Source organism: Magnolia sinica, chromosome 5 (genome assembly GCF_029962835.1).
Source record: "Magnolia sinica isolate HGM2019 chromosome 5, MsV1, whole genome shotgun sequence".
Lineage (NCBI taxonomy): Eukaryota > Viridiplantae > Streptophyta > Magnoliopsida > Magnoliales > Magnoliaceae > Magnolia > Magnolia sinica.
This window is the reverse complement of record NC_080577.1, coordinates 7,528,288-7,600,376: the sequence shown is the minus strand read 5'-3', so window position 1 is coordinate 7,600,376 and position 72,089 is coordinate 7,528,288. Positions and strand designations below refer to the sequence as shown.

General features: G+C 39.9%; 2 protein-coding genes and 2 long non-coding RNA genes across 6 annotated transcripts in view; 3 read left to right on the top strand and 1 right to left on the bottom strand.

Annotated features, from left to right (window-relative positions):
- LOC131247192 (uncharacterized) overlaps positions 1–1,506 on the top strand; it is a 1,780-nt gene extending 274 nt beyond the window's left edge. The window contains exons 2-3 of the long non-coding RNA XR_009171563.1: positions 1–823; positions 1,000–1,506. The exon at positions 1–823 is cut by the window's left edge and continues 56 nt beyond it. This is a non-coding gene — a long non-coding RNA (uncharacterized LOC131247192). The remainder of the gene's footprint in view (positions 824–999) is intronic.
- Positions 1,507–13,766: 12,260 nt separating this feature from the next.
- Positions 13,767–33,344, top strand: LOC131245313 (GDSL esterase/lipase At5g45950-like). 2 transcript variants are annotated; one of them, XM_058244674.1, is made up of 6 exons: positions 13,767–14,077; positions 17,514–17,644; positions 31,966–32,199; positions 32,634–32,880; positions 32,975–33,282; positions 33,318–33,344. In XM_058244674.1, exons 1-5 carry the CDS (start codon positions 13,798–13,800, stop codon positions 33,163–33,165), a joined length of 1,083 nt encoding a protein of 360 aa, XP_058100657.1. In that variant the 5' UTR covers positions 13,767–13,797; the 3' UTR covers positions 33,166–33,282; positions 33,318–33,344. The 2 variants fall into 2 exon arrangements, with proteins under 2 accessions (XP_058100657.1, XP_058100658.1); XM_058244675.1 differs by having other exon boundaries at positions 32,975–33,244; positions 33,280–33,341.
- A 21,532-nt stretch (positions 33,345–54,876) lies between these two features.
- Positions 54,877–62,024, top strand: LOC131245312 (GDSL esterase/lipase At5g45950-like). Its single transcript, XM_058244673.1, has 5 exons — positions 54,877–55,207; positions 55,551–55,681; positions 57,153–57,386; positions 60,731–60,977; positions 61,615–62,024. The coding sequence occupies exons 1-5, from the start codon at positions 54,925–54,927 to the stop codon at positions 61,803–61,805; spliced, it is 1,086 nt and encodes a 361-aa protein (XP_058100656.1). The 5' UTR covers positions 54,877–54,924; the 3' UTR covers positions 61,806–62,024.
- Positions 62,025–66,048: 4,024 nt separating this feature from the next.
- LOC131245311 (uncharacterized) lies at positions 66,049–70,268 on the bottom strand. 2 transcript variants are annotated; one of them, XR_009170825.1, is made up of 5 exons: positions 69,840–70,268; positions 69,439–69,476; positions 66,706–66,779; positions 66,397–66,486; positions 66,049–66,262 (listed from the first exon to the last, which is right to left on the bottom strand). It is a non-coding gene; the product is annotated as an uncharacterized LOC131245311 (long non-coding RNA). The 2 variants fall into 2 exon arrangements; XR_009170824.1 differs by lacking the exons at positions 66,049–66,262; positions 66,397–66,486; positions 69,840–70,268 and adding an exon at positions 69,563–69,832 and having other exon boundaries at positions 66,626–66,779.
- Positions 70,269–72,089: the final 1,821 nt, after the last annotated feature.

The window sequence follows — 72,089 nt, the reverse complement described above, 5'->3', positions numbered from 1 at the left end:
AGCGGTCATCGTTGGATCTAATCAGGCAACAAGACGTTACGTCCAAGGAAGCAGGAGTATGGCTGCATCATCCTCTCGGGTCCAGCGAGATCTGAACGAGACGTGGACGGGGATCGATGACGATGTCGATGACATGGTTGACCTCTCGGACGATACTATAGGCGAATCATGGGGAACACTCCATTTTCATCCGTCCCATCGGGTGGGAGAAATCGGGTGTTTCGCAGTACTCCTGTCCGCACATCTGATTCTGATAGTAATCGTAGTGGGAGTAGCATTAAAAAATGACAGTGACCACCTCGTCCCTGTGATGTACTTGGCATCTCTCTTAATATTGTAGCAGATGCAATGCGTGATTTCGACCTTGGAAAAGAAGTCAATCGAATAAGAAGTCTTGGATTTGCTAGAGGAGGTGCAAGGGTTGACCAACAGCGAGTTCATTGAGGTTGGCCAGCTCTTAAGTCGGGACAAGCAACTCGCTTCTTTCTTTGTGAGTTTACGACATGAGCGCCGTGTATATTAGCTAAAGAAAACAATATCTGATAAGTTTGCATCTGGTGGTGGTGGTTCTGTTTGATATAGTTTTTTGATTTTGGACTTGTAATAACTTAACTGATATTTGGACATGTTCTATTTGGTAGACACTACGTATTAAACTGTTTAAATTAGATATAATGTGGAATTTGAACTCTGTTATTATAAAATCGTAGATTGGTTATAATCATATGCCCAGATTGGCTGGGATGATGAATTCGGATATTGCCGAAGGAAATCATGGTTAGTTGATAAATTAGATGTTTGGCTACTATCCAAATCTTAAAGGGTATGTAATCCTAACTATTCAACAACTTAGTAAATACACATTGATCGCACCTCTCACCTCCCATATGTTTGAATTTGTTATATTTTCTAATTTACCAGAAACACTTTAATACTTTTGATTTTGTATGAATTGTATATCCTCATGCTTATTTGAGTTTATTGTATATGTATTTACAGATGGGGAAATAAAAATATTACGTTGTACTCGTTGGTCGCAGACCAGACATTTATGTATCTTGGGAGGAGGCCAGATTAGAGGTAGAAGGCTACAGCGGGAGTCGACATTGAGCCTTCAAAAACTTGAAAGAAGCAACTGCCTATTAAGAAAGTCACTATGACAATTCAATTGCCCAACCAACTGCAAGACGAACCACATATGATGGATGTGTATCAAGCTCTTCTGACCATCTCGACACAAGGAGGATATATTGGTCGTCAACCCAACAGATGTTACGGGCCATGGTATCTCGGGCTACTTTGACGGATGGGACCGAGATGTCCTTTGGTGAGAGAGTAGCTGCGTTTATTACGGGCATCGTGGTTATGTTCCTCTTCCTGTATATTATTATTAGACTGTAGTGTATTTTCCGATGTATGTCTGTAGTAATCCTTGCAAACTCTACTAACACTTATTCCAGGATCTCCATTACATGATGCTTTATGTAATACTTCTTTTTTGCTTAAGTTTTATTCATATAGTTTTGCCACACCACATTAGAAGTTATAAGGCGGACACCCACCAATGATGACTTCTAGATTATTTCTGGAGTCTACTTTAGGTAGCATATGTCATCTTATCCATTCATCCGACTCTCCCTACATAGATGCAAGGAGCGACAGAAAATCAGTCCATTCGATAACTCATGTGGGCCACACCATATGAATATGACTTTTAAGATTGTATTCATCTGATTAGACCTTTCTTGCACGCTTGGCCACACCATATGAATATGAAATGGTTGCGACCATGATGTATGTGTTTAATCCATTCCGTTCTTCTATTTTCAGCCATCAGATTTATTTAGCGCTTGATCCCAAAAAATAAAGGATGGGATTTAAATCTGAGGTCGACCACACCACATGAAAAACAATAGTGATTGGATTTTAACCGTTAAAATCCTTTTCATTGCTCACTGTACTGTTCATTTCATCTTCCACATGTAGGCTTATATCATACGTGGCTAGATGAATGGCAAAAAACTGTCTCAGCTTGTACAAAAACGAAGTGTGGCCCCTTTTGGAAACTGTGTAATGGTCGACAGTCATTCATCACAGATCTTATAATGTGGTCCACTTGAGATCGGGATATACTTCATTCATGGCAACGAGCCTTGTAATGACCCATTAAAATTAGATGGATGTCATGGATGAAACACAAACATCCATGTTACGGGTCCGCTTATGAGTGGACCCGATTTTTTTATTTTTTCACCCTGCCATGTGTACGGTAGAGAGATATCCACAATATATTCTAGTTAGCTGGGATCCACCATATCATCTCCCTTGGGTGAGAATTTATGCACCAATCAGATTTGAGGGTACACGGTATCCAAGAACCCGGAGTGGGCCCATGCCTAGGTGATCCATACCATTGACCCGACTGGCCAGAAGTCCAATTGGGTTGTTCGTTAATATCAGATCAGGTGTGGCTCCCATTCCATGAGGAATGGTTTGGCCATTTTTTGGACCGTCCATTGTCATGCCATAGAATTGAGGGTTAATGTTTTCTAGTTAGTTTTCGTCCACCTTGGCCCATTCTCCGTCCATGTGAGGTCATTGCATCAGTGATTCAGGTCGCCTAAACTGCTACACAACTTCGTGGATGGTGATGCGGAGCGAGGGAAATGGGTGTTGTCATGGGATTAGCACAAGTCCATGCCATACCCAAACACTGGTAGGCTGAAATCGGAGTATTACACCAAATCCAACCGCCATCCCAAACGCCTCTGGATTCCATCATGGAATTTGACCAATCCCATGGAATTACAGGACATCCACTTACACCACCATCATTACCTTAAAAACAATTCCATCTCTCCTGATCCTAGGGGATTGGACCGGCCAAACAGGCCCTTAGTAAATTCCCATGGGATATACCCAGTAGAACATCATTAAAGTTAAGCATCATCTGCATTGTTGTCATGCATTAAGGCATTAAGGCCTAATTGATACACTTGTATGTCCCTGCAAGCTGGATTATAGGACCAACAAAAAGTCACTAATGACTTCGCACACACCCCCACACACTCACGGGGTGGTGGGATTTCACCACCTATAGATACTCAAACCCTTGACAGTGTTGAAACTCCTGAGAGTCTACCACCGGAACAAGAGTAAGGATCCACTTCATATTTAGCTTGATTATCTAACTTCTTTCCGTGATTAAGGACCATCCCTGACCTTTTGCGTTTGCTGGTGGTCCATTGATTCTAAAGCCTAGAATTTTGTCATCTTTAACAATTTTGAGTAAGACACTTTTCTCATACGTCATACTTTTAGATCAATATCACTGAAAACGATCCAAGGTCCAACGACATGCAGTATATAATTGCGAGGTATTCCGTCGCAATACTTCGGGATGTATTCAGGAAATAAAACCTTCTTCAACGATGAATCTTCCTAGTGATGGGTTTTCCTCCTTAGGTCAGAGGAGATGTGGTGCGGTTTGGATGCCACAAACAGTAGAATCACCGCGAGTCGAGAGCACTGCTCGACCGGTCGAGTGAACAGTGCTCGACTAGTCGAGGGTCACTCGACTTAAAGTCCAGCGAGCTTAGTGAACAGTGTTCGACCAGTCAAGGGCCCGACTCAACCAGTCGAGTGAACAGTCTCGACTAGTTGAGGACTCTGCTTAACTAATCGAGGTTATGCAAATTTGAGTTCGGATTTTATGCAGACTGTGGAAATCTGAGGCCCTTTCGCAAGGGGTGCGAAAGAAAGTTTTCTAAACTATAAATAGGGGTGCCTAGGGCCTTTATAGGTAATGCAAAAGGGTTTCCTAAAGCTTTGCAAGGGTTTGCTAAAGGGTTTAGGGCTATCAAAGGACTGCGAGAGAGAGAGAGGAAGCTTGTGGAAGGGAGGTTATGCTCGTAGAAGTGATATACCGTGCACTCGACATCTTAGTGCTTCTACATCCTCGTGATCGGTGAGATCTCTCTATTTTTCTGTTATTCTCTTATTGTTTATCCACTCCTGCGTGAGTGAAGAAGGTTGTAACGTTATACTTTATAATGGATTGTTGATCTGGACGAGGTCTTGTGGTTTTTACCTCTTTGAGGGTTTTTTATGTAAAAATCATTTTGGTTTGATTTGGGAGGCTAGATCTTAAGGTTTTGTGCAAGGCCCCTCAACAAAGTGGTATCAGAGCCAAGTTCATTGAACGGAGTGTGATCGGTTTTGAATTATGGAAGGTGGCTCATCAAGGATGATTAGTCTCAATGGTTCTAACTGGACCATATGAAAGGCTAAGATGGAGGACTTGCTTTCTTGCAAGGACTTATATTCTCCAATTTTAGGCACACCAGCAAAATCCAAGGATATGTCTAATGATGATTGGAAGAAGTTGGACCGAAAGACGGTGGGATTTATTAGATAATGGCTGAATGATTCTGTGTTCCACCATGTGTCATGGAGACCTCAGCCGCTAGCCTATGGCTGAAACTAGAAGGGCTGTATGAGAGAAAGACAGCCGATAATAAAATCTTCCTGATAAGACGACTTGTAAATCTCAAGTTCAAAGATGGTAGTTCTGTGGCTGAGCACATGAATGAAGTCAGCAATATTGTGAACCAGCTCTTCGCTGTGAAGATGGTCTTGGATGATGAATTATAGGCTTTGCTATTACTTAGTTTATTGCCTAACAGTTGGGAGACATTGGTGGTTAGAGCTGGGCATCGGACCGAGTTGGATCGGATTAGGCCCAACCTGATTCGGTTTGAAATTTGTAGGGTCAAACCCGAACTCGATCCGATCTGATACTGAGTCCAGGCCATCTTACTCGATCTGATCCGATCTTCTGCTGCCCTGAACCGATCCGAGTACGACTCGGTTAGGAAAATCGAGTTGGATCGAATTGGACAAGGTTCGGATCGTTCATTTTTTCCAACGGTGTGGAAATTATTATTCTCATTGTTTCCTATGGTGTGATCTACTTGATTATTGGATATACTAAAAATTTAGTATCAACCCCTAAATTGATATGGAAAAACTGATGGACAGTGTGGATAAACCAATAAATTCAAGATGAGCCCTACATAGTTTACTCAGTAGGATAAAACTGTAAAGCTCACGCCGGCTACATAGCTTCTTGAAGAAGCTTATACCTGTTACATGACTTCCTGAAGAAACTTCAAGTCACGTACTCGAAGACGAGCACTCTTTGGAAATAGGATTGTGTATCGTACTGAGTAAACTCATTTCGGCCCACCTTGAATGTATGCGGTTTATACAATCCATCCATACGTTGTTTCAACTAATTTTATACGTTGAGCCTAAAATTGAAGCATATAAAAAGCTCAAGTGAACTAAACCACTGGAAACAGTGGGAATAATGATTTCGAACGTTGAAATCTTTCTAATGCCCACAGTGATATTTATTTGTCATCCAACATTTTCATAAGATCAAAAATACTTGGATGAAGGGAAAGATAAAATATCAGCTTGATCTAAAACTTCGGTGGCCCCCAGAAATTTTCAATGGTAGACGCTCTTTTCACACTATTTCCTGTGGTGTGGTCTATTTGTACTTTATTTTTGACATAAGGAAATGAAATTAACTTTTAAAATGGATGGACAGTGTGGATCAAATAGATAAATCACAGTGGATCCCACAAAGTTTACTCAGTATGCTTAGCATACTGAGTTACTCAGTACGCAATCCGCTTTCCACTCTTTGACCTCTGTAGCTACTAGCTAGCTAACACCAACTATACAGGCAGCTGCTTTAGGTATGTGTCGCTCGAAGACGAGCACTGATGCTCCTCGAGCTTTGAGTTGTACGAACGGTTTAAAGGAGATCAAAGTTACATGAGCCTTACAGTGATGTATTTATTATATCTACACTATTCATCTATTTTCAGAGATCATTTTAGAGCATTATCTAAAAAAGGAATCATATCCAAAGATCATCTGGACCACACCATAAATAGAAGCGGAGATAATGATTTCCACCGTTAAAAAATTTGTAGGATCCACCTACTAATATGAGATATAGGGAGGGGTAAACTTGTAATTTACTAGTTACTACACTCGATGCGGTCCGGATCGGATCGGATCGGATCCAAATAGATCGAATTTCGGTTCGGTTCGATCGGATTTACTACGTACTCGAATCCGATCCGATTGTCGTTTGGATTTGACCGCTCCTACTCGAACCTAACCGATCCAGGGCCATCGGTTCTATTCGAATTGAGGCGGATCGGGTAGAATGCACCGGATCAGGTCCATTTTGCCCACCTCTATTGGTGGTGTCTCTAAGTAACTCTGCGCCATATGGAAAGGCATTCATGGAGTATGTAACTAGCTATCTCTTCAATGAGGAGACAAGGAGGAAGTGTCAGGGGTCCACTCAGCAAGAGGCCCTTGTGACATAGGAACGGGGGAGAGGAAAGAATAAGAAGAGCAGGAAGGCCTGAGATAAATCAAGAGGCAAGTCGAGTACCAGGAAGGATATTGAATGCTGGAATTGTGGCAAGAAGGGCCATTATAAGCATGAATGTCGTAAGAACAAGAACGACAAGAAAGGAAAAGGAAGGGAGAATGAAGATTAATCAGATTCCACTGCGGTCGCTTCAGATGGCGACGTTATAGTTATTCTTTTAGTAGATCATGATGTGTGTCTCATGGCTATGAGTCAGGACATCGACTGAGTGATTGACTCAAGAGCTTCTTTTCACGAGACTCCACGCAGGGACTTCTTCACAAGCTACAAGTCTGGTGACTATGGGATCGTGAAGATGAGAAATTTTGGTATATCGAAGATCGTAGGGGTCAGTAATATTTGTGTGAAGACTGATGTGGGGTACACATTGGTTCTTAGGGATGTGAGGCATATCCCAGACCTTTGCCTCAATTTGATGTCGATGAGAAGGTTGGATGATGATGGCTATGAAAGCCGGTTTGTTGGTGGGCGCTGGAAGCTCATTAAGGGTTCGTTGATCGCAGCCAGAGGAAAGAAATGTTGTACCCTTTACAAGGCAAGTGTCAGTATGTGCAAGGGTGTATTGAATGCAGTGGAAGATTCAGCTATTGACATGTGGCACAGGCGTCTAGGCCACATGAGTGAAAAAGGGCTTCAGCTACTAGCGAGGAAGCGGCTCCTTACAGACGTGACAGGTATACCTCTCAAAACCTATATTGATTATTTATCAGGGAAACAACATAGAGTTTCATTTATTAAAACTGCTTCTTATGTTAATCAAGTGCATGCATTAGATTTGGTTTATTCTCATGTTTGTGGTTCTATGAGGACAAAAACCTTGGGTGGGGCATTGTATTTTGTCACTTTAATAGATAATGCATTTAGGAGGGTTTGAGTTTATACTTTGAAATTCAAGGACGAGATCTTTAGTGTGTTTAAATTGTTTCATGCTATGGTTGAGAGAGAGACAGGTATATCATTGAAGTGTATTTGCACTGAGAATGGTAATGAATACATTGGCGACTTTCATGAGTATTGTAAGTCCCTGGGTATACGGCATGAACATACGGCTCCCAAGACCCCCCAGCATAATGGTGTGGCTGAGCGAATGAATCGCACCATTGTAGAGAGAATCAGATGCATGTTATCCCATGCGAAATTGCACAAGACGTTCTGGGGAGAAGCAATGCACACATCAGTATATCTAATAAACAGGTATCCATCAGCCCTATTGAATGAAGAAGTGCCTAAGAAGGTGTGGACTGGACATGATCCATCGTATATTCATCTCCGGGTGTTTGGATGCATGACATCTGTTCACGTATCAAAGGACGAGAGGTCCAAGCTCGATATGAAGATCAGACTGTGTATTCTTAGAGTACGGTGATGAAAAGTTCAGTTACAGATTGTAGGATCCGACCAAGAAGAAGCTCGTCAGGAGCAGAGATGTGGTTTTCTTTGAAGATCAATGTATAGAAGACATTGGTAAGCCAGAGAAGAACCAACCTACTTCAGGTGAGCTAGAAGACATGAATCTGATTATTCCTCCCATGGTGCCTGATAACGGGGGAGTACAGAAAGGTGCAGAGGATGGGGGAGTACTTTCAGAAGATGGATCAAGGGAGCAGCCCCCACTTGATCCACCTGTTGAGCCACAGGTGAGGAAGTCATCTAGGGACAGACAGACGGCCGTCCAAGAGGTACTCACTGCATGAGTACATTATGCTGACTGATGGGGGAGAGCTAGAAGATTATTCTGAGGCCCTAACTAACGTGTATAAGGGGGAGTGGTTGAAAGCTATGCAAGAGGAGATGAAATCTTTACATAAGAACCACACCTATGACATGATGAAACTGCCTAAGGGCAAGAAAGCTTTCAGCAACAAGTGGGTGTTCAGATAGAATGTTGAGCAGAAGAATTCACAGACGAGGTTCAAGGCCAGACTTGTGGTGAAAGGGTTTGGTCAGAGGAAAGGCATAGACTTTGAGGAGATATTCTCACCAGTGGTGAAGATGACATCCATACAGGTGTTACTTGGATTAACGGCTGGCATGGATCTGGAGATAGAGCAGTTAGATGTTAAAACTGCCTTCCTCCATGGTGACCTGGAAGAAGAGATCTACATGCACCAACCAGAGGGATTCGAAGTCAAGGGTAAAGAATATATGGTGGGTAGGTTGAGGAAGAGCTTGTATGGGCTAAAACAAGTTCTATGACAATGGTACAAGAAGTTCAACTCATTTATGTTGAAGCATGAGTATGACAGAACGGAATCAGACCACTGTGTGTTCACGCGTAAGCTCTCAGATGGTAATTTCTTAGTTCTGCTATTATATGTTGATGATATGCTCATCATGGGAAAAGACATCAAGAAGATCGATAAGCTGAAACAGGAGTTGGGCAAGTCGTTTGCGATGAAAGACTTGGGCCCAGCTAAACAGATCCTATGAATGGAGATAACCCGTGACAGAAGCATCAGGAAGCTTTGGCTGTCAGAAGAGCGGTATATTGAGAAAGTTGTAAAGATGTTTAATATGAATGCAGCGAAGCCGGTCAGTACTCCACTAGATGGTCACTTCAGATTGAGTGACAGGCAGTGTCCCAAGATGAAGGCAGAGGTGGAAGAGATGCAGAAGATACCCTACGCGTCAGCTGTAAGAAGTTTGATGTATGTTATGGTGTGTACACGCCCAGACATAACATATGCGGTTGGTGTTGTCAGCCGGTATCTTGTCAATCTTGACAAAGAGCATTGGACAGCGGTGAAATGGATACTGCGGTATCTAAGAGGCTCATCCAGGTTGAGCCTATGCTATGGTGACGAAAAACCTGTGTTAGAGGGCTACAAAGATGCAGATATGGCAGGCGACATAGATTCTAGGAAGTCTACATCGAGGTTCATGTTCACGTTTGCAGGGAGAGCGGTTTCTTAGTAAAGCAAGCTACAGAAAGTTGTAGCATTGTCGACGACAGAAGCCGAGTACATTGCAGTCACAGAGACATGTAAAGAGATGTTTTGGATGAAGAAGTTCCTACAGGAACTTAGCCTGAAGCAAGAGTAACACGTGGTCTATTGCGATAGTCAAAGTTGTATACACTTGAGCAAGAATCAAAGTCAGCACTCCAAGTCGAAACACATAGAGATTCGGTATCACTGGATCAAGGATACTTTGGAATAGAAGGTGTTACAGCTTGAGAAGGTCCACACGGACGATAATAGGTCAAACATGATAACCAAGGCTTTGTTCAAGGGCAAGTTTGAAGTTTATAGAAATCAGGCTGGCTTGAAGAAGGTGAATTCCTCCTGAGTCAGAAAGGGAGAGATTTGATGGGATTTTTCTCCTCAGGTTAGAGGAGATATGATGTGGTTCAGATGCCACAAACAGTGGAATCACCACGCTGCTCGACTAGTCGAGAGCACTGCTCGACCGGTCGAGTGAACAGTGCTCGACCAGTCAAGGGTCACTCGACTCAAAGTCCAGCGAGCTCAGTGTTCACTCCCCAAGTATAGGGTTGTGATATAGTAATAAACTCAGTGAGACCGAGGTCGAATTCCAAGGGACTGAAACCTGTACGTAATCTGAAACTAACTAGAACTAGAACTAGACTAAGATAAAATCTAAATCAAGTGAGTATGAGGGAATAATTGTGAATTATTTATCTAAAACTTAGAAAATTCAAAGGTAGGGAGTTAGGGTGCCAAGGATCAACTTGTAGAGATCAGGGAGATCTATGCTTGATTCATGAACTCAACTGGACTTCGAGTCCCATCTTCATCTAGTTGGAAGGTATACCATGAAAATCAATTCTGAACTTCTTTTGATCTAGTTTTCAAGAGATAAGACGGATGTAAATTAGAATGGTTTCCATCACCAAACCATGCCCATGAGACAAAATAAACAACATAATTAAACCAATCCACAGCCAATCTGAAAGATGTATGAATGTTAAGAAGGATTCCGTCATCCAACCATACCTAGGAGACGATGATGAACAACAGGGTTCCCAAATTCATAAACTCTATAATACTAAGAACATGCTTAAAGCTATCGCAAATCCATTGTAATTTCAGTCACAACACACCATTAAAAACTAAAAGCATTCCTAATAATCAACTAGAATCAACATCAATTCAGTCTAACATGAATCAAAACCGTAGAAGCATTCCCGTCACGCCACAAGCTTCACCTCTTAGCCCTAGCTAAGAGGTTTGACCTAACATGATTGGACTATATCTCTAAAAAAAAAAAAAAACAATAAAACAAATAAAACAACTCTAAACTCTCCCCTTCTCGCTGACGTCCTAGCACTCGCCCCCCCCCCCCCCCCCCTCTCTCTCTCTCGTCTTTCTTTTATAATACCACCAAGGTCGGTCGGCTGTATCAGTCGGTGAAGGAATCTCGTGCATGGAGAATGTGGACGGTGGAGTTTACGCACTCCTTTCGCAGCAAAACGTGGAGAATGCGGATGCTTTGCGTGGAACCCGGAAAAGTCGCTGGTGCTGGACTTCCTAGCATCCACAAAATGACGTAAAGAAAAACGTCCCTACGGGCGATTTTGGGGTGTGAACAAGATAGACGGTCTGGATTTTGAATTGGATCTGTTTGGTGGGCCACAACTCGTTCAAACCGGATGGATTACGTAAGACGCTGATTTCCTTGTTGTTGCTGAAGTCGTGGGATCCACATAGGCCGTCCTTGTAGGGAATCACTCCCTTATTCAGACAATTGCATCATCTCAGGATCACAGGCCCAAGTTTGGTGTGAATCCGTGATCCAGATGGGCCACACCATCACTGGATGTAGCAGCATTTTATTTACGGTTGAAGCCTTGAACATGAGCATGGAATCATGAAAACTATTGGGTTTTGGTCAGCACCCACTTCTGGATACTCTGAACGGTTCGGATTGATCTTTTGGACCATGATGATGGCCCACTGACGTTGCCTCCGCACTCCCTATTTTCGTCTTTACGCAGCAGGAAACGGAAATTTCCGTTTTTGGCTGGAGTCGCGGGTTAAAGTCGGACTTTGACTGCAGTGCACAGCTAGTGCACCGGTAGATTATGCACACACTGCTCGGATGGGGTCCACTGAAATGTTTCTGAGAAATCCAATCCATTAATCCCTTTTCTCAGCTAGTTTTAGGGGTTGAGCCAACGTTTGAAGCATATCCAGATTGCAGGTGGGCCCAGAATCAATGGTTTATGGTCTGATCTGTCATTGGGGCCACTTTCACAGGGATCTAAGGGCTGAAATTCGACATGTATGGTTAAGTTATGATCCTCAAGACAAATCTAAAGTTTCGAGCTGAATGGATGGTGAGAACCTAGTGATCTTGCATTCAGGATGACTTTCAGGCCTTTTTAGTGTGAAACACGTGATTTTCTCGAATCTCAGTCTCCTGGAGTCCGTCCCTTGCCTTGGTGATTGTAGAACGTTAAATCCATGCTTTTAGCATCCTTTTCAGTCCTACGCTTGTGAATTCACCTTGCACTACAAACACGATTAAAATAAGCTGTTAAACAGTATCATGTTCGTAAATTCAGGTAATAACTGGGGTCTAATATGCAATATTTAACCCTCAACACTCAGTGAATAGCGTTCGACCAGTCGAGGGCCCAGCTCGACTAGTCGAGTGAACAGTCTCGATCGGTCGAGGACTCTGCTCGACTAGTTACGCAGATTTAAGTCCGGATCTTGCGCGGATTACGGAAATCTGAGACCCTTTCGCAAGGGGTGCGAAAGGGAGTTTCATAGACTATAAATAGGGGTGCCTAGGACTTTTTTAGGTAATGCAAGAGGGTTTTCTAAAGCTTTGCAAGGGTTTACTAAAGGGTTTAGGGCTATCAAAGGTGAGAGAGAGAGAAAGGAAGAGAGAGATGAAGCTTGTGGAAGGGATGTTATGCTCATAGAGGTGATATATGTGCACTCGACATCTCAACACTTCTACGTCTTCGTGATCGGTAAGATCTCTCTGTTTTTCTTTTATTCTCTTATTGTTTATCCACTCCTGTGTGAGTGAAGAAGGTTGTAACATTCTACTTTATAGTGGATTGTTGATCAGGATGAGGTCCCATGATTTTTACCTCTTTGAAAGTTTTTCACATAAAACTCTCTTATGTGGTGTGGTTTATGCTTTAATTTATTTCATTGCTTTATTATCCTATAATTCTGATTTGATTTGGGAAGCTAGGTCCTAAGGTTTTGTGCAAGGCCCCCCAACACCTAGTTCATAAAATTCAATTATTTTACTTGTACAGTTGATGTTAGGAAAGTGAAATGTGAAACGGTGACAAGGTAAGAAGGGTAACCAGATTTCAACGGAGGCAACACGTCACCAAATTCTGTGGGTTCCATCGTAAGGTACGTGTTATATCCAAAATGTCCATCCATTTTCCATGCTCGTAATAAATCTTGAGCCAAAAAATAAGATAGATCCAAAGATCAAGTGGACCACAATGCAAAAAAATAGTAGGGGATTGAACGTATACCACTAAAACCATTTTGTAGGTCACGGAAGTTTTGGATCAATATGATATTTGTTTCTCCTCTTCGTCCAGGTATGTGTGACCTTATGAACAGATTGGATGGAAAATAAACATCATTGTGGGCCCTACAAATGTTTTAACGGTGAGAATCATTATCCCGTTACCATTTGTGGTGCGGTCCACTTGAGATTTGGACATGACTCACTTTTTTTTCATGCTTTAAAATGATGTCGTAAAACGGATGAACAGATACATCATTGTGGGGCCCATATGTAACTTGAGAACCTTTCGTACAACTCGGAGGTCGAGGAGCGCCAGCGCTCGAATTCGCACCGACACGTACCCACACCAGCCAGGTCAGTGATGTGTGATACAACAGCCGATCCACTCCCGATTTGACAGCCGATCCACTCCTGATTCGAATACGTAACACCTACTGCCATTAAAATCCTCTTATCAGTAGGGCTTTGCGGTACACGTGCCAACACAGAACATGTGTGAAACATGTGTCATTAATTAGGTAAGGCCCGTTCTGAACACGCCCAATAATGTTTGGACACTCGCATCTTTTTTTTCCTTTTTTTTTTTTTGGCTAACCGTCCATTTTTATCAAACATGTATGGCCTGGGTGATGAGTGGACTGGTCTAGTTTCCAGCTAAGGACATGATCAAAGTGGTCCCTACCTGATGAACAGCTCGGATGCCTGAAACATGTGCTCTATATGACATTTGTGAAGTGAAATCTTGTAGATGATTGTAAGTTGCAGCAGAGGTAAAGGTCTATATAAAGGTGGGAAAGAGTTCACAGTCACACATCTTGTATTAGAAGTAGTTTGTGAGTGCATGCATGTTTAGTCGTATGATGGGCATTATGAGGATGGTATTGGTGGTGGTGGCACTGTTACGATTGGATGCAGAAGCGCTTGATGTCGTGAAACTAAGACGAGTTGCGGCTAGAAACAATTTAACCTGCATCTTGGTCTTTGGAGATTCCAGCGTCGATCCTGGCAACAACAATCGGCTCCCTACGACTGCTAAGGGGAACTTCCGACCGTATGGGAAGAATTTCTTTGGAGGCCGGCCGACCGGAAGGTTAACCAATGGCAGACTCCCCACCGATATCATTGGTACGTTTTCATTGTCATCATCACCGTCGTTATGGTTGTTGTTGTCGCCTCAATTTCAATTTTCACCTGTGGCCCAGTTCTGAAATGGGCCGCTGGAAGTATACATGTGTGAATTTGGGATTCACATGGGCTAGCCTGGCAGGGATTGGAGTGATTTGGGACGGATTCAGGCATCCCAGGCCTTCAGTTTTCAGGACACAGTTAAAAGTTTGGGTTGGGCCTGGGCCTTAGTTGCAGTAAAGCTCGGTAGGCCTCAGCTGTTCCTAGGCTTTTTCGTCCAGTACTACTCTTAGTTATGTCTATACGGTGATAAGCGTCTGATGAATGGTGGCCGTTCATGTTCAAATCAAATGATCCAAATTATCAACAGGTCGAAACAATGTGAGACCCATCATATGAATGGTTTCGATCATTGGAAGATTATCCGAATTCAAGGGCTAAAAAGTCCCCACTATTGCAATGCCCCGAGATGGATCGATACTCGTTTAGAGGCATCACATCCGCCAATCTTAACCATCAGGCTTTGCGGATTGGATTTGGACCACAGCCCTTTTGACTTTAGCCACCATTTTGATGGCTAGGATTTTATTTATTTATTTATTTAATTTTAATCAGCGCAATTATTGGATAAGCGCAGTCTACTACAGGGCCATGATTTCGACGGTCTGGATTTAAGCTGCTTGTGTGCAGTGTAAAATCTGGATGAAATACCACAGCTTAAAATGAGATAGTGAACTGTAAGGAAGCGAGTACTGCGGCCATGGCCCACCTTATTCAAAACTCTGATGTTCCAATTGTGTAAGCATGCGAGTACCGCAGACACTGGGCTGTAGATTAGGGGTGGCAATGGGTCGTGGATACCCCGAGCCTAATCAGGCAAAGAATTCCAGCCCTAACCTGACCCGCGACCCATTACCATGTGGCTCGACCTGACCCACTTAAAGTTCACTAAATCAAGCCAACTTGACCCAACACATTTAATTGAAATAACGTAAGGCGTGGACAACCCAACTAGACCTGGCTCCATACGACCACAATTGCCAAAGTTTCACCAGCCTGGTCCAATTTGTGGATGCATACAAGCATGCGTGTATTTGGTGCTTGTATTTATTTATAGTCTATTAGATTATTTCAGTCTTTTGGCTGGGTTGGGTTAGGTCTAATCACGTGGCCTAATTCAAGAAATAATCACTTAAGAGGCTGTCTGCATGGAAAGAACCATGCAACACATTTTCAGTTACGAAAGATAAAGAAAGAATTCGTCTCCTGTCATGTAGCAGCGTGTCAGTGAACAGTTCTCAAAAAAGGAACAGATTAGGTGCAGCCTCACCCAAGACTGTGTGGTGGGAGCGTATTGGATACTGAACGCTTCAGTAGCCAAAACGCTGCTGCAAAACGCGTTTGGTTAGATTCCAACGGCATGTTCCCTTGTTATAAATGCTACTCCGTTAGATCCGTTAGCGGATCTTTCTCCCTTTCCGCCGTGCACAACTCGGCCATGAAATCGGATGGTCATTCTGAGAAAATTCAGTTGGGCCCACTGTGAATTTATGTGATTTATCCACACCTTCCATCTGTTTTTCTATCTAATTTTAGGCGTTGAGCCCAAAATTGAAGCTTGTAAAAATCTCAAGTGCACCATACCACAGAAAACAGTGGAAATAATGATTTCCACCGTTGAAACCTTTCCAGCCCTACAGTGATGTTTATTTTTCATCCAAACTGTTCAGAGTATCAAAAAACATGAATAAAGGTAAAAAAACAAATATAATCTTGATCCAAAACTTCTGTAGCCCCTAAGAATTTTTCAACGGTATAAATTCAATTTACACTGTTTCCTTTGGTGTGGTCGATTTTAGCTTTTTATATGCTTAGGTTTTGAGTTAAGGCCCTAAAATTATCTTATAAAATGGATGGACAGACGGGATAAAATATATAAATCACGGTAGACCCACAGAGTTTACTTACGCAATCCGCTTCGCTTGGCCACGTACCGTTAAACTCTCCATTGCAATTTTTTATGGACGCGGATTTCTTCCTGCGCTGGGAACCCAGGCTTGCTGTGATGTTTGTGAAAAATCCTACCCTTCCGTCTGTTTTTTTAGTTCATTCAAGGACATTATGCCAAAAATGAACCGTATCCAAAGCTCAAGTGGGCCGTACTAAAGGAAAATGTGGTTAGGGAAATTCTTACTGTTAAAATCTACCTAGGTTCCACAGTGATGTTTACAATCCATCCATACCGTTAATAACTTCATTCCTACTGTGATGAGCTGCAATAAAAAATATTAGCATGACTCAAAACTTCTGTAGCCCACGAATATTTCAACTGTGAACGTTCAATTATCACTTTTTTGGCCCACTTGTGCTCTAGAAATTGTTCATTTTTGGCTTCAAGTCTGACTTGAACTCAAAAAACAGATGGACAGGTAGGATTTCTCACAAACATCATGGTGGACCCCACCTGGTTCCCGGCGCAAGAACTTCTTGGAATGTTTTTTGGCAGAAAATCCACGTCCGTGCGTGGCCGAGTGCGTTCACGGCCTAAACGGAAAAACATCGGGATCTCCGTTGGAAGAGTATTTATTGAAAGGAAACAGCCGCTTGGCATCCAGCAATGGCGTTTTGCCACATCACTTCATTAGCGTTTTGGCTACTGAAGCGTTCAGTATTCAATCCGCTCCCTGTGTGGTGCTTATCATACGGCCATATTAATGTATTTATCTTATATTCATGTCGTCCATTCATTTTATTTTTATTTTTCCAAATCATTTTAGGGCATACGCCCAAAAATGAAAAATATCTAAATCTCAGATCGACCATATTGAGGGGAATATTATGGTGATGAACGTCCTTCCATTAAAAAATTCGTAGGGCCCACAGTAATATTTCGAGAATTTTTATTTTCCATCTAAACCTGTTGATAAGGTAGCAGAAACCTAGATGAAGAGGAAAAATAAAATAAAATCAGCTTGATACAAAACTTTTGTGGACCATTAATGGTTAATAACCATTGTTCCTAAGCTATGGTCCACCCGAGAAATGGATCTGCTTTAATTTTGGGCTTACTACGTCAAGATGGCCCCATGGTAAGAGCCGCACCATCTTGGGTGAGGTCAGGGCGCACCTAATCCGCTCCCCTCTATAACCATAGTGGTTAGACGGGTTGGGTTAGGGTTTAACTTGAACCTGACCTATTTACCCGAAAGGCCACATTTTAGACTAGTTTACTCAAAAGGACATTTTCCAAATAACCTGAAGCCGAGCCACTTCCTATTTAGCTTAGTGAAAACCTACAACAGAAGCAGGTCAGGTCATTTGATCCGTCGGCCCACCCAACCCATTGCCACCCCACCGTAGATGTGCGTGTGATTAACAAGCTACTGAATTTACTGGCGAGTTATCATCTTACATTGATATTGGCATGAAATTACAGCGGAAGCATTTGGGGTGACGAGGTTAATTCCAGCATTTTTAGACCCAAATCTAAAGAAAGAAGATCTCTTGCACGGCGTGAGTTTCGCATCGGCTTCATCCGGATATGATGATCTGACTGCCAACCTCGCGGTACGTTGGACGACACGTGTGTAACATGCTGCCTCATTCTATCTGATGAACGTTGTGATGGGCTAAAATACATGGGAACCTTCTGCATCAGCAAACGTATGTAAACATTCTCATATGGATGATCTTGTCCATCCATCTTTGCATGTCACTAACTGGCTGGTCTGGATCATATTATTAGTATGTTTATTTTTTCAAGACAGCCTGCCAAGAGTATGCTGGAATTAATAATGGACGGTCCAGACAGGTTATGTGGAAAAGGTTGCCATATAGTTTAGCCCGTTGGAGCATTACTCTTTTAATTTCACTGATTTACATGGATAGCTAGCGATTCATATATGGCTAATGTGTGTAGTGTCGTGATTGTTGGACACGGTGGTGGATTTGTGCAAATCCAAAACTGTGTAAGGATATTCGAGCTAGCTGTGCATACCGTGTGAGCTAGCTGTGAGATTAGATTTTTTATTTTTATTTTTGTAAGTATAGATTGCTAGCTGTGTTAAGATAAATAGTAGATTTCTTTATGGATTTTTTCTTTCTTTAGCTGCCCTTAGTAAGCATCTGGATAGAGATTTTTTTTTTTGTCTTTTCACATAAGGAGAAAAGCCAATAAATGGCACCAGTGTAATCGTTTCCATAGCATTCAAAAATTCAGCGATCCAGTACATTCTCTTTCTCTTTTAGTTTTTATTTTCCTGTTTCATGGTGGCTGCAGCCACACATTAGAAGAGTGGATTTTTAAAAACCCAACAAAGTGGTATCAGAGCATCTGATCCTTGGGCCTCATCAGCCGTGAGAAGGACGTCCTGCACTATCTGTTTTGGGTCTGAAATACCCAAAACAAATCAGTCATGAGAAAGAGGTCCTGCATTACCTGTTTTAGGTCTGAAATACCCAACAACATAAAAAAAAAAATCAGCTATGAGGAGGCTGAACTGCATTCCCGTTGAACTGTTTTCGGTCTGAAATACCCAACAAAGATGTTTCTTCTTCATCTTTTTTTTTTTTTTTTTTTAATATATATATATATATATATATATATATATATATATATATATATATATATATAAAAATTTTAATGTCCAGATTTTTGCTTGTAAAATCTGTCAAGCCTGCTGTCCGGATTTTGCTTGAAACATCTATCATTTTTCTTCTTTTTTAGCATTTCAGTAGTGGATGGTCTATAAACTATTGCAAGTTCTAGTAGCGTATATATTGCCCATCACCATCATCAAACTATCCAGATTTTTTTATTTGTAAAATCTGTCAATTTTTTTCTCAAGTAGTGGACGGCCCTTGAACTTTAGCTGCATATATATTGAAATATTTTAATGGCAAGTACAATATAACCTCAAATATCCAAATTGTTTAAGGACAACTACAAAAACTGGTGCATACAAATGAAAGACTTGTTTGGATCTCAAGATCTTTGGGAGATCATTATCGACGGGTACAAAGAGCCCACAACGGAGTAAGAAGCTGCCTACACCGCCGAACAAAAGGCCAATATCAATGATCAAAGAAAGAAAGATAAGAAAGCTCTTTTCCTCATCTATCAAGGGTTGGATGATTCCACCTTTGAATGGATCACTGAAGCAATATCATGTAAGCAAGCATGGGAGACCCTTAGCACTATCTTTAAGGGTGTTGATCATGTCAAAAGGGATCGGCTCCAAACCTTTAGGGCAGAATTCGAAGCGACTCACATAAAGGAATGTGAGAATATTGCTAACTATTTTTCGCAATTGCTTGTAACTGTCAATAATCTAAAAAGAAATGGTGAGAAGATTGAAGACGTTCAAGTTATTAAAAAAATACTTCGATCTCTCACAACCAAATTTAAGCATATGGTTGTGGCGATCGAAGAATCAAAAGATATTGAGAAACTCTCCATTGAGGAGTTGATGGGATCGTTGCAAGTTCATGAGCAATGAATGCAGAAGAATGTCAGTTCAATGGAATAAGCTTTGGAGTCAAGATTGACTCTGAATGATAACAATGGTGGACGTGGAAGTTCACAACATGGTGAACGTTTGTTAACAATCGCGCAAGAGGCAGAGGGCGCGGATACCAACAAAGCCATAACCAAAATCAGTAGAAAAATACCAATTTTCGTGGAAGAGGAAATGGTAGAGGCAGATCGATGCGTGGACGAGGAAGTACAAAGCACATCTAGTGCTATAATTGCAACAAGCTTGGCCACCATGTATCTGATTGTTGGAGCAAGCCGGTGAATCAAGACGAGCGATCCAACTACGCCGAAGCATCAGGACATGAACAAGAAAGCCCCACACTTCTCTTTGCGCAAGTGAAAGGCAGTGATCAACAGGATGTATGGTATATCGACACGGGTGCAAGCAATCACATGTGCGGTGACAAGAAACTCTTTGTGGAACTCATAGAAGGAGTTCATGGTGATGTAACGTTTGGAGACTCATCAAAAACGCTGATGAAAGGTAAAGGTAAAATCAAAATCTTTTAGAAGAATGGTGTTCCAAATTATATCTCCAATGTATACTACGTGCCCAACATGAAAAGTAATATACTGAGTCTCGGACAACTCCTCGAAAAAGGATATGTTATACACATGGAGAACTCTTCTCTTTCCATAAGAGATATATGTGGACGTTTGATTGTGAAAAGCCAGGTGACGAAGAATCGTATGTTTTCTCTCCATATAAACACAATGCTTAAAAAGTATTTTTATGAAAAAGTAAAGAATGATTCCTGGATGTAGCATCTTCGCTTTGGCCATCTAAATTTCAATGGCCTGAAACTTCTGTCCTCATCAAGCATGGTGCATGGGTTGCCTGCCATTGATGCTCTAGAACAAGTGTGTGAGGTGTGTACATTTGAGAATAAAAAAAGAAACTCCTTTCCGAGTGGAGTATCCCAAAGAGCAAGAGAACCATTGTAGTTGGTTCACACTGACATCTGTGGACCATTGGAGCTAATCTCTCTTAGAGGTAATAAACACTTTATTACCTTCATTGACGATTTCAGTAGAAAATTGTGGGTATAATTAATCAAAGAGAAGTCTGCTACTTTTACTATTTAAAAAAATTTTAAGGCCCTTGTTGAGAAAGAAAGTGGTCTTAAACTCAAAACCCTCCGATCTGACAGAGGTAAGGAGTACACCTCAAATGTTTTTTGAGAATATTGCAGGGAACATGGCATTAAGCAACAATACACTGCAGCGTATATGCCATAATAAAATGGAATTGTGGAACGGAAGAATCGCACCATCCTCGACATGACAATGACCATGCTGAAGAAGAAAAGTCTAACAAAGAATTTCTGGGCAGAGGCAGTTGTATATACTGCCTATCTGCTTAATAGGTGTCTGACCAAGAGTGTCAGATTTAAGACATCGCAGGAAGCATAAAGTGGATACAAGCCGAGCATGGCGCACCTTAAGATCTTTGAGTGTGTCCCCTACGTTCAAGTTCTAGAAGTGAGAAGAAAAAAGTTTGATCATTATGGCGAGAAGTGCATCTTCATCGGCTACAGTGAAGAATCAAAAGCATACAAGCTCTATAACCCACTAACCAATAAGGTGGTGGTAAGTAGAGATGTAGTGTTTTGCTAGGAAGATTCTTGGAAGTGGAACCAGGAAGATTCGGCTAAAGAAAGTCAGGTTGAGGCCGAAGAATATGAAGAAGAGAGGCATGTGAATCAGGAGTAGACACCCACATCACCCCCTTCGGATCACAGAAGTCTAGGAGTACGTTTCATCTCCCCTAGATGCACTTCATCAAATTAGAATTCAACTAGCACAGTTTCATCCAATTCTCCTTTACCCTTGGCACCTATAAAAATGAGAAGCCTCAACGACATCTACACAAATTGAGGAAGTGAATTTACTCTGCCTATATGCGGACCATGAGCCTCTTACATTCGAGGAGGCTGTGAATGAAGAATGTTGGAGAAAGGTTATGGAAGAAGAGATTCATGCCATCGAGAAGAATCGAACATAAGAATTGACCTTACTCCCCAAAAGCAAGAAGACCATTGGTCTAAAATGGGTGTACAAAATCTAGAGGAATGCCGATGGTAAGATTGAACGATATAAGGCAAGGGTTGTAGCAAAAGGTTACAAACAGAAATATGGGGTAGACTATGAAGAAGTTTTCGTCCCAGTTGCTTGCCTTGACACTATTAGAATGATAATCTCCCTTACAGCTCATCACAGTTGGATGACTACCAACTTGATGTGAAATCTGTATTCTTAAATGGAGTACTCGAAGAAGAAGTTTACGTTGACCAACCTGAAGGCTTTGTCATGTAAGGGAAGGAACACAAGGTGTATCGGATGAAGAAAGCCATGTATGGGTTGAAGCAAGCTCCCCGTACTTAGAATGCACGGATCGACGGTTATCTTCAAGAGAATGGTTTTGTCAAATGTCCGTATAAGCATGCAGTCTACATAAAGAAGAATGCCTGTGGTGATATGCTTATAGCCTGTTTATATGTTGATGATTTGTTATTTACTGGGAACAGCCAGGCGATGTTTGAAGAATTCAAGTAGGTTATGTTCAAAGAATTCGAGATGACTGATGGTGGATTGATGTCTTCTTCTTAGGCATTGAAGTGAAGTAACAAGTCGACAGCATTTACATATCCCAGAAGAAGTACACAAAGGAACTTCTTGAGAAGTTTCAAATGGTCGACTGTAAAGTCGTAAATACACCTGTTACAATAGGCCTGAAGCTCACAAAAGATGGAAAAGAAAGAAACGTCGACTTAACCCTATTCAAGAGCCTAATTGGAAGCTTAAGGTATCTCACAATCACTGGGCCAGATATAGTCTACAATGTTGGGCTTCTAAGCCGATATATGGAAGCGCCAAAAGAGTCACACTGGCTAGCTGTAAAACGAGTACTGAGGTATATCAAATGGACTATTGAGTTTGGTCTCTTTTATCCGTACGATGATGAGGCGATGCTGTATGGATACTCTGATAGTGATTGGGGTGGTGACCAATGAAAGAAAAAATACTACAGGCTATGCTTTCTATCTTGGGTCGACAACATTCACATGGAATTCAAAGAAGCAAAGTGTGGTCGCCCTGTCCACATGTGAAGCTAAGTACATAGCAGCTTCATCCACTATATGTGAAGCGATCTGGCTAAGGAATTTGCTAAAGGAGCTGAAGCATCCACAAGAGGAATCTACTGTTATATATGTGGACAATAAGTCGGCAATTGAACTTGCCAAACATCCAGCTCAGCATGGAAGAGCAAACACATCGACATAAGATATCATTTTCTTAAAGATCAAGTAAAGCAGAAATTGGTTAAGCTGGAATACAGTCACACCACTGAACAAGTGGCAGACATCTTCACCAAAGCATTGCCGACTGACACATTCAGGAGACTTAGATCAATGCTTGGAATGAAGCCGGTTTTGGTTTGAAGGGGAGTGTTGGACACGGTGGTGGATTTGTGCAAATCCAAAACCGTGTAAGGATATTTGAGCTAGCTGTGCATACCGTGTGAGCTGGCTGTGAGATTAGATTTTTTTTCTAAGTATAGATTGTTAGCTGTGTTAAGATAAATAGAGATTTCTTTCTAGATTTTTTCTTTCTTTAGCTGCCCTTAGGAAGCATCTAAATAGGGAATTTTTCGTCTTTTCACATAAGGAGAAAAGCCTATAAATGGCACCAGTGTAATTGTTTCCATAGCATTCAAAAATTCAGCAGTTTAGTTCATTCTCTTTCTCTTTCAGTTTTTATTTTCCTGTTTCATGGTGGCTATAGCCACACATTAGAAGAGTGGGTTTTTTAAAACCCAACAGTGATACCCTGTGCCTGGACAGATGGGGCCACCATGTTAGTTGATGTATGGCTAAGATCAAAGAAAATGGCCATGGAATCTTATTGACTTCCACAAATGGCCATGTCAGTTTGGATGCCCAGAGTATCCTACTACGGCCTAAAAAGAGCTGAGCACAACTAGTTTGCTATGTTTAGCAGACTAATTCTTTTCTATAGATGTTCATTGGTTAGATCCTCAATAGTAGTAAATTGACTCTGGTTGCACCACTAGATTGATCTAAGGACTAGATGGAAGTTGATTGCTAAACCAGGACAAAAAAGAAGAAACAATGGCTAAAAAATGATATTGAAAAGGCCAAGCAATATGTCCTTTTGGGGTGGGGGGGATGAATAGGACTATGCCAAATTAAATATTTAACAGCTGAATTTAAATGAATAAAGGAAAGATAGCACTTTAAACAAATTACAGTACGGAAATGTAAAGCAACCTCAAAATTCAAGTCTTGAGAGGTTGATACAAATGTTGTTCTAAGGACAACCTTGCACCATAAAAACCAAGGGTTTATGGCAGGACAACCTTACTAGAACGGTTTAAGTATCAATATCTCAAACTGAAGAGGAATAACAAGTAAATAGCAAGAATGGAAGTTTAAACTATTACAACATTCCCCACAATGCTTGAAATGTAAATATTACAACATTCACATCCACACATACATCTCACAACTTTGAATGATAAAAGATATAGCAAATAAACAAACATTCAAATCACAAGACAAAGAATTATAGTGGTTCGCCTATGTGTTCACCAATTGTTAAACAACAGCCACACAGCTTGCTACTCCACTCCTAATATCCTCACATAGGGGATATTAGCGTTCACTATGAAAATAGGTTTTTCTCAGGTTCACCTAAAACCCTCACAATTGTGTCTTTCAAATGGGCTTATACAATTCAAAAACTCTACACTCTAAGTTTTCTGGCTCTCCTTAGATAACCAACATTTAGAGATTTTTCTGGCTTAATCTCAAAGAAACCAAAAACATAGAAGATTTACACAAATGTAAAATATATGGATTTCTCCTTTTGTAGCAGCCCGGAAGAACTAGAAATTCAAATGTAGAAGTTCAATGTCCAATACTCACTTTAAAATGGTTCTAAGTTCTAATTGATTTTAAATTAAATCAAGTTGGGCTAGCTCTATTTGATTTTGATTCTAAGAAGTGAAATATCACAATTCCTCTTTCAAATCAGATTGGAATGCAGAAACAAAATCAAATATAAAAAGCTAACAAAAGAGAATATTAAATATGTATAATGTAGCTTAAAAAGAACACAAACTTATCTCTCAGAGTGATGCCTTGATTTTACTTTAATTGGATATAAAACTTTGAAATTCGTGCTTTATTTATAGTTGAAGAAATCGCATCTTTGACTGATCCTGTGGACACTACGACTGGTCGTAGGATTAATAACATTTTGAAATTTTGAGCGCATTCGGATAAAACCGTTCCACGACTGGTCGTGAGTCCTTCACAACTGGTCGTGACCTGCCCATGACTGGTCGTGAGGAACCGGAATTCATTGCTGGAGTTTGAGTCGTAGCTGCAGGACTGGTCTTGAACGAGTCGGTACTATTCACACGACCGGTCGAGCAGACTCCAAGACTGGTCGTAGCTCAACAAAAAAATTTCAAAAATCTGCAACAACTTAAGATTGGTTTTAGAATTTCTTGGACTGGTCGAGTCAGTTCTAGAACTAGTCGAACAAAGTCTAGGACTAGTCTAAGAACAGACCAAAATACATATAAAATAAGCAATTGATTTATGTATCCGAAATGACCTACCTTAAGGTCAATCTAAGGTCATTCATACCTGAGACATGAAGTATGAATATTGAACATTCTTTTCTTCAGATGATGGATGATCTTTGAAGATCATGAAGCTTGAGATTTCAACGCTTGATGAAGCTTGAAAGCTTGAACTTGTAGATCTTGAGTTGTACTTCAGAGATCTTTGGAAGCTTGAACTTATAGTTCTTGCGTTGTACTTCACCTTGAGTCTTGAACAAGATCTCATAGCTTAAAAACTCTGAAGTTTTAGAGAAGAGAACAATATACATGATCTTATAATTCTTGAAGCAGATCATTGTACTTGATTTGAAGCATTGTCCTTGAGCATGAGATGCATTGCCTTGAACATATATATTAACGTGCTACACAAGACATAGATTGTGGTTTTGGCATAACAAAATTTGACAATCAAATGAGTAAATAACCATAGCACTTATATATATATATATATATATATATATATATATATATATATATAGAGAGAGAGAGAGAGAGAGAGAGAGAGAGAGGATTTATTTATTTATTTTTTCATATTTAGAAAATCACTTAGCAACAAATTTATATAGTTTTAAAATTCTCTCACTTAAAGATTAGTTTATTTAATTATGAGAAAAATATTTTCAATAATAATTCTCCAAACATCATTAATTGTTAAGTAATAATAAGTTCAAAAGATGTCATACATTAAATAAATTACTCCCTTATAATAGGCATCATCAACATATTCACTCAATTATCATTAGTGTCAATATTCTAAAATAAAATATATTCATCTTTCATCACGTCATGAATAAAGTGATATTAAACATCAATGTGCTTGGTTCGAGCATAAAATATTAGATTCTTAACCAAGTATAATGAACTCAGACTATTATGGTGAATAACCACCACTTAATGTTTAAATTTCAATTATTCTAACCTTTTTAATAGATTTTTATATTTAGGTGTGAATTAGAATGATTTTTTTTTGTACTTTTAGAAACATGACATGCATAAAAACAAGAATCCGTAGATTAAGATTAATAATGAAATTTTCTAAAACATCTGAAATTTCGTTGTATAATTTTGTGATAGTAACTAAAACCCATGGATTATAAGAGTAACCTAGGCCTAAGCTCAAGCCCACACCCACACATATGCATGCTAGCTCAGCTCAACATGTGTGTGAGGAATTGCATGTGGCACACTCGTTCTCATACCTCTTAATGTATAATCTCAGAAAGGCGTGTGAGTCACTAAATGAGGTTTTTTAATTAGTAATGAAGAGGTTCAAATGTTCCTCCCTAACCAATGAGGGAAAAGTTTAATTAATAAGATGAAAAAGCTACTTATTTTGCATTGAAACCTCAACATCATGGAGTTGATATACCCCACCATAGATGTGAGATGCCCCAAATTTGTCCTAGGTCCAATGACGCTAACTTAGAGCCCACGGCCTCTAAGTTATGGTTTAAAAATCAGATTGATCAAACCTGCCCCATGTGATTGATTGAAACTTGTATTACAATCCTGCCATCTGATGCGTCAAATTGTCTTATGAGGGAAGACTAATGAAGATTTTTCATTCTTTATCATGGAATAAATGTCCAACGATCTAATCGCCATATAGTCAAATACAAGTGATTTTTGGTTCATGACACATCCAAAATGTATTATGATCACTAGTATAGTCAATTCAAGAAAACTCATAAACCCTTTGTGTAGCATCGACAACCCCAACTTCGCTAAAAACTCTATGTAATAAAATAAAGAAAAATAAATTTAAAAAATATAATGCAATAACATATAACCACAATCCACAAAAGACAATTTATATGATTCATTGTTACCAGCTACATTCATAGATAAAATGGTAAGGAAATGAATCTACTATCAAAAGAAAAACTATAAAGATAATAGAGTACCTCTTATTCGCTCCATTTTAAAATATTTTTAGATATCACCTAGCTATTATAAATCGACCAAGGAAAAAAAGATAATCTTACCTTACCTTTTTCTCTCACTCTTACAAAAACACAAATTCAATTCTCTCTTTAGCCCCATATAACTTGTCTTATATGGCCACAATTTATAAGTTCAATGGCTAAAATACTCTCTAAATATTATAAGTTGAGATGTTGAAAGGATTAAAAGCTTGTATGTTAATAAATTCAGTTTGGATTACTTATATACCATATACGTAGTTTGTAAGTAATTTTCAGCTCTCGTGTATCATCCATCACACTTTGTTGAGTATCAAATTATTTCTCCAAGTAAAATGAGTTCAAAGAAATGGTGTGCACTCAAGGCATTTAATTTTATGTCTACTCCTGCATATGAACGTTATTGGAAAAAGAAAACCCCCACCTATTCGACGGTCCTGATGATGCCTTTGCATTGCCAATTTGTTAGCAGAGGGAACTGTTGCAGAGAGCCCATGAAACAAAAAGCTCTGTGGAACCACCATGTAGGTGTGACATCCACTCCGTGCATCAGGCTGATATTTAGATTGTCTCTTCGTTCAAGTGGACCCTAGAAAGGGTCCAATGGTGGATGTCCTCATCTTCACCGCTCCCTATGGTGTGACATCTTAACATATGAGGTAGAACAGATTGATGGAGTGGATGCCACACACATCATGGTTAGCCCTGTAGATCTTTTTTGTTGGCCGGGCTACGGTGGAAATCATTATCCCATTGTTTCGTTGGATGTGGTCCATATGAGCTTTGGACATGGTTCAATTTTAAACTAATCATGCTTTAAAATGAGTTGGAAAAAATAGAAGGACGGCATAGATGAAACGCATACATCATGGTGGGCCCCATAGAGTCCAGTCAACAGCGATATTTGTGGTTATCGGCGACCATACAATCTATTTTATTTTATTACTATTTTTTTTAATACACGCACTAACATACTCACACTATAGTAGAATTTCACCAAACGTTGAAAACTCTCATTGATTGGGTAATGTATTGTTGAGATGCCCTCACCTTTCAAACAACTCTTTTAAACTTGCTTTGCACACATTGTTGGGGATTTGTGCTGCGGAATCATACAGATCCAGATCTAGGATAGCAATCCAAGAGCAACAAGCAATCACAAGAGAGCACAACGATTTAATGTGGAAAACCCTTGCGGTAAAAAACCACGGCACAAAGCGATAGATCTCCACTATGAAAATAGAAATTACAAGAGAGAGGACTTACCCGATTCGAACAACCTCAAATCTCACCCTTGCTACACCCTTTGATGACCCTAAACCCTTTTAGACACCCTTGGAAAACTTTTAGAAAGCCTTATAATACCTTAGAATAGCCTTATAGATCCCTATTTATAGTTTAGGCAACTTCCTTTTTGCACCCTTGCGAAACCGCCTCAAATTTACGTAGTCCGCACCAAATCCGCTCAAGAATCTGCGTAACTTTGACTAGTCGAGTCGAGGCCTTGACTGGTCGAGGGACCCCCTCAACCTGTCGAGCTTAAACCTCGACTGATTGAGCATCCCAGACACCCAAAATATGTATTCGCTAGATTTTGAGTCGAGCAGGCCTCGACCGGTCGAGTGGACCCTCGACCAGTTAAGTCAGGCCCTCAACTAGTCGAGCGGCCCAAATCATTGAAGACTTTAAAAGGTCTGACAACAATCTCCACCAAGTCTTTAATCTTTAATCGTGTAGCTTCTTGACCTCTTCTCTTATCTCTGCATCACATCATAGCTTCTCTTGCACACTCCGTCCTTCTTTTTCACCATCGCCAAGCCCAGAGAAGCTGCATAGAACTTGAACTTCTCTGTAGGAATGATCCAGGAGAGCATGTCTGTCGGATCAGAATCCACGTGCCCAACCAGCTTTGCTCCTGTCTTTTCAAAAGGAAAGACGTAGTCTTCTTACCATCTCACCGCTACCCAATATTGCTTGTCGGGGTATTTGCTCACAACGTTGATAGCCTGTGAAATAACTAGTCTAATCCAGACCATGACATACACTGCCAACCGTATTCGAATAAGGCTCATGAGATATCCTGCTTTTCCTTATCTGTTTTGGGACATGTCTTGAGAAAAACTTGAGGAGAGACGCGTAGGGAACGCTCTCCGACTTTGCCTGGTTCATCACATCCTTAATCAATACCTACCCAAGGTATTCTGCTTGCGATAACCAAAGCCTACTCCTCATTCAGTCTTAATGCCGAGAACCTTCTTTGCAGCCCCCCGATCCTTCATTTTGAATATCCCACTTAACCAAGTCTTCATTACATTGATTTCAGACATGTCATAATTGGTGATCTACATGTCATCAATTCCTGACTCAACATGAAGGAATCAAACCACTGCCTACGCGACAAGTCAAACCACGACCTCCTTCAAACTTTTTTCTCAACCCCTTTAACTTTGGACCGCTCTGGTTGCTTCATGAAGATCTGTTCTTCACTTTCCCTTGCAGAAGTATAGACTCCACATCTATCCTTCCAGCTCAAGATCACATTGACCAACCAGCGCTAATTACGGATCTAATAGACACCTTCTATATCGTCAGCGTGAATATTTCTGAGAAGCCGATCCCTTCTCTCTAAGTATAACCCTTCACTACCAACCTCGCTCTATATCCATGATGTATCCTCCTTAAGATCCACCTGCATCCAACCGCTTTCCGGCCCACTAGAGGCTCCACCAGCTCCCATATGTAGGTTTGGGACAACGAGTCCATCACATCGCCTATAGTCACCTTCCACTTCTCAGCACTTGGCTCACCTAAAGCCATTTGAATAGAAGATGGATCCCCTGCGATATTGGAGTCGTCCATGTACCTCACCGATATCCTGTGATTATGCCGTGTGATTCTTCTCATAGGTGGCTACTCCACTTACTCTGTATCTCTATCCACCCGTCTCAACCTTCCTGTCATGCTCGCTCATATGACCATGTCCAACATGCCACACACGTACAGAGGTGGAATCCGCTACATCCACTACAGCTCCACCTTTTGAAGTACTCCATATCAACATGTACATGTTACCGAGTCGTTGTACTTTCATAATTACCCGTGCCCCCTTAGATACCGTAAGAGCATCATCAATACCTGTGAACTTGCAGCCCATTGCTAAGTATACCAAGAGAAATCAAACTCTTCTTCAAATCAAAAACGTGCCTAACATTAGTTAAGGTACGCTCCACCCCATTAACCATCTTGATGCGCACTGAACCAACAGCCACAACATTATAGGCAATGTCATTCCCTATAAATACCTGTCTACCATCGCACTCCTTGTAGCTGGTGAACCAACTCCGATGAGGAGTCATGTGAAAAGATGCTCCTGTGTTTAGCATCCACTCGTCCTTACGATTATTGTATGGTCGTCTGATCGTAGACACAGACAAAACATTACCATCACATCCACTCGATCCATCTGACGTGGCAGCATTAGCCTCCCTGTACGAAGCCTCAGAATCTTCTCTCTTAGATTTAGGATTTGTACAATCCTTCTTCACACGTCTTTCTATCACACAGTTCCAGCACTTTACCTTTCCTTTGCCCTTACCCTTGCTCTTAGATTTGGATCTAGAACTTGAAGAATCTGTACATTATTCAGAATTCCTACCCCTTATAATCAGTGCATCAGAAAATATTTCCATGTTAACGTTAAGCTTTCTCATAGCCTTCCCTTGAAGAGCTAAGATAACGGTGTCGACACTCAGGGTTTTATTCGTGGAGCACATTGTGTCCTTGAGTGACTCATAAGACGTCGGAAGAGAATTCAACAATATACATGCTTGTTCTTCATCTTTCATCACTTTCTCCATATCCAGTAATTTGCAAACCAATTTATTAAAGTTGCTGATGTGAGCCTCCAGATCTTCACCCTCTACCATCTTGAAGTTATACCACTACCGCTTCAAGTTTAGGCATTTTTCTGAGATTTTTTCGCATAGACTTGTTGAGTTGGTGTGGGTCATGAACATTTGATAGCTCTCCTTCCATGGTATTCAGTGTTAGTGCTTCCACATGATCAGTCCCATTAATTAAGGAAAATGAGTTCAACGAAGTGGTGCTTGCCCAGGTCGATCTGAACCGTTCATTTCACATCTACCACTTTACATGGCCGTTGGTACCAAAATTTCACCTCTCGGACAATCCATTGGGCCCCTTCGAAGCATGAAAAAGGATCAGCACCGAATCTTTATATTCAGCATGAGCGAAAGTTGGGATAGTTGGATGTGAATTTCACAGATGAACGGTTCTGATTGCAAATGGCCGGCCCCATAAACTAGAATCCACTATTAAATTGGTGGGCCATGAACAACTTTGGTATAGCTCATCGAGGTTTTCCTCTTTAAACTAACCTTTTCTAGTTACTTGGTTGGGAGATGACACGTAAGAGCCAGAAGAACTGGTGTATAGTAGATCCAAATTGCTACATTACACGTGGGACCCACTATATATGGAAATTGATTTAATATGCACATATATGGGATGATCCTATCCATCTAAAACCTTCAAATTGATGGCAGGGAAGTAAAACAGCTAAGTGATAGCTATAGCCTTCTGATAATTATGATTTTAACCAGATCGTCCATCTATATTGAGGCCAACTATTTGGAAGGTTCAGATCAACCGATGACCCTTCCACGTGCATTGTAGAGAGACGGTCTACTGTATTCCGGTTCTCCTAGCTTTACCGTATCATCACCCTCCATTTTATTTTATTTTTGGGTGGCAGAAGGTGCTTCCCTTATCAAAGCAGGTAGAATATCTAATGCATTATAAGATCCATTTAAGACGGTTGGTGGGAGAGAAAATAGCAGTGGAGACGATAAGGAATGCAATCTTTATAGTAAGCGCCGGTACAAACGATTTCCTCGCCAACTACTTCTTGGAACCGACTCGATCCAAACAATTCACGGTCGATGGATACGCGGATTACCTGATCGACCACGTCAGTAATCTTACCAAGGTGCTCCTCAATCTACCATACCATTTCGAAAATCCACACATATGGCACTCATGTAAAGCTATCCAGACCATCCAAGCTTGTGACAAACATTTCCAATGGATCAGATTCTACGAAATCACACTGACCAAGTATTTCTAACCAACCACAATTGGGTCAGCAGTTTGGACGGTCTGGATTGCTGTAACGGTTGAAATAACCAAAACATGTGGGCTGGTAGGCCCATTTAGGCCTTTGATTGGGCCTACTTTCTGGGCCTATAAATATATGGGCCTGGAGACTACATAGCTTCTTTCTGAGGCCCACTAATGATCCTCATCAGAAGCTGATGGGCCTGAGTTTGGATTTAACCCATTATATGGCCCCCGCTGGCATATCCATTGAAATGCTTTCCATATTAGAAAGAACACTGATCTTTTTCTTTCTTTGTGTAACAGGCAATCCATAGACTAGGTGGGACCCGATTCGTAGTAGTCGGCATCCCACCGTTGGGGTGCATTCCGATTGTCAGGACATTAACGGGCCAGACGGATTGCGCCAACCATTACAACCAAGTTGCATCTTTGTTCAATTCCAAACTAAAAGATAGGTTAGCCACATTGAAAAAGTTACTAGGTGTAAGAACTGCCTACATTGATGCATATAAGACCTTGATAAATGCAACCAAGAGGCCCATGACATATGGTAAGCAAAACCATCACTAATGTCCTCGCGATCTTCATATGGCCCAATCAATGTACTGATTGATGAGATTCCTGTTATTGAATTTGATTATTAGGTTTTACGGTGACATCGCGCGGCTGTTGTGGATCCGGCACGGTCGAAGTTGGTGAGACATGTAAGGGTCAGAGCACTTGTATGGACCCCACCAAATACATATACTGGGACGCGGTTCATCCGACAGAGAGGATGTATGAGTTTATTGCTAATGATGCTGTAAGACCCATTATCAAGGAGATCTTTATTTAAGTGCTAGGAATTTTCATATTTATTGTGTTGTAGAAAGATGTGAGGTCTCGATGAAGAGTTCCATGTATTGTGATTGGGCCTGGTTATGTTTAGCCATGAGCCGAATAAATGGGCCTGGTTTTGTTTAGCCATGAGCCGAATAAATGGGCCAGGTTCGAACCTAGTCCTAGTTTTGATGATGGTTTTGTATTGATGGCTGGATGTGCCTATGACTAAGATAATTTGGGTGGGCCCAGGCAAAGATGGTCTTATAGAAGACCCTTTCTGGGCCCAGTAGTACTCCAGAAGATTTTAACCCGGATGATCCTAATCAATGAATTGTATTGGGTCAATGTGGACCACTAAAAAGGGAGTTTTCAATTATTCATATTCAATTCCACAAATCATTGGTAAGGATCATCATTTTAGTGTGATTTTGGAACATGTTCTACAAAAGCCCAGGATATGGACGGTTCTGATTACCCGACCGTCTCTGCGTCTTCAGCATGAAATTTTGAGCTGTGCGCGGAACAGAATAGTGTCCTTAAGGTGGGCCGTATGGAATATTCGACTATCTCTTGTTTTGGACCCATGTGGTAAAAAATATTACTGGTGGACCTGAGCGAAGGACGGGCAGGAGAACAGATTACATGCAGGCAAGGTACCATAACTTGTAGTACCTGTGGGGCCCACCTTGATGTATTTATTCTGTATACATGCCGTCCAACTGTTTTTCAAGTTTATTTTAGGGCATTATCTCAAAAATGTAGCGGATCCAATTATCAGGTGGACCATACCATCGGAAACAGTGATGATTGACCATTAATGGGCCACAAAAGTTTTGGAAAAAAAACTGATATTTGTTTTTTTACCTTCATCCAGGCTTATGTGAGATTGGATGGCAAATAAACACTATGGAAACATTAAAGTGCACCCTAAGAAGTTTTTAATGGTAGCATGTTCAGTCAACACTTTTTTCTATGGTATTATCCACCTGATTATTAGATCTGCTTTATTTTTGGGATGATGCCCAAAAATAACATGAAAAATTGGATGGACGGCGTTGATGCATAATACATACATCAAGGTGTGCCCCACAATAAGGGTCGCGCTACCTTGGGTTAGTCCAGGCTCTCACAAAATCCTGCTACTCACCATATCATCTTTCTGGCCAAATTGGATTACGTGAGACCCTGGCCTCACCCAAGACGATGCGACCCTTATTAATTACCTTGATCCATGTATCATGTAGTCATGTAGTTCATACATTTTTTCCATATTACCGGACGAGTTAACTCGATAGCCTCGACTCGTTCGACTGGTTAAGACCCAACTTAACATGAACCCAGTGGGTGGGTCGATCCCAGCTGAATAGACTTCGCCCAATCCAAACTCACACCGAGTTGAGTCAGGGTCACCCAGTGACTTGACTTGACTCGAAATCCGATTCGGTAATGACTCAACTTGACTTGGGTTCAGATAGTGTGTATAAACTTAAATTTAATCTAATCTATCTGCCGCACCCAATCTGACCTCTCTCATTCCCTCCTCTCCCGAGCCTGACAACCACCCTCCTCTCTCCCTCCTCCACTCCCTCTCTCATCTCCTGCACTCGACGGCTCCGACTTCATAGCCACCAACTTGGCCGCTCGGCCGCTCCTCTTGACCGGGTAGCTAGTCTGGACGAACATCACCCACCCGGCTCACCCATTTTCCGCTGATTCTCGACAACCACCCAACTATCTAAATCAACTAATCAAGATAATTTTGTAGTCAAAAATAATTTTATTTCACGCATTTCATTTATTCTTAAGAAATACATCATCTGGGGTATTTTGATTTGGGGTGAAATTGGGCTCAGATAGGTATGAATGGACAAATTGGAATGAGTTGGGTTCTTATATTTGATTCAGGTTGGATCGGGTGCGTCCGAGCTAGCTGTGGTGCATTTGGGCTGATTTGGGTGCGGCCGGATTGACTTGGGCTGAGCCATTTCTAAACCCTAAACCCTAAACCTTTAAAAAAAAAAAAAAAGTCATTTCGATCTGAGTCGGTGCTGACTCGACCCGAACTCGAATTGGGTCAAGCATGCTGGACTCAATACCGAGTCAGGTCAGGTCTATTCCCAAACCAGGTCAAGTCAATTCAACCCTAACTCGGTCCAACTCAACTCAATGCCCAACTCTAGATCCAATTATCACATGGACCATGCCATAAAGAAACAGTGGTGAATGACTATTAATGGGCCACAAGAGTTTTGGATGATGCTGATATTATTTTTTCCCTTCATCCAGGCTTATGTGAACTCATCAACCGATTAGATGGTAAATAAACACTATGGAAACATTAAGGTGTTTTTAATGATAGAACAGTCAATATTCACCACTGTTTCTTATGATACCTCCTGATAATTGAATCTGCTTCATATTTGGGATAATTTCCTAAAATGATATAGAAAAATGGATGGGCGTTGTGTATACATAATACACACATCACGGTGGGCCCCCCGGTAAGGGCTGCACCATCTTGGGTGAGGCAAGGGTCTCACATAATCCGCTATCCTTTCTGGCCAACATGCCACTTGTGATGTCAGTACCATGAAAATGATGGGTCACCTGAGACAGAACCCCCAGCTCCTGTATGCGGAAGCTCTCCGGGCCCACACCTACAGTAATGTCCGTTATAATCGCTAGGTCATGTAATGACATAGCCTCAAAATGAGTCAGATCTATGACTTAGTTGAGATGCACAACTGGAAAGAGTGCAGATGGAAACACTCACTGTTGAAATCTTTTTAAGGCCCACCATGATGTTTATATGCCATTCAAATCATTCGTAAGGTTATTTTCACTTTCAATTTTAGAAGGGATTGGGTTCTTGTCGATTTGCATTTATTCACTCCTGACATTCCAAAACTATATGCGTAGCCCGAATTCAGATCCTGTTTACCACAAACCGGTATTTCTTATTATCCTTTATAATTATTGATCCATATCATCATAGACATTATAAGCATTGCTGCATTAAATACATTATGTGTTGATGTGGCCCAATCACATTACAATAAACAAGTTTTTTCTATTTATGGCAAGCATGGGATCGGAATTCACTTAATACACAAGTCAAACAACCGTGATGGTGAGACGCACAGTTGTCTATGATTCCAGACTGATGTGATCTAAAATAGTTGAGCTGCAAAAGCCAGCCTTGATTGATATTTAAAAAGTGAGCCAACCACAAGTGAAGCAAAGCCCTATGCATAAGCCAACCTTGATTGATAATTATTGAGCTGTGTAAGGCGACTAGTGATTGAGAATTTAAGAACACACCCACCTTGACTGATGAAATAATTGATAGATTGAAAGTGCCTGAAAACACAAAAATGAACCTCTTTCAAAACTTTTGTGACCCACAAAGGTTTTAACAGTGGTTTCTCAATCCCCACTGTTTCATGCGGTGTGTTCTACTTGAATTTTTTTGATCTGTCTCATTTTTGTACTCATGTCTTAGCATGAGCAAGTGAAATTGTGTTCCACTTGAAAAATTTTTGGATATCTCATTTTTGTATTCATGTCCTAGCATGAGCAGGCAAAATTGATAAGCACAGTAGATGTCGAACATCCTAATTGCATCCGTGGGCTACGCAGTTAGAATCAACGGAAAGCTGATGGTCTTACTTGGCACACATGGATGGAATCAAACGAGTGGAACATCCTAATTGTGAAGTAAGGTTGATTTTCAAGTTGAATCCTGTAATTTTCAAGGCACTGATGTCATACAGATGCCGTGTTGGGAAATGATAAATCAATTTCAAGATAAAATGAATTCATAGATTTGAAATTTAATATGAAGATTTGCTTCTTTAAATGTTCAATGGCTCTTCAAGAGTAGATATTGATATGATTTCACAAAATGGTTTTAAAATGACAAACGCAAAAGGGTGTAGGTGAGTCCACAAGGATTACGTGAGGCTTGATTTAAAAATAATTTTGTATACCGTGGACTATAATAGCTAAGGATATATATAATTTGAAGGGATGTTGAGTTCTTGAAGAGGCACCATTATGTCTTTTTTAAAATAAACACATACTCATTTGCTGCAAATAGTCATTCCTACATGAATGGACATGGCTTTTATTTGTGGTAGTTATTTTTGTCTTTTTTGCACAGAGACGATTACGCTATGGTAAAGAAAAAAATTTATTGTCACCTAGCAACAAATGTAACTACCACCTAAATACTAATTAACTCAGTTGTTGTCACATGTAAGACACATGGCACTGGTGCCGTGCGTAGAGTCATCAGTCAAGCACACTCAACTCACAGTGGCTAGAATTTTAGACCTTGATGGATTAAAACTTTGGCTAGATCCTAATTCACTCCCTAACTGCATCATGGTTCACATAGGCTCAAACCATGTTTAAAAAAATAATAATAAATAAATAAATAAAGGAGAGGAAGAGAAAGACTAGATTCTTTATGCTTCGTGTGTGTGCCAAGTGCAAAGTGTCTAACAAAGCACCATGCAGTCCATGTTATGGGTAGGTGCACACTGTTCTTGTGAAAATTAGAACCCAAGTTTTTATAGCAAAAGTTCATTTCTCCTACTATTTATTACTTTTTAAAATTAAGTATTTTATTTTTTTAAATGTATCTTTCTTATAAAAATATAACATTTATACTTGCCGTGTTGAGTTGTGTACATGCATAACTATACATTTTACAAGCACAAACACATCTTCCGATTATCATCACACATGATTACCGATAAATAATGTGCTCTCATGTGCATGTGTAACCTCCATGAATGTGCTGAAAATAAGAGTACAATATGTGTCATGTTCAATGTAGGGGGTGAGTGGTGAAAATGAAAGAAGAGAACACTATCTTCTTACCATTAAAAAAAGAATCAACTGTTTTTATAATGTACTTGTTATAACTTATATACGCAAGTTTTCTAAAATAGCTCATTTTTAAAAATTAATTAATTTCTTTTAATATAGTAAAAGATATCCAATCTTACTCAAGCTAGTAAAAAAATCTTATATGACTCATAAAAATCCTTAAATTACAACTTACATTTAAAAATTAATAGTTAATGAAAATGTAATTCACTAAAAATAATAAATTTAACTTCAAACTCAAAATTAATTATTTATGATCTTATTTAATTCACAAGTAAAGCTCATAAATAGCTTTACAATGCCATATTATGTGTAATTTTGATAATTGTTCACCAAGTTAGCCTATTTGGACATGATTTCTTTCGATTTTAGTCATCCATATGATTGTCCTTAGCTTGTTGCTATGCGCGACAGTTGTGCACTTCCATCTTCGTGCACGGGCAAAAGCAAAGTGTGCCTATGCATGGACATACTAGGTGTGCACACCTGCATAGTCTCGGGTTGGCCCTATATGCTAATGCGGATATTTATGAGAGAAACTAACTAGACAATGGAGTTCTCTACACATGTTGTTGGGATATGGAGTTTGAAAAACTATTTAAATAAAATAAATTTAAATTGAAAAAAAGAAAAAAAAAAACTTATCGGTTCATAGAAGTCAAGGCGTGACGTGAGTTACTCGGCTTGAAATCGAATTTGCTCCCCTTCGACAGCATCCCAAGTGCAACAGGTTTCCAGAGCAATCGACCTCTAGGATACAACGACTATGACTCGGTCTCAGCGGTGTACTCACTGTACACGGGCTCAAACCACTTGTAGTCCTAACCCGAACTAGAAAATACTTAAACACATTTTTAAGAGAAAACCAGATTTTCTAATTCTACTTAAGACCAAAAAGTAGAAGTCTATTTATAGACTCTGAAAAGACACCCTTAAGAGTGTAGAGACACTATTTCACAAAGGGTTGTGACTATTAGGTTTAAATCTAATTGGTACGATCCTTAGGCTTCAAAAGAAATAACTTTTCAAAACAAAATATAAAAGGATGTAACCTTTCAGACTTAAGTGCAAAGACACATCCATAGCGCACCTATGGCCATAGCCATAACCCGTCCCAATGGATATTTTGAAACACTAAATTATTTTTAAATTATTTAAAATACAACAATCCCCCACATGTTTCAAAATTTTTGACATTTCGAGTTAATATGGAAGAGTTGTGCAATGGTGCTGGTGTCACCATGGACTTGAACCGACATTAGAGTAAACATGACAGGTTTACAGGAATTAGGTGACACTATAGTCTTAAACCTGATTCTTTTTGAAGTAGATCGCAAGTACATGCCACTTACACAACTTTTTCACGATAAGTAATTCTGCGGTTCGGTGCGTTTCGGACATACACCATTACCTGAATTTCATGAATGCTTTAGAGAATTCGCTTAGATTCTCATAGAAAGCAGCCTCCACCTCCACACTCATATAAGTGAATTTCATAAAGTGTACGCAACAATTGGGTACACCACCAAATATATAACTATGGATTCATTAAGAGTTCAAAGACTCATCCTTCTTCATTGCTGCTCGCACTGTACAATATGAAAGGGGCTCATTTATATTAGTGCAATCGTCTACCTCGTGTCTTGTTGTTTACCCATTGAACCTATCTAATACGATCTCTACTCGTATAGGTTAGTTGCCAACACTAGTAGCTCATATATTAGGTTCAGCCCCATTCCATTCGATATATCATTGACTTATCTTTTAGATAGTCATTTGGTCAGAGGATTTATGACCCGCAGGCCTTTTACCTCCGCCCGTCATTTATCCGTCAGGCTTTCGCCTATTACGAAAAATTAACCATTGTTACCTTCCATATGAGTTAGGTCATGTCTTACTCCCAATGTGATTGATCATCCTTTCGGACTAGATACGGATCATTACCTTGATAAGTTATTACTTCACCAACTAGCTACATAAAAACGAGACTCTGTTTTGACGGATTCCTCATTTTACTCCTTAATTAAGTTTTCGGCAATCAGCCGCATCCTCTTTAACTATTCATATCTCAAGCCAACGCATATCAAACTCATTTCTAACGTCACAGAGTCAATAATTACGACTCTATCAAGTAACAGATACTGATCATCACTTTTATTATGATAGTTGTCGTATCACCGGCTCTGAATACAACCGACTTTCTTAACCTTGAATGTACTTTTACCATTCAACCAACTTCGCTAGCCCACATTCAACGAACTGGTGGTAAAGTCAATCGAATTTATTATATCTGCAGTACAAAGAGACTTGAGTAATCTGTCATGTATAGACATATGACAACTAAAATAGAGTATAACCTTCATGTAATCATATTGCAACATTATCATGTTATCACATGTTCCCTAACACAAGAAAGGGTGGTCAATTTATCAATTAATTATTAGAATTCAATACAATCAATGGATGTTTTAGCAACTGAATATGGATGAGGAATGTCCAAGTTTATTATCAAGTATCTCGATCGACGAATTGAACAATGAGCTCCATAAGTGCATAAGTTTTACCATTAGATACATTTGTTGATAGTAAAACAATATAGTTCATCATATAAACTTATAGTCTCATATGAATACCAATCTCAAATGTCCAAATCTAGCCTCCAATGAAAATAGAATATAACCTAAAAATTTCATTGATCCAATAATCATCTTATGAATTCAGATTATTAACAATATTCTTTATAACTATTCATTTGATGACTACCAATTTGATCATTAAAACATATAACATGTTTAATTCCAGACATCTTGTCTAAAAGATCTACACGTCAACATAAAACATGTGCATATTGATTCATAACATTTAACATATAGTTTCCTAAGTGCAAATCTTCAATTTTATATATGTCAACCCATTTATCAAATACATATTGACTAAACTTGGATTCCATGTATTAAGTGGTTTATGTATCTGAGTGCACCCCCACAATTTCAGATTTAGCCTCGATAGATATATTTATGTCCCACCTGATAAACCTATTAACCAAGAGTTAAGAGAAATCTTTCGTAAGAACTATCATATGAATTGACTAGATATAACACGTGTTCTAGGTTGACACATGATCGGATGAAAATAACATTTCCTCTGCTTTTCTAAACAAATAATTTTGCCTAAAAAGTATGGTAAACGATACCAAAGGTGAATGTAACTTGTCTCATAAATTAGGCATGTACACTTGTCAGTCTATCAACAACTTTATGTGTAAGAGTAATAATATGAACCGTTTATAGAAAAGCAATAATAAATGTGTTAAACAGTTAAAAAATATGTGCCGATGGTCCGTCTGTTGTTGGACCCAATATTCTATAATATCACTTTTTATATAATAAAATGTAAGTCATAATTAACATTAAATTAAGGCACATTCACTACTAGTCCACTTGAGAAACTCAAGTCACCATTTGCTTCATGCTAAGTGAAACTTCAAGCATTTATATAATGTGAGTTATCAAGTACTTAATATTCATAAAAGTAATACATATGAAAGATCTAGACCTTTCATCTATTGGACCCTTAAAAGATAATATTTTAAAAATAACTAGCCCAATCATCCCACATGAGCCAATATAATATTTGTATGGATCTATAACTTTGAAACATTGTAGTGCATCTAAATACATAACCCCCACAATTTAAAATATTTATAAATGGAATGTTTGCCACTATGTACAATTTCTAAGTGTCTACTTATCAAATGTCATATATTGTCTAATGTTCATATTATAATAGGAAAACTATATTTTATATACATGACACATGGATACAAAATTCAAACATATCAATCATAAATCCACATAAGATGAATCAAAAGCCACAAGATACATGCAATGATACAAAATGAATAATGTGCGTTATCTCTAGATACACAGTGATAGGTGAGCCCATGGTTTGATAGACTTGGTCATTAATCTGATCAAATTCAATATAGCATACTCATTTATTCCTTGTGTGTACTCATTATCATAAAGGTCATTCATATTAATGGTTAGTTCACGTTATTACTTAATTTTTAGTTGACTATAAATATAAAGAATAACTCACTGATGAATTATTTATGTTACAAACATATGTGTACTGATGCTTTAGTGTGAAATTGTGCATTCTACCGCATTTCGAAAGATCAACATCAATATAGTTGTTCATTTTATGCACATCAATCACACAAAAATCAACTCCTTAACATGCACTCGATCAAAATGACATGTTATATTTGTTCTAACACCAACAATATAGTAAGCCCCATATTTTCACGATTCAGACTATGCACTCTTGTCCCACCCACCATTAGTCGCCATCAAATATCTTCCCAAAATCTCTTATCATAAAGTAGTAGTAAACCATCCACTTGTAGTTCATAAGTTGGACATGTAAGATTGTCCAATGGAAGAATATTTTGGTGACACACATTATACATGGTCCAGCACATTAGTTGAATAGTCTTCATCATCAAAATTGGGCCCGGATTAGATTATCCAAAGACATATAGCATATAGAATTATAGATTGCATGTGCATGAACCACAGTGGTCTGTTAAAGTATTAAAATGTTACCTATGAGAGCAAACTTACAAGAGAATAAACCCACGAGCAATTATGATAGATGATTCTAACTGTCCACTTCATTCTCACTGAACAAGTGGTTAGATTATCGATTTATTATTACTTTTTTTTTTCATTTACACCCATTTGGATTTATTTATTTATTTAATAGATTGCCCAAGAAATCTCATTATTGGGACATTCGAGTCCTTCCATATTTGGCGATTTTGTTCTCATGTGAGGCTTATCAGATCAGTGAACTAGATCAAGGGTCATCGGAATGTTGTTTGCTCTCATGCAATATGTCAAGTTCAGATAGAATTGTTATAACCACCAGATGCTCTTTGTTAGAACCCTTCTCAAGAGTTGTACCAACTTAAAAATGATGAGAATGCACATAATTAACAAATATATTTCTCAATACCAAGAATTCTATTTCTGACATGTACGTGACGGATTTAGATCCTTCATCCGATTAACTGTACAATGAATATTACTCATCCGCATGTGAGTAACTAGCAAAGCTTATGAGATAGTGACTACACCATCGACCTATCAGGCCCATTTTAGAAAATATTTTGAAAGATTGCATTTTTAAGTTTCTTTCACATTTTTCTTTCCAAAGTTTTCTTTTTAACCATGCATGATGGACTACAAAGAAGAATTCCTAATATGATGGGAATCCCAACACAAAATTTCATTTTGAAATGCATTTTGGGTTGATCTTTATTGTACATGGATGTTGAGATTAGTATATATCCTACTTAGTATGTTTCAACAGTTTGATTTATTTTCATATGAAAGTTACTTTTGGTTCAAGCTATGAGAAAATAAATTACAAATTTTAAGATCTAAAAAGAAAGGCTCATTAATTTCATATCATGATTTTGAGAAAATCTAATAAATGCAGGTTTTTTAATGAGTGAATAGGGTTTGACATTATCCAAGAGGTAAGCACTATAGATTTTTTGAATTTTACATGTGTGTGATATAATGACATGTGTTTGGGACATAAAGACCATATATAAGTTATAAACCCAAGATGACCTTAACCCGACCCATCCGACAACTTGAGGATCATACACTATGCTAACGGGGGTTACAATGAACCACGCCAATTGTTCAGGAATGCAGACCTCTTATATGTTTCATCATAGTCTAACCATTCTCATTTATAGATATTAATATCTAAAGTACTCTAACCATTTTCAGTCGGTGCATACATTCACTTTTGTACATGTGGTCCAAAGAACTTACATAACAAGTATCGACAAGATCTTGACTATTAGGTGGGATATGACAACTCTAAATTATATAGGTCATGGCTCATAAATCAGGTTGGTGTGATTTCACAACACACGCGTGGCCCACCTTATAACTAGCTAGCTTTGTCTAATCTTTGAGACAAGGCATACCCAAAATTAATAAAGATTGTCGGAGGTTCTGTTCCCACACAAGTGTGTTATGAGTACCCTAAAACGTAGGATACAATTCCTCAACAATATCTTCACATTGCATGTACTTGCTGGTAGAAAATTAGCACCAGTAAAACACCATACAACCCAGGGTTCGAGTATACACAGGGGTGCATGTGTGCACACACGCCTAGTTAAAGATTTTCGAGCCAAATTTCCCACTAGCTGCACCCCTACGCTGACATCCAGACTTAAACATGGTTCAACACATTTGACAATAGTTTATAATCTTTCTTTCTTTTTTTTTCAACATCCTATTTCACCTGGAGCTAAGAAAATCACAAAATGACAAAAAAAATTGAACCAAAACATCCGACTCTTTAAAAAAACTTATAAATTAGTTGAAACACCAAACAAAAAAAAAAAAAAAAAACGAATAAAAGTTTTGATGGTTCTCAACCCACACAAGTGTTCCTTCATTATGCCTATGAAGTTATGTACTGGATCGGGTACACTTAGCATCTCTCTTGGGATGCATACCGTTGACAATTGGGGGCTTCCTGATGAGTGGTCCGGATCTTCCTCACATCTGCACATGGTGGAGGGTTGTGTTGGCATGGTATTTATTCAAGCTAGTACCAGTAGCAGGTTCTGTAAGAGGACGGAATCATCAAATCTGCTCTATTAGACCTCTGAATTCCACAGTCCCCGAGCCTCCCGTACGTTGGTGAAAACGCGTTCCAAGTCCCAACAATAGATGACTGGGCCACACGCCTCTTATGGAAGGTGAGATGACCGTTTAACGAGTACATCTCAAAAGATACAGATGAAGTTATCAAACTGACAGCTACCCTCCTGAAATCGCATTGATTTCGTTAGGTCTTCTTTCAAATTTCATTGATGGTAACAATCCATAGCTCCCACTTTCCTTCTCTAGCTGTGTGGTAGTACTTTCATATTGCATTAATAATAGAAAAGAGAGGATTACAAGGTCCTGATTCATCTATTTCGTACAAGTGTCATCTACACCCTTTAATAAGATGGGACCACTATGGATGGATGCTAGATATGCGAATTAGTACTATGAGATCGTTCTCATGGGAGCTTCCCATAAGGTCAATCTCTGTGGGCCCCACTGTGATGTGTGATGGACATCCACGCCATCCGTTTTGTAGGTCCTCTCTAGGTTGTGGCATGTGTAAAAATTCAGCCGTATCTGAAACTTAGGTGGGCCATAACATTTCAAACCATGCCAAATCGTGGCTAAAACATTTGGTGGTGACCACCTGAGTTTTGATGGCCTGAAATTTGGTGTGACACCTCGTCCAAGTGAGACAAACACCATGATGGGCCGGATGTCCAAACCACTCTCAGCTGTTTTTTGTGGTGTACTAACAAGCTAACAAAAAAAAACCGTTTTTTGTGGCGTGGCCCACCTAAGTCATGGATTGGCCTGATTTTCAGCCCTTCACTGTGATAAATTTCACTGAAATTTTACAAATATAACAATGTTCTCGTGATCAAAACTGCTCCTGAGAAATTTCGGGGCTGAGAAAATGTCAAGAAACGAGATATATCGTTATAATACATATCCAAAACCGTGGAAAAGATTTGGGTCCACCTCCAACGCAGTGGTTTGGGCCCAAAACCTTAGCCAAGATCGTAGCCGGCATATCTAGTTAGCTGGAATGATGGCCCACCCTCTTAATGGGCATCCCAACAACTCGAAAAATGTGGTGGGTCCCACGGCTTCATCCAACAGGACCTCTTTATTGCAGTTGGACCATTTCCTTATCACAACTAATTATTTGTCTTTTTCTCCGTTATCTTTCCCTTTCAACTGTTAGTCTCAACTCCCAAGCATACCTAATAACTCAAAAGTAAAAGAACTTAGATCCTCTGCTTGCTACATGCAGGAAATCTGTTTATTGTAATTTAATTCCACCGTGTCATTACACCACATTTAATGCAACAGCACTGACAAGGGGACGCCAACTTTATCATTACACACCACATTTAATGAAACAGCACCGACAAGGGGACGCGGATTTCCTGCGATGGCCTTGCGCAAGGACTAGGGGTGAACACGAACCGATCTAGCTCGGTTATCTCGCTCGACTCTACTCGATTTGACTCGGATTGAAGTGGAGTTCGTGCTGAGTTCGAGCAGGGCCTAGATTGACTCGACTCGGATTGAATCCAGCTAGAATCAAACTAATTTGGTAACTCGATTACTTTGCCAATGATGTTACTCACCAACTGTTTGATAGAATGACTCATTGAAATGTGGCTGATGGCAAGAAAGGTTTGGCCAGAGGCAAGCAAAGTATTGATGTTGAATACATACTTTTTTTTAAAAAAAAAAAAAAATTTATGTTACTTAGAAGGTGTTTGATAAAACAATTGTAAAACCATTGACTCTATTTGTAAAACAGTAGGTTTCTTAAGTTACAATTCAAGTGTTTATAGAAATGCCTCTATGGCAAACTCGGCTCAATCTTGGCTCGAACTCGGCCGGAGCTGCTGACCAAATGGAGCTGAGCTGGCCAATTAGGCTCGAGGATTGAGCCGAGCCAAGTTTGAGCTGAGGTCAGTCAATGTTCACGTTGAGTTGAGTTGAGTTGAGGCCAGCTCAACTCGGTTCGACTGGATGTACTCCCCTAGCTGGGATGCTACGTGGGTCCACTGTGATGTTTGTTATAAATACATACCGTCTATCCGTTTTCCAAGATCATTTTAGGACATTCGACGACTAAAAATTATATGGATTTAAAACTCAAGTTGGCCATATGAGAGGGAAAACTGGGGAAGTAGTTTTCCACCGTTGAAACCTTTCTAGGATCCACCTTGAATTTTTTATGCCATCCAAACGGTTTATGAAGTCATTCCTACTGGGATGAAGTGAAAGCATGAAAACATTAACATGATAAGAAACTTTGGTTGCCTTAAAAATGTTTCAACAGTGTTGACTGAATCACAAAATTGAGTTTTTAATCCACCTCATTTTTTGTCAAATGTCCTAAAATGATCAAGGAAAACGAATGAACAAAATGAATTTATCACAAACATCACGGTGGACCCCACTTAGCATCCCAGCGTAGGAACATGGAAACCCATGCATGGCCACCGTGATGCTTGTGAGAAATTTATTCAGTCCATCCATTTTTTAAAGTTCTTTTAGGACCTGAGTCTAAATATGAGAAGGATAAAAGATTTAAGTGGACAGCCCTTAAAGGAAAATGTGGATTGGAAAATTACCACCGGTCAAGCCTCCTTGGGTTGACAGTGATGTTGACATCTCATCCATACCCTTCGTAACGATCGTTCTTGCCAGGATGAACCCAAAACACAAATATTAGCATGATTCAAAACTTCCGTGGGTTTGGATACGGATCATTTTTGGCCCTATGTCCTAAATTGATCTAAAAAAATGGATGGACAGGTGGATTTCTCACAAACATCATGCTTGACCCACCTAGGTTTTCAGCACAGCTTCGAGAAACATGGGTTCTATTAACAATATCAGTGATGACATGGACCAAGTACAATGTAAGAAAGTAGGATTTTCTTGCCTCCGGCAGGCGGAGGACCCGGATTCAAAGGAAAAGGATCATTAGTTGGGAATGGATTAGGTGCGGCGTAGATGCAAGTCCTACCTTGATGAATTTATTTTATATGCACACTATTCATCTGTTTTGCCAAAATATTTTAAATCATGGGCATAAAAATGAAGAAATCTATTTATGAGGTGGACCATACCATATGAAACTGTGATGATTAAACACAGGTAATTTGGTTAGTGGCTAGTGGTCAGCATTCTATGGCCCCACTATGATATATGTTTTATCCATGCTATCTATCATTTTTTCAGATTGTCTTAGGACTTGATACGAAAAATAAGGCAGACCTAAATCTCAGCTGGTGTATGACAGGATAGGAAAACAGTAGTGAATGAATGTCCACCATTAAAAACCTAGTGAATGAATGTCCACCATTAAAAACTTCATAAGGGACTCTGTAATGTTTATTTAACATCCAACCAGTTAATTAGGTCATATAAACAAGGATGAACAGAAAGGAAAATAAATATCAGCTTGATCCAAAACCTCTGTAGTCCTGAGAGAAGTTTTTAATGTTGGTGTTTAATCAACATTGTTTCACGTGATGTTGCACGCTTGAGATTTGCATCTAACTTATATTGGGCTCATCCAATAAAATGGTCCGACAAATTGATGGACACCGTAGATGAAAAGCATACAACATGGTGGGGCTCACAGAGCACTAGCCACCAACCATTGTCTGTTAACAGCATGATCGGTCGATCAGCGCCCTTGAATGCCCATCATAATGTTTATTTGCCATTGAAGTTGCTAAGGGGGAAACAAATACCAGCTTCATTCAAAACTTTTATAGCCCATTAATCACCACCTTTTCATACTGTATGGTAGGTCCACCTGATAATTAGATATGCTTCATTTTTTAGAATAATGCTCTAAAAAGATCTGAAAAATAAATAAATAATAGATGGATGGCATGGATACATAATACATAAATCAAGGTGGGCCCCACGGTTAACCCCCAGGCAAGGGCCGCACCGTCCTAGGTGAGGCCGTTGTATCACCTAATCCGCTCTCGTTATAGTTAGGTTCATTGATTATGGGCCCGGATGAACGGATATGGATACATCTGTTGCTTTATACCTGACACATGGCTAGTTGGATGGTTGGGTCCCTACTGATGGCTGACTCATATGGATTTCAAATACCCATGTGGTGGGTGTGGAAAAACAAACAAGGGCTAGTTGGAAAGTACATCCACACGGTTCGTCAGTCACCGTATGGCTGACGCTTGAAAACTACCCGAAATAAATGATCTTTGCCATCGGGATTTTCTGTTGCTTGTACATAATGAGATTTTAAATATTCGATGGTGCGTGCCTAGCTCACTGACGGTTCTAGTTGCTAGTTGATCGTTGATCCTTTTAACTTTTGCCGTTCACTTGAAGGCACCGTTCATATGCCTACGTCGATCCGTCCTCTTACCTAGGTTTTCCAAGGTGAACCATTGATGGATAGGAATCACCAGATGGACAGTCGTATCCTTTCTTGATTTTTAGCGCGTACGAAGACAAACGTCAAAGGAAGAAATTACGGTGAAACGGACGCAGCTTTCGCAGGAAGTTCCTGCTGGAAACTTAGGTGGGGCCCTACCGTGATGTTTTTGAATAATCCACCCCGTGCATCCGTATTTTGAGCTCATTTTAGAACTTGAGACCAAAATTGAGAAGAATCCACGACTCAAGTGAGCCGCACTAAAGGAAAAGGTGGGTAGGGAAATTCTTACAGTTGAAATCTCCCTGGCTTCGAAAGTGATGTTTACCTTCCATCCACACCTTCTTATAAACTCATTACTACTGAGATGAACTGAAAACACAAACATTAGACTGATTCAAAACTTCTGTAGCCCAACAAATATTTCAATTATGTATACTCAGTCCTCACGTTTTCGGCCCACTTGAGTCTTGGATCCGGCTTAGTTTGATCTCCTACACTAAACCGAGCTCAAAAAAACGGATGCACGGGGTGGATTTGTCACAAACATCTCGGTGGTGTAGTAAATGTGACCGGTGAAACCTACTTGCACGGAAGCATGGTGTGATACACACTACCAACCGCTGTGGTGTATTTATGTGGCCGAGTTCTTTAGCCCCATTAATATGTATGTGTGTCCATCCATTTAGTAAGATTGTTTTAAGGCATATGAGACATACTGCAACGTCTTGAAATTTATGGGTCGAGTAACACTCGACTTCCAAGTTTCTGGGTGTTACTTATATCCTAATTATAGTACTTTTGTATATAATTCAATTAAAATGGACAATAAAGTAATTGATTGGAACATAAACTATATACCACAACTAAACTATTGAAATAAAAGTAGCTAGAGGATACGAGTTAATAGGAAATATCAAACGGGTCACATAAGGCATTGTCCGGCAAAATACACATATGAAATGTCCAAAAGAGATGTGCGCTATATCTCCTCGCTCAACAGCTCGTAATCAACCCGCACAGTCTATGATGATCCGCCCATAAGCTGGAAGTAAGAAAGCTCATCTCCCTTGTTTATGCTCACCCTGCTCAACTTGTCGAGTTCCGCCTCACTTACATTTAATGAAGTGTCTGGTTGGTGTTTTAAAACACCGTCCTAGAGTGAGAGTGAGTAGCTAACTTGTGAGTGTCATTAGCCATAAGTTACATCAAATAACAATTCCATGATGAATTTAATGAAAAGCACGCATCTATAAATCTCTAACTAATCTTTATTAATGCGTATGCATGAATTATGGTATGATGCATGACCTCACCAACAACACTCCCTCAAGCAACTTCGTCTAACGTTCGCACATAACTAACATTCTCTCATTACGACCTCAACTGTCGAATCGCCAACCTAATTAATGCGATGCGATCATGAATGTGTTAGTCAAGTATTTAGTTAATTTCGTTCATCCAACAAATTTGGAGAAACTGCTACATCCCGACGATATCATTGCCCTTATTCATTTATGAGGCCAGAGCCCCGCGATCCTTGATCCTATCAGGTTCCTCACCCCAATGAAAACACGTGAGGAGCACTGGGAAATGGAATCGCTCACAGTCACTACGGAAAGGCTCGTCACCCCAGCGTAGGCTGACAGCTCGAGTATAGTGTCTCATTCCACCATGCTCGGCTCACGAGTCTGTTAATCAATTCTAGTTGTTATTAGTGGACGTCAGAGGGCGAGAGGTGTTCCAGGTTCCAAATAGGCGTGAGCAAAAATAGTTATCAAATATGGTTGGTCAGTCGGTGGACTAAACCACCTAAATTTAGGCAAACACGTAACGTAAGACATTGGGTGCAGGCAACCCGCATAGTCTCACTACTGTCTTCTATTCGCGTCCACCCAAATCAATCAGCTTAGTCACGGGACGGCTCAACCTATGGGATCGCCCTCACAAAATGTAGATTCTTGACCAACCCAAAGAATGGGTTATATTCAATAACATTTCTAAGCAGATAAGATTCATCCTTAAGTACAAATGGAAATAAACATATAATAAATCAAAACATAAATTTCAAGATGTTAAAATTAATGCAAACTACTCTTAAAAGCAGAAATTAGACGTGTGTGTATGCAGTGTCGGATTGCCTAAAAGAGAAGAAGATCACAAGTCAACCATACTGTAGGAAAACACAATTATGCATGCAACATGAAAAAAGATGCAGGAAATAAGATACAAGAATGAACATACAATATAGTTGCCAGGTCCAACAATTTGAAGACTAATTTAACATCAATTTATCAGCATATGCATGTTACGTGGACTTATTAAACAAAATCTTAATTAGGTTTTTCTCTAAATTGCATATGCACATTAATCTAGTATCCACAATCAATAAATTTATCCTAGAATTGGTACTTAGCTACCTAAGGATAATAGTCCGCACATATGGATCGTTGAGAGCTTGCGGAATCGACCTAGGGGTGTCGAACTCGCAGGTCGATTTGTTGAGGTCTTGAGTCAGTTGAACCCGCATGTTAGGATGCATGCAAGGGCCTAGCTTAACAAAATGAATTTCTAGAGAAAAATGGTGATTACCTCTCAATCAACGGAAATTTCGCCCTTGTGGCTGTGAATGTGAGATTTTTTGAGGAAGAGGGAGGAGATTTTCTAAGGTTCCAAGCCTCTTGATCACCACCTCCTGCTATACTCTTCTTTCTCTCTTATCTCTCTCTTATTACTGGAATCTATTGTGGGAGTGAGTGAGGAAGAGAGTTAAAGGGTTTTATACCCTGGATCTAGGCCAAATGGCCCTGAGTTATATTAATCCCTTTAAATGGTCATGTGGGACTTTTTTTTGGCTGCTGGGGCTGCCTTGATGTCCCCCTGGCCATGAAATTTGTAGGATAGGTGCCCCATGACCCGATGAAGGGCCGTGTAAAGTTCAAAGGCAAACGGATGCGGAGTTTTATCACAAGGGGCTGATTTGCGATCAATGGTCACCGTTCCTCGATCAGAATTCAAACTTTGTGGATGGGCGTAGAGAAATGTTTTCGGTCTTCGGTGTAAATTTAGAAGAGATTCGATAGCTGAAATTTCTCATTTCTCTGTTTCAAGCAAAAGGACTATTGATTTAAAATTTAGACTTTAAGCTAAGGCTAGGGCAAGTCGCACTTGGCAAGCGCCGACTGGACGGTGCGGATATTTCATTTCTAGGCGTCTTCTGAGTCCGTAATCCGTAACGGACCAGAAGCCCAGTGAGGTCTACGGCCTCCCTAAGTTTTAGATTTTTCTATCCTTCCTTGAGCGTTACATGGCCCGTACAGGCAGTTTCCAAGTACAATTAGGCGAATTGGATTTACGGCCTGCACTCAGTCTAAACATAATCAAACTCGACCACATTAATGGGATAACTTTGATTAATTCGTTAGTAGTATCTCTCACACGAGTGGTTTAATCAAGCGGTCCCGTAGCAGTTCCCTTGTGAACACCTTAGAACACTTTTCTGGTTGGGCTAACCCTCAAGTGGATCACATCATAGAAAGCGAGAGGGATTGAACGTCCCTGTTGAGAATTTCCCTAGGTCATAGGAATTTTGAATCAATCTAATATTTGTTTTTTTCCTTTGTCTGAGTCCACGTGATCTTAGCTACATGGCAAATAAATGTTATAATGGGTCTTAAGGAAGTTTCAATTATGCGAATCAATGTCCCACAACTTTCTTTGATATGGTACACTTGAGTTTTAATCCACTTAATTTTTGTGGTCCTGCCTTAAAATAATCTAAAATAAAGGGACGGCGTGGATATAACATATACATGATGGTGGGCCCCGTAACTTGGTGTAGTAAGCACACCGCGATAGTCGGTGGTGTGTGTTACACCAAGCAACCCGCTTCCCGCATGCGTTGAATTCGAGGCACTATAAATGCACAGAGCGCTATTTGATTCTCGGTCAGAGTGTGATGGTGGATACGCAGGCAGCAAGACATTGCGCATGCGGCAAAACATGAACCATAAATACACGGAAGCGGATTGGCTGGTGTACCACGCACCGGCTACATAGCTGGTGAATTGACGTCAGTAAGTACGGTGGGTCCCATGATGAGGCATGTGTTATATCCAGACCATCCATCCATTTTGCGAGCTCGTCTTAAGGCCTGAGCTAAAAAATAAGACAGATCTAAAGATCAATTGAACCACACTGTAAAAAGTAGTGGGAGATTGAACGTCTACCATTGAAACCCTTTAGGGGATCACAGAAGTTTCGGATCAATATGAAATTTGTTTTTCCTTTTCATCCATGTCTTCGTGACCTTATTAACAGATTGGATGGAAAATAAATGTTATGGTGGGCCTTACAAATTTTTTTAATGTTGAAAACCATTATCCTTGCAGCTATTTTTGGCGTGGTCCATCTGAGTTTTGGATATGTTTATTTTTTGTCTTATCATCTAAAATGATCTCCAAAATGGATAAACGATGTGAATATGGTAAATACATCATTGTGGGGCCACGTGACCTTAATCTCCTTTAAACCGTTTGTACAATCAGGAGCTAGCGCAGGTCACGCATCTACACCAGCCAATCCGCTACCTAAATACATTGGCCAAACTGTGGACACAGGGCAGACAAATCATTATTCCAAAATTAACAGGGGCCTTTTATTAGGGGCCTTTTATTGGTGAGCATTTGTTGGTGGAAGTTGGATCTCGTGGACTACTTTTCATTCCAACTGTCCATTAAATGTCAAAAGTAAGATCAATATATATTTGGCTTATGAACAGATGAGATGGGCCCAACGAATTGGATGGATTAATTTAAGTTAGGCATATCCCATGCGTACAAATGATAGTGCAGCGTATGAACCATCACTCTCTGCTAGAGTATCAAAGTTTTCGGAAGCAGATTGGCTGGTGTACCACACACCACCGACCTGGATGGTGTGTTAATGTCACCGAGGTTCATTCGGTGAGATCGTTGCAAGGCTTGAGCCTAAAAACAATACAGATCCAAAGATCAAGTGGACCACACTGCAAAAAGCACCAGGGGATTGAACGTGCACCTTTGAAACCCTTTTGGATCAATATGATATTTGTTTTTACTCTTCATCTAGGTCTTTGTAGCCTTTTGAACAAATTGGATGGAAAATAAACGTTAGGATGGGCCCTATGTATGTTTTAACGGTGACAATCATGGTGTGGTCCACTTGAGCTTTGGATATGATTCATTTTGCTGTAAAATTATCTCTTCAAATGTATGAACGGTGTGGATATAATAAATACATCATTTTGGGGTGATCTCCCTGGAACCGTTCGTACAGCCCATAGCTCGTCTACGACATGTACACACAACAGCCAGGTCGGTGGTGTGTAGAACACCACCCAATCCGCTTCCAAAGTTCTCACGTCCGTACTACCGGACTCTTTGAGAACTTTATGCAAAGAGCTGCCAGAAGTGTAATAATATTGTAACAGGCATGTGATAAGTGCTCACGCAGTTCGTGCGAGGAATGATCGAAAAGTCAATGAACATGTTGAAATCCTGACCATTCATCAGGAGATGCCGACCATAAACCCTATGTAAAGCTGGTCCACCCATTTATAAAGTGAGACAAACTACTCTTCAGAAGATTGGAAAAAAAAAAAAAGGAAGCAAAAACTCTATGGTGGATATAAATGAGTTCCCACATAAAGACAAGACCAGCCACCTTCTTGGTGGGCCCCACCTGACGAACCAACCAGTTTATATAAAGGAGGACGCCACTCATTTCCATACATAGGTATTTCTTTTCTATACGTCTGTAGTTGTTTACACAAATGTCTATCTGTAGAGAATCAGGGATGGTGGGGTTGATGCTGTTGCTTACAGCAGTGCTGCGGCTGCAAGCTCTAGCTCTTAATCTCCGAGAACTGAGATTATTGGCGGTTGAACACAATATCACATGTGCATTGGTTTTTGGGGATTCGACCGTTGATCCTGGCAATAACAATCATCTAGCGACGACTTTCAAGAGCGATTTCCCACCATATGGGAAGGATTTTTTCGGTGGCCGTCCTACCGGAAGATTTACAAATGGCAGACTTCCGACGGACTTGCTCGGTATCCTCATTTCTCATCCTTATTTTCTTTACTAGTGTTGAAAGCCGGCATGTGTGGCCCCCCAACAAGGGCCCACATGTAGTCATGGCCTAGTTTGATCTGTGGACCATCTCTGCATGAGGACATTGACAAGATGAAGTCTTTAACATAGTCATATATGTGTAGAAAAACTGTTCAATTCTATCTTGAAATATGTTTTCATGTGCAGTTAATAGTGGCACGTTTGGATGGACTATTCAATTGAATTGGAATAAGTAGACTTAATAGAGTAGAAATAACCAAATTGCGATTCCTTTTGTTCAAATGTAGTCTCTCTATGAAATTGTTTGTTTGTTTACCACAGCGGAAGAATTCGGTATTTCAAGGATGATTCCAGCTTTTCTAGACAAGGGTTTGAAGAAGACGGACCTCTTACATGGTGTTAGTTTCGCTTCGGCTGGATCTGGTTACGATGATCTTACAGCACACTTCACGGTATGATATCTCGCCCACCGTTTTACGCACACATATGAACTGACACGTGTGAATTCTCTCATTTCAACGTATCTTTTTCCAACTAGCTTGCTTCTATTATTTATCAATCCCTACATATTTGGGTAATCACATGGTTGATGGTGTTAGAGGCTTGTTGTGTTGGTCCAATAAATAGAAGTACAACAGAAACGGGTTAAAATCCATTATTGTAGCTGTCTTTAAAGATATATCGGTCCCCACAAGGATCGAATTCTTGATTTACTAGCTTCTAAAGAGAGAAAACAAGAGGCAACCAGGACACGTATGTTGGCGCGCATGTGGTGGCATGATAAAACACATGAGCAGCTCAAGATACATGGTGCACACGTGGCAGGCACACGAATGGTGGAGTATTGTTCACAAAAAGTCTCACTGCATTGCGACCGCAGCCAAACACGCCTCTGTGAAGATGTTTCCAAGGAATTATCTTAGGGCCTGTTTGGATATCACCTAATAAGTTACTTTTTCTACTTAATCACTGTAGATTAATAGGTTTGGTTTAAGATAAAATATAAGTAACTTTTTTAACTTAAAGTTACTTAATCAGTTGAGGCATTGGTAGGGTTATCTTAAGTAACTTAAGATCTAAATGCCTCCTTACCTTCTAATATAAAATGCTAAGAGAAGAACTTAATATAAATGCTTTTCCAACCCTCTTTCCATACCATGTAGGACCAAAACATCTCATGGAAAATCAAAGAAAACAAGGCTTTTCTATAATTTTTTAAATGTATTTTTTCCTACATGTTGTTAACGCACATTGATTCATCGCTAAGGATTGTGATGGGAAAGTGTGAGATTTGGTTGGTTAGCATTTATGATTAAGACAAGTTCATTGACATTTCTTGTAAAACATACGTATACATATAAGGTGAACGAGTACATGTTTTCATTGAAAGCTCTAATTTCATAAATAGATCCTAATAGAAAACCGAATAGAATAGATAGGCCTGTAAGAGTGCGCTACATGCCCATCTCATACATTGTGGCATCCAGTTGGCCCACCATCCATCTGGACGGATTTTTGTATAAAATTGGGCCTAAAATCTGTCTAATCGGTGTGGCCCACCTGAGTTTACGATCAGAGTGATTTTTGTATTTTTCTCCTCTTTGGTGAGTTACACCTGATGAACGGATTGGATGAAATATAAACGCCATGATGGCTACACATAAACCTCTTGTTGCTGCCCATCCCCATTGTTGCCTTTGGTGTAGCTCACCTGAGTCGTGGATCAGGCTGATTTTCTGGAATCGGGTCTATCCTAAAGGGGCCCGCCTGGTGGACGGAGTTGATGCTGACATGGAATCGGGTCTATCCTAAAGGATTCCGATCTATTTCTGCCAGGGTATGATATCTTTCTCGTATGTAAATGGTTGGTAAGCTGTAGCTAATAAACTCATTTCCAATGTGACACGTGCCGGCTGGTTGCAGAACGTGTTGCCCTTCTCAAAGCAGATAGAGTATCTGATGCATTATCAAATCCATCTTAGAGCGTTGGTGGGTGAAAAAAGAGCGGCTGAGATTGTAAGCAACGCTGTCTTCGTACTCAGCGCTGGTACCAACGACTTCATACAAAACTACTACTTGGAACCGACTCGTGCAAAGCAATTCACGTTGGATGGCTATCTGGATTACCTGATCAGTTGCATGAGCGCCAATATCAAGGTGCTCCTCAAACCACAGGCTTTTTTTCCTTCAATATTGCCCGTTTTCCTTCATGGACACACGAATCGTACGGTTTACATCCATGCATCCACGCGTGCCAATGAGACGCGTACAGAAAATCTGAGCCGTCTAGAAGGTGGGCGCCACCGCTAAGTTTCTGCTGTTTCCAAAACTGGTTTGGTCCACTCATCGGGTGGGCCATTTTGTACAGCAAACGTATGTTGCATTTCGCACTTGTGGGGGCATGGGGAGGGACTGGGCTAACATCCCCTTCATATGTTATTGGAAAAGAGAAAAACTATGATACACGGGCGAGTATGATGCTCAATACTCCTGCACGTAGAAATTGAACACGTGGCATAGATTTACGGTGCACCTTAAATTAAACCACCCAAATTGTGGACCCTACATGTATGGATCGTCACACGAAGATTAAACTCAACATATGATCCTAACTGCCTTTTGGTGGTTAACTGATTGATGGGTAAACAAAAAATAGCCGTCGGTCCAAATTCAGTAAAGAAACGTCCATTAATCGTCTGATTGATGGTCTAACCAATCTGATATATCATGGGATGATGCCCCATCTACAAGGGTCCCACTATCTGTGGAGTTTAATTTAAATAATACATGCCACGTGTATAATCATTGTGTGCCTGCGTGTGAAGCATCACGCTCTGGCAGAGCATCAAACCAAGAGAGTGTGATGGATGATGGGCAGGTGTTCTGCACGTGATTCACCTAATGCAAGACCCTCATTGCCGATTCACCCATGCTGACACTGCCTAGACGGTGCTCTGTAGGGCTCACCATGAAGTCCATCTATTTTTCCAGCCCATCTTACTACAACGAGGTGCTCAAAATCCCAGGTCGACCACATCATAGGAAATAGTGGTGATTGAATGCCAATCGTTTTAAAAAGTACTTAGGAGTTACCAAAAGTTTCACATCACGTTGATATTTGTGTTTTCCTTTCATCCAGGGGCTGGATGAAAATAAATATTACAGTCAGCCCTAGGAAGTTTTTAAAGGTGGGTCCATATTACAGTCGTGTTCAATCACCGCTGTTTTCCTATAATGTGGTCTACTTGGTATTTGGATCTACATACTTTTTTTATTCAATTCTTAAAATAACGATCCAAATAAATGAATGACATGGATAAATCACATAAATAATTGTGGGGCCATAGAGCACCATCCGGTAATGATGTTGGCGTTTTCGTGTTTTATCTAGACTGTTCATACGTTTTTTAAGCTTATTTTAAGTAAGTGGACCACAACATAAGAAACAATAAAGAGGGAATGCTTATTATTGAATTATTTTTTTGGGTAATAAAAGTTTTTGGTCAAGCTTATATTTTTGTTTCCTCTTCATCCATGTCTGCGTGACTTTATGGATAGAGCATAGGGAAAATATAATTAACAATGTTTTATGTGGTGTGGTCCACCTGACATTTGAATATGCCTAATTTTTTGTCTCATGCGGTAAAATGAGCTGGAAAAATGGATAGATGACATTAATAGAATACATAACTCATAGTGGGTCCACCAAGCTTTGACACCAGCTAGCTAGTTGCACGTGAAACAGGAGCAACCGTTCAAATAGTGGGCCAAGCTCGGATAAAGTTCAAATGGAAAACAACACTGGTTGGTTAGCTGTTGTAGAAGTGTAAAAGGATTTTTTTTTTTTTTTCAAATTATGACCTGTCTTCCTCCGTATGGGAAACGGTTTAATTTTAGTTATTTATGACACGTACTTTTTAGTGGCTGCATATCAACCACTAGTCTGTCAGAGTATCAAACGACTGACAAATGGTTGAATGCGTTTTATTCGTCTTAAATGCGTGCTCTGTAATTGTGGTGCAATCTTTTAAAACAGCATGGAAAGAAACATCTGATGAGAAATACGATCGGATGTATCGCTGCGAGTTCTGGTGAGTGAGAGTCGATCAGTCCTTGATTCCAAAGACGTCGGATGATGGGGATCAACTCCCACTGTTGATCTATTGGACACGGATTGCTTGGTGACTCAAACCGGACTCTGTGGGGGCCACCATGGTGTATGTGTAACTTTTATCCGTGCTGTCCATCCGTTTTTACCAGCTCCTTCCAGGTATGGGCCAAAAAATGAAGCAGATGCAAAGCTGAATTCGAACACAAGATAGTTAACAGTGGGATAATGATACCCACCTTTGAAACCTTTCAAGGTCCCACCATGATATTTTCATAAGGTCACATGGAAAAACGTAAATTTCAGCTGATTCAAAACTTCCTTGGCCTCAAAAAGTTTTGAACGGTAGATGTTCAATCTCCACTGTTTCTTGTGGTGCAGTTCACTTGAACTTTGGATTCTTCTTATTTTTTGGCCCATGCCTTAAAATGAGCAGGTAAAACGGATGGACGGATTGGATAAAACACATACATCACGGTGGCCCACAGAGTCGGGTTGCCAGGCAATTGGAGTCTTCATCTATCCACCGCACCAAACAGCGTCGTACATTTTGTAGCCAGTGGACCCGACTATCTGATCACAGTCAGCGGCTCTAGACGATCTGGGTCTAATTAGGGTCGACCCGGTTCCGACGAGATCCGGATGCTATCGTGGTACGGACCGACGGATCACGAGCCGTTCATGTGACCCACCAACATCCCTTTTTATTCTGTGGCTGTTGTTGTGGAGGTTGGATCTAAGTGGACCCAGGTCCAACCCGTTAATTACAGTTACTAATCTGATGATAGTACGATCCAGACAGCGATTCAACCTGACGACCGTCGAATATAAAGATCTCCGTTTCATTTAGGTGATTAAGAAAAAGAAACAACCATGGTCCACTACCATTCAGTGGAATGTCCAGAGATCGAAGGACTGGATTCATCCTATCTGGGAGTAATTTTAGTGGAATGGTTCATCCATGGCAGCTACATGTTGTTCAACGGTCTGGATCACCAATCCACGGACCACTTGCAGAAAACGTGTGCCCTAGTTACACCATTTCTCCGTGGAGGCCGATTCTGATCTGTTGCACCGGATCAGGAAGGGCCTTTCGTCGCCCAATATTTGACACATGGCAGTTGGAAAAGCAGATTTTTTTTTGGCCGTCCAAATAGTAGGCCCCATCAAGGGAAGAGCTGTGCTCCAAAATCACACCAAATAGATGATCCTATCCATCAGTTTGTTCCGTTAAATCTATTTTAATCCTCACCGTCCATTCGAAGGCCATCATCCAAATAAATAGGATCCATCTGATATGTCATTCGAACAATGGCCATCCACGATTCCTTCCTAAACTTCTTCTTTTTTTTTTTTTTATTGGGTTTTGACGAACTAACATGGGCCACATCAGGAAATGCATAAACTTGGAGGGACAAGATTTGCCGTCGTGGGTGTCCCACCAATGGGATGCCTGCCACTTGTCAAGACGCTAATGGGAACGACAGGTTGCGTAGATAGCTACAACAAAGCAGCAGAATCCTTCAATTCCAAGATAAAAGCGGAGTTAGCTACGTTGAAGAAGGCATTAGGTGTAAAAACTGTCTACGCAGATTGCTACGGTGCGCTGCTCAATGCAACCATGAATCCAATGAAATACGGTGCGTAAATGAGAGAACTATATCCAATACAGGCAACTGTACCACAACTTGTGGTGCCGTGACATCTTTATTGATAACATATCTATTTTTTAGAAAATCGGTTCCATTAAAATGGTAGGCCCCACCACGTAGATCAATTTTCTCGAAAATTAGATTGATCAGATCACTAGGTGGACCACACATCTATGTTGAGTCAAACTGTCGGTTTCCACTGATTCCGATGGTGTTGCCCAGCTGACGAGAAGAATGGACTGATTTTTGTCCCAGATCATCTTGATGATGGGGCCTACCTATTTTTAATATAGTCCGCGGACTACTAAAGAAAATCTGTAGTCTGCCAGTTGGGCCATGCATATGGATGATCAGAACGGTGTAAGAACCAGAGGTCAGCATGAATGAGTTGAAAAAAACAATCCTAGCCGTTAGATCTATGGATAGATAGTATCCATTTCTTGAGTGGTTAGGATCATCTATATAAAAAAAGTGGACCGTTAAATGACCTATCCACGGTGGGCTATCTTATGAAATGGCCGTACACAACCAGCGAACTACGATTTCAATTCAGTAGTCCGGGGACTACCCACCTTTTATAACCGTTAAGGATTTGATATGGTTTCTTTTTCTCTGAATTGTGTAGGTTTCACAGAGACTTCGAAGGGGTGCTGTGGCTCAGGAGTGATTGAATTTGGTGGCACGTGTAAGGGAGAGAGCACGTGTGAGGATACCAACAAATACGTATTCTGGGACTCTGTCCATCCAACGGAGAGAATGTACAGACTTATTGCCGACGACGCTATCAGATCCCTCTCAACCGAGTTCTTCGCATGAGTGCATTGTGAACGGTTCATCGTCAAGCGCTCAACACAATGCACCAAAGCACGTGCCAACATGCCACATGTGTGAAGATTTGAGACATTCGTCTATTTGTTTACGCAGTGCCTGTGTCCTATCTTGTGAATTATTATGGACCGTCCATCATGTGAGAAAAACATACACGTTGAATGTAGACCATTGGAGTTATTAATATTATTTTTTGCCAACCATCCATTTCTTCTTTGTGTGTGGCCTACTTGAGACATCTAAAGGGCTGGATTTTGTAGTAAGGAACATTCACCTTTTGGACATTCCTATGAACGTCCAGGATGAAACGGACATGTGAGTGTGTGGCGTTTGAAGATGTGGACACTCTAAACCTGCATTCACCTTAAGTTGTATGTGTCTGTGTAAGAAACAACTACCACTGTAGACCCTATTTTTAGGGTAATTATTTTTCTTGCTGCCGGACGGACGGACCGACGGAAGTAGATTTTTAAGGTAAGGACGAACGAAAATACCCCTTGGGCTAACTTGAGGTGTGAAAAAGGAGGATTAGTTTCGTCCGAAATGGGTTGACCGTACAAATAGGGTCTACTTTCGTATGTAAGTTTTGTGGTAGGTCGAGGCAGGTGCAATAGGTAAAAGGTTGTCTACAGTAAACAAAGAACCTGGCTGTAGAATAAGATTTTGTGATTTTTGCTGCAACAGTTTGGGGTAAATTTTTATTTTACTAAATAGCGCCTCCATGATTTGAAACTAGGTGCAGTTACATTTTGCGTAGGGGTGTACATCGAGTCGAATAAGTCGAGCTCGACTCGGCTCGGCCACTAGCTGACCTCAACTTGAACTTGGCTCGGCTTGATCCTCGAGCCTGATTGGCCAATTCAACTCAGTTTGGTCAGTAGCTCGGGCCAAGTTTGAGCTAAGATTGAGCCGAATTCACCAATGAGGCACTTTCACAAACACCTGGACTGCACCTTCAAAATCTCACTGTATTTGAGATAGCAACAATAGTTTTACTGGTATTTAATCAAACACTTTGTAAGCAACATAAAAATCAAGAAGAAAAAAAGGTGTTGGTTCCATATACGTACCTTCTTTGCCACTGGCCACACTTTTTTAAGTCATTTCAACAAACACTTGGTGAGCAACATTAATATCAAAGTAACCGAGTCACCAAACTGGTTCGATCTGAGTTCAATTTGAGCTGGGTTCGATTCGAGTCGAGTTGAGCTGGGACCAACTTGAATTCGGCTCTAACTCATTTTCAAGTTAAAAAATCAACTCGACTTCGCTCGAACTTAGCTTCAAACCGAGTCAAGTCGAGTTGATTGAGCGAGCGAGCTAATTGAGCTAGTTCGCATTACAAGAAAAGCCACTTTTATCTACGAAAATTTTCATAGGTAAAAGTCTTTTTTCCGTAGGTAAACAATTTTGCCGACGAAAATTTTCGTCGACAAGCTCGTTGCTAAAAGACCGTGGGGAAACATTTTTACCAACGAAGGTAAGACTTTTGCCAGCAAATTTTCGTAGGTAAAAATAATGGCATAACTTTTAAATATTTACAACACTTATACCTACGAATATTTTCGTAACTAAAAATATTTACAAAACTTTTACCTACTAAGATTTTCGTAGCTAAAAGGTATTTACAAGACTTTTACCCACGAAATACTTCGTAGAAAGTTAGAAAACTTTTACCTGCGAATATTTTCGTAGGTAAAAATTTTACAAAACCTTTTTCCGGCGAATTATATCATAGGTAAGACTTTTGTACAAAAACTTCTACCTACGAAACAATATTTTCGTAGCTAAAAATAGTTACAGAGCTACACACATAAAAGCGCCGGTAGATGCGACATGAAGCGCCGGAAGAGCTAACAAAACGCCGCCAAGGCTATGAGCAACGCAAGTAGATTTTGCAACAAACGCTGGTAAAAGGATAAAACAAATGCTAATGAGAGATTTAAAACGCCAATAACTCATTTACTGTGTAAAAAAAAATAATATAAACGATTAAAAATTCTACTAAGCTAAATCTTCTAAATCAAAAGACCTTTACAAGCTTAAATTACCATTCAAACACAACCTATAAATCATTTACAACCAGCCTCATTTACAGGGGGCCTGAGAATGAAAGGTCAAATAATGGACAGAAAATTTACACATTGAGATACAAGGAAAAACAAAAGGAAAAAAAAAAAACAACGGACCTCAATGACACCCAAGGCGAGACTTCTCAAATGCACCCCAAGAACCAGAACTCATGCCATATAGAGGACCTTTATCAGCACTACCCCGCCATGCATAGAGGTCAAGTAATAAAACAGTATGTACACTCATAATCTGAGTTAACACAATCTAATATTAAATTTTCAATCATAAATATTTTCTACAAAAACAACCATACCGAATGAAGTCCATATCCATCACCATATGAAGCAGCAAAGCCTCCGTCTATTACCAATAGAGGTGGGCATCGGTCCTGATCGGAGCGGATTGGGTTCAACCCGATCAGATCCGAAATGGCCATGGATGGACCCGGACTCGATCAGATCCGGAATCAAATCCGGGTCACTTGACCCGAACATATCCGATATATAATTTTTCTGACCCGAACAGAGTCCAACTCGGTCAGAGAAACCGAGTCTGATCGAGTTGGGTACGATTCGGATTCGTATGAATTTAATTTAATTTTTCATATAATGTGGCCCACTTCAACTTTTAATATATGTTTTTTTTTTTCTCAATGCCTTAATTGATATGTCAAAATGGATAAACGGTTTAGATAAAACATATACATCAAGGTGAGCCCCACATAGCTATACAAAAACTATCTGTTATTGTGTTTATGTTTTTACCAAACGTATATAATAACGTGCACTGCACGAAAGCACTCAGCTTCTTTTTTATATATGTACAGTGAGTGGGACTTGCTGTAATGAACTTAGCAAGTTATGTGGGTCTTATCATGGGGTATGTGTTATATCTAAACCGTTCATCTATTTGGTAAGCTCGTTATAAGGCTTACAATGAAAAATAAGACAGATATAACTATCAAGTGGACCACACGAAATATTTAATGGTGAAAATCATTTGAGGCTGCTACTTGTGGTGTGGTCCACATGATCTTTGGATATTAATAATTTTTTATATAATATACTAAGATGATCTCTAAAAACATATGAACGGTGTAGATATAATAAATACATCACTGTGAGGCCCATATACCTTTAATCTCCTTTGAACCGTTCGTACAACTCGGAGCTCGAGGAGCGTCAGTCTCGTCCTTGCACAGAAACGGACTGGCTACTCCCCCTGCCACGGTGCCACCAGCATTGGTTGTTGGTCCGTGCTCTGTGGGCCCCACCATGATGTATGTGTTTCATCCATGCCTTCCATCTATTTTTATAGATCATTTCACAGTATGAAAAAAAAAATGAGATATATCTAAATCTCAAGTGGATCACATTAAAGGAAACATTGTTGAATAAACGTTGACCATTGAAAACGTCTTGGGCTTAAAAGTTTTGGATCTAGCTGATGATATTTATTTTTTCCATTCATCTGGGTCTTTATGACCTAATCAAAAGATTGGATGTCAAATAAACAGTACAGTGGACCTTAGAAGGATTTTAAATTTTTAATGGTAGATATCCAATTATTATTGTTTTCTTGTCATGTGATTCACCTAAGATTTAGGTATCTATCATTTTTTTTATGAATCCATAAAATATTCTGTAAAAATGTATGAACGGAATGGATGAAACACATACATCATGGTGGGGCCCACAAAGCACCGACTAAGGAGCAACCAATCCGTCCCTCGAACGAACTACCCACCTAGCCTAAGGCAAGTGTAGACTGTGTAGTTGGCGTGTGGTTTACATCCGACGAAAGGATGGTTTTAGCGGGAAAAACGGTAAATACTACTCGACATTCACACATGCCAATCGGGCACGTGTATGCAAGCAGATGGGCCTGATCATCATCTGAGTCCAAGTCAAGTTTACGGTCTACTATTTTTAGGCTTCGGGTCGGGTCTGGTCGGTTCGGGCCGGTTCCTTTCGGTTCGGGTATCCGGGTCGGATCTGTCCGGATCAACCTCTATCCGAACCTGACCCGAAATACTATCGGATCTGGGCTGACAGACTCGATCAGGCTGATCTAAGCCGTCGGTTCTGTTCGGAAAGGTACCGAGTCGGGTCAGATCAGGTCGGATACACCAGATCGGGTTCAAAATGCCCACCTCTAATTACCAATGCTCCACCCCAAATGCTCCACCTTCAGTTACCAATGCAAAGACAAAAGTTTACAAAACAAAATAAAATAACCAAAAAACAAATTTGATATAAAATAAAAGGAACTAATAAATACCTGTAACTAGCAGATGAAGGAGAATACCTATGGATTTTTTTATATATAAATATGTGGACAGATTTTTATTCCCTTTTTCTTCTAGGATAAAACTACATCATAAGCATCATAAAGCATCATAGCATGCAACTCAATATAAGCCTTTTTACAGAAGCATTAACTAGCATGCACCTCAATATGGATGGACCTGAATTCCGCACAAGGAAAGCCATATAGTGGCTTGTACCTGATGAGCAGCTTTGATCATGCATCCATGTAAGCAGTGTGGACCCCTGAGCCTACACTATATATAGTTACTTCCACTTTGAATAAGCATCTTATAACCAAAGATAAATACATAATACAAGTCAAACATTATGAAAACCCTTCGTTATATTGAAGCAATGAAGATTGGTAAGAAAAATAATAATAATAATAATAAGCCAAGGGTGTGGGGCCCTTGCTTTTGGTGATCCTGGAGTGGACTTGCCTGATTTTTGAACCGTGGCATCAAGAAGTGGGGAACCACTTGATGGAAAGCTTGGATATTGCACACCTTCTATCCAGGCCTGTGTTGGATTGTAAGAGAGCTGGGTTGCACACGCTCGAGGCTTTCCGACCTCAATGCATCTTTGTAAACATTCGATGTAAGGATACTTAGTGGTTGAGGTCCATTTCTTGGCTCAAGCAATTATGGACAAGCCAAGCACACATGATTGTATATTTTGATGATCTAAAACATCCCTCTGATGGATCCTTATGTATCTGGACAGACTGAAAATTACTTTGGCAATTGCATTTTTATCATAGGAATGGTATCCCTCAAACAGGGCTAAAAGCAAAAATGATTAAAGTTCATCAAATCTATAAGGTGTAAAAACACATAATGATGAAAGGAAAGTTTAAATGGTCAGACCAGCTCTACTTTTATCCAAAGGGGCATCAATGGTATAGTCTTCAACCATACATCCATGTGTGCCTATTCATCGATAGAGAAAGATGGTCCCACAAGTGAGATCCACACAAAACGTTCTTTATTGAGGTAATTCATCCAACAGTTGGTATGCATGATGTACAACATGTATTATACATTGTTCTATCTGAAGGATTACAGAGTACTATTTCGATTTTCAGTTTGTACAAGTGAGCCCATTGGTCAATGACCAAAAATGTCACTAGCAAGATTTGGTATAACAGACAATTTACCAACAAACAAAAAGGCAAAAAGGACAAAATAAATTTGGACCATGCACGTGTGCCAACCTCTACACATGTGAATGACCATGGATGCAGGTCCAAGAGTAGCATTCCTTCAGATAAAGTTGTCTAACACCCCTAGTGAAGTACTCCCAAGTACAAAAACCTACTACAAGCACATGCATGCACTCATAAAGGTAAAGGATTTATAGAACTTCACCTGATCCACATCAAGAGATTTGTCAAAACCCCGTACAAATAAATAAATTATTGCTTTGTATCTGTTCTTATGCTAACGCTTCTAGGTCTCTATAAGTAGACATGGCTAAAGGACTAGCTGGACTTAAACTTCACTGATGATTCCTTGTTTCCTCCTGCTTCCCTGTCAGTTTCAGGCTGCATTTTCAAAAAAATAGGTTTATGATGCATCTAATATCCAATATACTTCTAACCAGTTGGAGTATCCAGCTTTGTGTGATGCCTAGAACTAAAAAGAAATAGGGAAAAAGAGAGAAAAAGAAAGAGAAGGAAAAGAAAAGATTCACACAACCTGATGCATTGGAACCTTGTAATTCAATTCATCTGGAGCTACTTCAAACTTCTAATGTCTCACTCAGTTTCAACATAAGGAGCATTTAACGAAGTTTTCAACACATCGAGAGAATTTGGTGAATTTCAAATAATGGAGGTGGGTTGGCAATATTATAACACTAGTGGGTGCCTTTGTATTTTGAAATGACAGGAGAAGGAAGAAATCAGCAGATCTGTCATTATAGCAATGGGCGATACTAGAAGAGTTGCAACTTCCACAAAGCATCACATGGATCTTTCTAAAATAAATTGAATGCAGACCTGTTGTTTCATAAAAATCAGCATATATTGCATAATCCAACGTGCAAATGGATAAGAATGACATTTCAGTATGGCTGTAAATGAGCTGGCTAGGCCCTACAGGTTCCTGCACCCAGAGTGTGGCTAAATGGGCATGGGCATGGGTTTGGGTAAGTTTTTTTAGCCTGGTTAATAAATGCACCAGGTGTTGTTACACCCCTGCCCATGCTCGAATCTGGACCGAACTGGATTATGTATCTATGAGAATTCTTATGTGATACTTCCTGTACAATGTATTAAAATACTATAATTTTAATAACATGTTATGCCTGACCTTGGTTCATGCAGTGTTTTCGTAATCTTTTCCATATGAATATGTAAAAATATCACACTAAAAAAAAATCAGCAATTGATATTTATACTCACCCTGTTTGGTAGACAGCTTTTTTTCTACTTTCGGAAATAAAATAGTACAACTCTATAGTCTTCAAAGCTTGGGCTAGCTTTGAGGACTTTTTACTGGGATTTGGCAATATGAAGCCTGGTCCCTTGACAGCCTATCCAATAGATCACCACCAGGCCATTCCTTATAGCCCATAGTGAGTTCACATGGCTCCAGCCTGGCTCATTGACAATATTTCTAGGGATGTCAAGAGACCAGACCTATTCAAAATTTTGATTTCACATGGCTCCAGCCTGGCTCATTGACAGCCCCAACCATTTCTAGCTCTTTCTTAAAAGTTAAATTGGAGGTCGCTTCGGAATTAACCAAGCAGTATGGTTTTCTTAGCTTTAACTTTTCAGAAAGCAAGGATCTTACAGTAGTGTTCGAAGAATGCAGAGGTTATTCATAAAATATTTTGGCCATCTGGTTGTTGCCTGAAATGAGTTCATCTCATTTTTAATTAACTGTAAATTTTTTATTTTTTATTAGACATATGGTGCTCTAATACATAGTGAGTTCACGTTAACAATAATTCTGTATTAGAGTTCCTAATCTCTAAAATATAATTACTGTTAATGAAATGAGATGAAATCATTTTTAGGCATGTAGCAAACAGGGTTGAAACTGTTAACAGAATCCATGGCCATAGATCAATCGACTTAACAGCCACCAATCTCAAATTTTTAGATTTTGGATTTCATTAAACTACACAATAGTCCATTTCAAAAGCTTCAGGATTGATTCTTTTGAGTTCATGTTTGAATGCAATGAAACCATGATGACAGAACTTAATAAACGTAATCAACAAAGAATCACCTGAAAAGTATTCTAAGTGCTCCCCACCTTCACATAACCTGAAATATACAACAAATGAATCATGAGGATTCCAAACTACCATCTTTTATTTACCCAATTCATTTATCAGATCTCAAATACCCACACAAAAAATCTGTTGTGCCCGAATGATGGGCATGTGCCTATGTACAAATTTCTACAGTTCAATCGAGCTGAAATGTGTAATGTGAATGGTGGAGATTGATTAAAATCTACAATGAAATACCAAGGAAACTCTTATTTTTCACTACATCAATGAAGTTTAAAGCATAACCTATCATCCATAACTAACCGTCCTGACTGGGAATAGAAATAACCTGCCATTGGAAGCATAAAAACCTCAAAAGTTTTTATGGATGGCATCATAAAAGGTTCCTACTTACCTTGGCTGTCCAACATTTGCCTTCACCATTGTGGATGGCTTCAATCAATGCAATTAGTTCCAGTTCTTGATGACATTGTATGGGCCATCATGGATCTCAACTTCAATAGTGTAGCCTTATCCAAATCTTCTTCACAGAATACAATTGCAATTAGAAAAGGAAAAAAAAAAAAGAGGCAGAATTAGTGAGTTGTTTGGGAAAGCAGATATTTTCACAGATGCAGTTGGCTGATGAGATACCACAGATTGAGGAATCTATCAAGGTAGAGGTAGTGAGCTGTTAGGGAAAGCAGAGATTTTCATTTGCAATTATATATATAATCAATTGCTTAGATTCAAGCTTCAGGGTTAGTTTTCAGGTTTGTTTCTAAATTCTTTTACAGCTTATCAATGTCGTGTGCTTGTTGCTTCCATGAGGCCATATAGGGTGGTGATTAAATTACATAGCTGTTTGGATTGGTGGAATGATCATAGAGTGACTCAAGGTGACACCAAGTAATGATCATAGAGAACTAAGCAGCATTTTCAATTGCTTCAATGCATTTCAACACAGTAGCCTTGTTCGACATTTCTCCCACACACTCCAAACTCAATAAGCTTCAACTCAAACTTGCCCAATTTCACCCAAAGAAAAAAGAAAAAAGACCAAAGTGATCAAATATAAGGTGGGATACATATGTATCAGAAAATGAACAGTCATGTTGGATGCAGATATACTGTAATCAGAATGCTCTCCAACCAAAAAAGTAAGAGCCGCTAATAGCTTAACAACCATTTTCCATTTTCACACCAATACTCCCTGGTCAGTCACTAATCTTTGTTTGAATTTCTTTTTCTTTATTTATTTACATCACCATCATCATCATCCTAGCCTCATCCCACCACAGAAATAACAGGAAAATAGATGAAATACCCCCAGCTTATGAACTCCGTAATGTTGACCTCAGGTGCAAGAACAAGCTATCATGAGGTGGGTCCAATTGCACAGTTGTTCTAGCCTAAAATCAGGCTGGTCAGGTCATCACATAAAAACGCCACACATTTTACATCTACACTGGCGTTTCGTTGGGGCCGCCAGTGAGAGTGCGCCGCTGATAAGGAGATTTCTTGTAGTGATTATTGATAGCATGAACTAAAATCCTCATGTGAGAGTTAAACAATCATCACATACATATTCAAAAGTAAAATAGATTTTAATGAAAAGAAACTAGAATGTAGCACCACTTGTTGGCCTTGCTAGAGACGGATGAGAACAATGCCCAGTACAACTTCAGCGGTGATCGGTTCATCACCAACTGACTAAGTGAACTTTGGAATTGCCCCACAAAATTCATGATTTTTTTTTTTTTAATAACACTAATGCAGATAAATGTGAAGTGAAGAGAGCATAGATTTGATTAGCTCCAGCCTTCTCACAAAAGATAGAAGGGCTGAAGCCAACCACCTAGCATTTGGTTTATTTTGCCAATCAAGGAGGCTCACAAAAAGAAAGATGGTCAATGGACATTCCACCTTTACAAAATGGAGTGCAGTAAATAGTTCGCTCACAATAGCAAACAGAAAGTGTGAGAAAGGATCTCATTGTCTGATAGGCCATCGCAAGGAGTAATTGATGAAACAATGCTTCAGGTAATGCCTGTGAGTCAAAATAGTTATTAGATGCAACCATGGCAAAATAGAACCAAAAACCAAGTGACAGCTTGAAGAAATACTAAATAGCCAAATATATACCCTATCAACTTGCCTTGTTATGATATGATAAATTTGGGATTGCTGCTATTATTTGTGCAGTACAATAAACAACAGAAATTGTTGTTTTTGCCACAATGGTAGAGGTTGAGATATTCTCCAACACAACAGCCATAATGTCAAGAATCGGCCCAGCATCCACAACCTGTTTACCAAGACACCAGCATTTTCTTAGTCCCGTCGTTGTCCAAAGACAAAATGTGCCAAGCAAATCTTTGTAGATCCTGGTTTAAACAGAAAGTAGTTATTTCTGTAACTTGAAACAACCTATTACTAAGAAATTGCAGAGCTTTGCTAAGCAAACACGCATGTGCAATAAAGCTCATGTACATGCCACACGTGCCAACATGGCACATGGATGCAAAATCCAATCCGTCCTTCAGGTTGGTCCGACCCTGTACATGTTTTCCCAAAAAATAAATCTGGTCCACTCAATACATAGGCTGCAAGATATATTGGGGCCTATGCCAAGATTGGAAATAGGTGGATGTGTTAGAGAACT

Bases quoted from the DNA above. Each gene is read 5' to 3' on its own strand.
- LOC131245313 (XM_058244674.1), top strand. From the start codon at position 13,798: ATGTTTAGTCGTATGATGGGCATTATGAGGATGGTATTGGTGGTGGTG. The intron at 14,078-17,513 runs GTACGTTTTCAT...ATGAAATTACAG, and splicing joins ACTCCCCACCGATATCATTG to CGGAAGCATTTGGGGTGACG. The intron at 17,645-31,965 runs GTACGTTGGACG...TTTGGGTGGCAG, and splicing joins ATCTGACTGCCAACCTCGCG to AAGGTGCTTCCCTTATCAAA.
- LOC131245312 (XM_058244673.1), top strand. From the start codon at position 54,925: ATGTCTATCTGTAGAGAATCAGGGATGGTGGGGTTGATGCTGTTGCTT. The intron at 55,208-55,550 runs GTATCCTCATTT...TGTTTACCACAG, and splicing joins ACTTCCGACGGACTTGCTCG to CGGAAGAATTCGGTATTTCA. The intron at 57,387-60,730 runs GTGCTCCTCAAA...GGGCCACATCAG, and splicing joins GCATGAGCGCCAATATCAAG to GAAATGCATAAACTTGGAGG.